At 47.0% G+C, this 71,923-nt stretch overlaps 1 protein-coding gene across 1 annotated transcript; it reads right to left on the bottom strand.

The window, feature by feature from the left end:
- Positions 1-41,824: 41,824 nt before the first annotated feature.
- Positions 41,825-69,444, bottom strand: LOC138087284 (probable serine/threonine-protein kinase DDB_G0290621). Its single transcript, XM_068982296.1, has 17 exons — positions 69,422-69,444; positions 69,255-69,326; positions 67,727-67,798; positions 64,769-64,850; positions 64,630-64,663; positions 63,696-63,775; positions 63,550-63,618; positions 63,141-63,218; positions 62,979-63,039; positions 56,122-56,217; positions 53,450-53,519; positions 52,525-52,580; positions 50,026-50,865; positions 48,795-48,833; positions 47,595-47,666; positions 46,083-46,160; positions 41,825-42,025 (listed from the first exon to the last, which is right to left on the bottom strand). The coding sequence occupies exons 1-15, from the start codon at positions 69,442-69,444 to the stop codon at positions 47,626-47,628; spliced, it is 1,713 nt and encodes a 570-aa protein (XP_068838397.1). The 3' UTR covers positions 41,825-42,025; positions 46,083-46,160; positions 47,595-47,625.
- Positions 69,445-71,923: the final 2,479 nt, after the last annotated feature.

Genomic DNA, 71,923 nt, shown 5'->3' with positions numbered 1-71,923 from the left:
TATATGGAATTTAGAAAGATGGTAACGATAACCCTGTATGCGTGACAGCAAAAGAGACACAGATGTATAGAATAGTCTTTTGGACTCTGTGGGAGAGGGAGAGGGAGGGATGATTTGGGAGAATGGCATTGAAACATGTATAATATCATATATGAAATGAACCACCAGTCCAGTTTAGATGCAATACTGGATGCTTGGGGCTGGTGCACTGAGACGACCCAGAAGGATGGTAGAGGGAGGGAGGAGGGAGGGGGGTTCAGGATGGGGAACATGTGTATACCTGTGGTGGATTCATGTTGATGTATGGCAAAACCAATACAATATTGTAAAGTAATTAATCTCCAATTAAAATAAATAAATTTATATTAAAAAAAGAAAAATGCAAAAAGGGAAAATGGTTGTCTGAGGAGGCCTTACAAATAGCTGAGGAAAGAAGAGAAGTAAAAGGCAAAGAAGAAAGGAAAAGATATACCCATCTGAATGCAGAGTTCCAAAGAATAGTAAGGAGAGATAAGAAAGCCTTCCTCAGTGATCAATGCAAAGAAATAGAGGAAAACAATACAATGGGAAAGACTAGAGATCTCTTCAAGAAAATTAGGGATACCAAAGGAACAATTCATGCAAAGATGGGCAAAATAAAGGACAGAAATGGTATGGACCTAACAGAAGCAGAGGATATTAAGAAAAGGTGGCAAAAATACACAGAAGAACTGTACAAAAAAGATCTTAATAACCCAGATAACTATGATGGTGTGATCACTCACCTAGAGCCAGACATCCTGAAGTCTGAAGTCAAGTGGCCCTTAGGAAGGATCACTACAAATAAAGCTAGAGGAGGTGATGGAATTCCAGCTGAGCTATTTCAAGTCTTAAAATATAATGCTGTGAAAGTGCTGTATTCACTATGCCAGGAAATTTGGAAAACTCAGCAGTGACCACAGGACTGGAAAAGATCAATTTTCATTCCAGTTCCAAAAAGACAATGATGAAGAATACTCAAACTACTGCACAATTGCACTCATCTCACATGCTAGTAAAGCAATGCTCAAAATTCTCTAAGCAAGGCTTCAACATTATGTGAATCGAGAACTTGCAGATGTTCAAGCTGGATTTAGAAAATGCGGGGGAACCAGAGATCAAATTGCCAACATCCATTGGATCATAGAGAAAGCAAGAGAATTCCAGAAAAACATCTACTTCTTTATTGCTTTATTGATTGTGCCAAAGCTTTTGACAGTGTGGATCACAACAAACTGTGGAAAATTCTTAAAGAGGTGGGAATACCAGACCACCTTTCCTGCCTCCTGAGAAATCTGTATGCAGGCCAAGAAGCAACAGTGAGAACTGGACATGGAACAACTGACTGGTTCAAAATTGGGAAAGGAGTACTTCAAGGCTGTATATTGTCACCTTGCTCATTTAACTTATATGCAGAGTACATCATGTGAAATGCCAGGTTGGATGAAGCCCAAGCTGGAATCAAGATTGCCAGGAGAAATATCAATAACCTCATATATGCAGATGACACCACACGTATAGTGGAAAGTGAAGAGGAACTAAAAACCTCTTGATGAAAGTGGAAGAAGATAGTGAAAAAGCTGGCTTAAAACTCAATATTCAAAAAAAGAAATGAAGATCATGACATCTGGTCCCATCACTTCATGGGGAAACAGTGGAAAAATTGACAGACTTTATTTTCTTGGGCTCCAAAATCACTGCCGATATTGACTGAAGCCATGATATTAAAAGACATTTGCTGCTTGGAAGAGAAGCTATGACCTGCCTAGACAGCATATTAAATAGCAGAGACATTACTTTGTCAACAAAGGTCTGAATAGTCAAAGCTGTGGTCTTTTCAGTAGTCATGTATAGATGTGAGAGTTAGACTACAAAGAAAGCTGAGCACTGAAGAATTTATGCTTTTAAATTGTGGTTTTGGAGAAGACTTTTGAGTCCCTTGGACTGCAAAGAGATCAAACCAGTCAATCCTAAAGGAAATCAAACCTGAATAGTCACTGGAAGGTATGAAGCTAAAGCTGAAGCTCCAATACTTTGGCCACCTGATGTGAAGAACTGACTCTTTGGAAAAGAATCTGATGCTGGGGAAAATTGAAGGCAGGAGGAGAAGGGGATGACAGAGGATGAGATTGTTGGATGGCATCACTGACTCAATGGGCATGGATTTGAGCAAGCTCTGGGAGTTGGTGATGGACAGGGAAGCCTGGCAGGCTGCAGTCCATGGGGATGCAAAGAGTTGACTTCAACTGAGCCCGAACTGAACTGTACTGATAATAACGGAAAGTAGATGAAGGCTGCTTCAAGGACTCTATATGATTTGTGCTACTTTTTCATGTTATTGAAAATTCCAATTAAAATGAAGTCTCTCCAAGGTGAGGTTCCTATTGAAACCAGATGAAGGGAAAGGCAGTGAAATGTCTGGGGAAGAGGGTGTGGGCTGAGGGTACCTGAACTGAGGCCTGAGACAGCTAGCTGAACTTGATGATGGGCAGAGGTGAACTGTGGGGTGATGTCATGGGCCCTGGGAAGGGGTGTGGGCTTTATTCTAAGCACAGTGAGCCTATTGAAGGACTGGCTGGGTCCATGTGAGTTTGGACACAGAGGCAGCAGGATCTGCAAGTGGACTGGATGTGGGATGAGAACAAACTGGAGTCGAGAACGATGCACAGGCTTGTGAGCAAAGCGTCTGGGTGGATGTTGGTGCCTTTTATGGACACTGGGAAGCCTGCAGGGGAGCAGGGCCTCTGTGTTTGTGCTTGCTTTGTAGTTTTGTGGGAGCTGTGAGGTGGCCCTCAGAAGCCTCAGACAGTCCATAGCTAATAGCTGGAGACTTCTCTCTCCTGAGCCCTCACTCTCCTCACACCTCGACCGTGGTTACAGGTCAGCCTTTCCCACAGACTGTTCACTTTCAGGTGATTAGCTTTTGGCCATGACTGAGTTCTCAGATATCTATGGAATTCGGAACTCTTTCCCTCTTCAGTGGTGCTGATACTGAGACTAATCAATCACCAAGTGTATTTACAGAGAAGGATTAGTGGCTGAGGGGTAGGAAGGTTGGAATTAGTTGAAAAAAACTCATAAGGAAATGTGCTGTAATCTCCTTAGTGTTCACACAGCAGGGACAGTGAGGTGACAGCAGACACCTCACATAATGAAGACCAAGAAAATCATCGTTGGCTGCAAAGTTTTCTTCCTTTTAATTGAAGTATTATGGGTTTTTAAAAAAAACAATATTATACTCCTTTCAGGAGTATAGCATATTGATTTAAAAGTTTTAATAGATTATACTGCACTTAAAGTCATTGCAAAATATGGCTACATTCTTTGAGCTATACAGTATATCCTGTATTTTATTTATTTTATACATAAGTTTGTACCTCTTAATCCCCTAAAAAAGGACTTGCCCCTCTTCCCTTTTCTCTCCTGTCTGGTATCCAGCAGTTTGTTTTCTATATATCTGTTTCTGTTTTGTTATATTTAATAATTTTTTTTAATGTTTTAGACTCCATGTGTAGTTAGAACACACAGTATTTTCTTCCTCTGTCTGACCTATTTCACTTAGCATAATACCCTCTAGGTCCATTCATGTTGCAGCAAATTGTAGAATTTCATTATTTTTTAATGGTTGACTAATATTTCTGTGTGTGTGTGTGTGTGTGTGTGTGTGTGTGTGTGTATAAGGGTGTATACTACTTCATCTTTATCAGTTCATCTGTGATGGACACTTGGATTGCTTCCATATCTATAAACAATGCTGCTGTGAACACTGGGACACATATATCTTTTCCAATTAGTGCTTTTGTTCTCTTCAGATATATACTCAATAGTGGAATTGCTAGATCAATGGCAATTCTATTTTTACTTTTTTGAGCAATCTCCTTGCCATTTTCCTTACTGTCTGTACCAATTTATTGGTACAATACATTCTCACCAACTGCATACTAGGGTTTTGTTTTCTCTATATTTTGGCCAACATTTGATAATAGCCATTTTGACACATGTGAGGTGATAAGCGCACTATGTTTCGACTTGTATGATTAGTGATGTTGAGCATCTCTTACATACCTCTTGTCAATTTGGATATCTTCTATTCAGGTTTTTTGCACATGTTTTAACTGGGTTCTTTGTTTTTTTCAATACTGAAGTTTTTGAGTTATTTATATATTTTGATATTGACTCATCAGTCATTATTTGCAAATATTTTCTCCCATTCAGTAGGTTGTCCTTTAATTTGGTCCCATTTGTTTATCTTTGATTTTTTTAGCCTTTGCCTTAAGAGACACATCCAAAAAGGTATTGCTACAATTTTTATCAAAGAATATTCTGCCTATATTTTCTTCTAGAAGTTGTATGGTTTCAGACCTTATATTAACATCTTTAATGCATTTAAAAAATTGGAGCAAAGTTGCTTTGCAATGTTGTGTTAATTTCTGCTGTATAGAAAGTGAATCAGCTATATATACATATATATACACCAATAGCATATTAAAAAGCAGAGACATTACTTTGTCAACAAAGGTCCATCTAGTCAAGGCTATGGTTTTTCCAGTGGTCATGTATGAATGTGAGAGTTGGACTGTAAAGAAAGCTGAGTGCTGAAGAATTGATGCTTTTGAACTGTGGTGTTGGAGAAGACTCTTGAGAGTCCCTTGGATTGCAAGGAGATCCAACCAGTCCATCCTAAAGGAGATCAGTCCTGGGTGTTCATTAGAAGGACTGATGTTGAAGCTGAAACTCCAATACTTTGGCCACCTCATGCGGGGAGCTGACTCTTTTGAAAAGACCCTGATGCTGGGAAAGATTGAGGGCAGGAGGAAAAGGGGACAACAGAGGATGAGATGGTTGGATGGCATCACTGACACAATGGACATGGGTTTGGGTGGACTCTGGGAGTGGGTGATGGACAGGGAGGCCTGGCATGCTGTGGTTCATGGGGTTGCAGAGTCAGATATGACTGAGAGACTGAACTGAAGTGTAGGAGGGTTCCCTTTTCTCCACATCCTCTCTGGCACTTATTGTTTAAATGCAATTTTATTTATTTTTTGGTATATGTTGTGAGGAAATGTTCTAATCTCATTCTTTTATGTGCTGGTGTCCAATTTCCTCAGTATCACATATTGAAGAGACTGTCTTTTCTCCATTGTATTTTTCTTTACCTCTTTTGTCATAGATTAATTGACCATATGTACATGTGTTTATTTCTGGGATCCCTATGCTATGATTTATGTGTCAATTTTTGTTTTGATTACTGTAGTTTTGTGCTATTGTCTGAACACCAGAAGCACGATATCTCTAGTTTTGTTCTTTTTCAAGATTGCTCTGTTTTTGTTTTTTTTTGTATGTGTGTGGTTCTGTACTCATTCTAGGATTATTTATTCTGTTGTTGTTCAGTTGCTCAGTCATGTCTGACTCTTTGCAACCCCATGGACTGCAACATGCCAGACCTCTCTGTCCTTCACCATCTCCTGAAGTTTTCTCAAGTTCATGTCCATTGCATTGGTAATATCATCTAGCCATCTCATCCTCTGACACTCCCTTCTCCTTCTGTGCTCAATCTTATTCAACATCAGCGACTTTTCCAATGAGTCAGTTATTTGCATCAGATGACCAAAATACTGGAGTTTCAGCTTCAGCATTAGTCCTTCCAACAAGTATTCGAGATTGATTTCTCTTAAGACTGACTGGTTTGATCTCCTTGCTGTCCAAGGGACTCCCAGGAGTCTTCTCCAGCTCCACAGTTTGAAGGCATCAATTCTTCAGCTCTCTACCTTCTTTATGGTCCAGCTCTCACAACCATATATGACCACTGGGGAAGACCATAGCCTTGACTGTATGTACCTTTGTCAGCTGAGTAACGTCTCTGCTTTTCAACACACTGTCTAGGTTTGTCATCACTTTCCTGCCAAGAAGCAAACATCTTCTGATTTCAAGGCTACAGTCACTATCTGCAGTGATTTTAGAGCTCAAGAGGAGGAAATCTGTCACTACTTTCACTTTTTCCCCCTACATTTGCCATGAAGTAGTGGGGCCAGAGCCACGATCCTAGTTTTGTTTTTTAATATATATTTAGTTTTAAGCTGGCTCTTTCACTCTCCTCCTTCACCGTCATCACGAGGCTGTTTAGTTCCTCTTCACTTCTGCCATTAGAGTGGTATCATCCTCATGTCTAAGGTTGTTGATGTTTCTCCCACCTTTCTTGATTCCAGCTTGTAACTCACACATCTGGCATTTCTCATGATATGCTCAGCATATAGATTAAACAAACTGGGTTTGTTTATTTATTCTTAGTCTATTTCTGTGAAACGTGTCACAGAGATTTTCCTAGGAATTGCATTAAATTAGTGGATTGTTTTGGGTAATATGGACATCTTAACAATATTAATTCTTCCAATCTATGAATGTGGCCTTTCTTGTCATTTGTGTTTTCTTCATTTTCCTTCATCAATGTCTTATAGTTTTTAAGTGGATGAATTTCACCTCCTTGGTTAAGTTTATTTTTAGGTATTTTATTTTTTTGATATAATTATAGATGGGATTGGTTTCTTAAATTCTTTCTGATAATTTATTATTAGTGTATAGAAATGTAACAGATTTCTGTATATTAATCTTATTTCCTAAACTTTATTGAATTCATTTACTGTCTTTAATGGTCTTATTGGTGGAGTTTTTATTATTATTATTATTACTTTCTGTGTATAATATTATACATCTGCAAATAGTGAGACTTTTACTTTTTCCTTCCTATTTGAACATCTTTTATTTTTCTTTCCTGCTTACTGTCTCTAGGCATTCCAATATATGTTCAATAGAAGTGATGAGAATGGACATCTTTGTCTCGTTTCTGATTTTAAAAGAAAAGCTTTCAGCTTTTCACTGTTGAGTATTATGTCCGCTGTGGGTTTGTCATGAATGGGTTTCATTAAGTTGAGCTGTGCTCCTTCTGTACCCGCTTTGATAAGGGTTGTTTTTTTTTAATCATGAATGTATATTAGTTTTGTCAAATGCTTTGTCTATTAAGATGGTCTATAACTTTTATCTTTTGTTAGTATGGTGAATTATATTCATTGATTTGTGGATGTTGAATCATTCTTCCCATCTCTGGAATAAATCCCACTTGATTATGGTGTTTGATCACTTTTTATATATTTTTGAATTCAGTTCACTAATATTTTGTTGAGCTTTTTTCCATCTATTTTCATCAGAGATATTGGCCAATTTCTTTTTCTGTAGTGAAAAAGTTTTCACTTGTTTTCCTTTGGTAGCTGGGTAATGGTGGCTTTGAACAATGATTTGGGGAGTGTTTCCTCCTCTTCATATTTTGAAATAGCTTGAGAAGGATAGGTATTAGTTCTTTTGTGTAAGTTTAGTAGAAATCCCCTCTAAAGACATTTCTCTTTGGACTTTTGTTTGCTGGGAGTTTTTTGATTACATATTCAATTTCAATACTAGTGGTCAGTCTTTACAGATTGTATATTTCTTCCTGATTCAGTCTTGGAAAATTATGAATTTCTAGGAATTTATGCATTTCTTTTTCATTCAGTTTGTAGGCATACTGATTGCAGTATTTCCCTTGTGACTTTTTGTATCTCTGTGATACCAGTTGTGATTTTTTTCTCTTTCACTTCTTTTTTTTTATTTCAAGTCTATTTTTTTCTTAATGAGCATGGCCAAAGGATTATCAATAATGTTTATCTTTTAAAAAAAGGTGCTAAGGAACATTATTCTAAATGGTGAAAAACTGAAAGCATTCTCCCTAAGATCAGGAACAAAACCAGAGTGTCCACTTTCACCACTGTTATTCAACATAGTTCTGGAAGTCCTAGCTACAGCAATCAGAGAAGAAAAAGAAATAAAAGGAATCCAGATAGGAAAAGAAGAAGTAAAGCTCTCACTGTTTGCTGATGATACGATACTGTACATAGAAAACTCTAAAGATAGTATCAGAAAATTACTAGGGATAATCAGTGAATTTCGCAAAGTTGCAGGATACAAAATCAATACTCAGAAATCACTTGCATATCTATATACTGACAATGAAAAATCAGAAACAGAAATTAAGGAATCAATCCCATTTACCATTGCAACAAAAAGAATCAAATATCTAGGAATAAACTTGCCTAAGGAAACAAAAGAACCATACACAGAAAATTATAAGACACTGATGAAAGAAATCAAAGGTGCATAAATAGATGGAGAGATATTCCAGGTTCCTGGGTAGGAAGAATTAATATTGTGAAAATGACTATACTACCAAATGCAATCTACAGATTAAATGCAATTCCTATCAAATTACCAATGGCATTTTTCACAGAACTAGAACAAAAAATTTCACAGTTAACATGGAAACACAAAAGACCCCAAATAGCCAAAGCAGTCTTGAGAAAGAAGAATGGAGCTGGAGGAATCAAAGCTTCCTGACTTCAGCTTATACTACAAAGCTACAGTCATCAAGACAGTATGGTACTGGTACAAAAGCAGAAATATAGACCACTGGAACAAGATCGAAAGCCCAGAAATAAACCCATGCACCTATGGGTATCTTATTTTTGACAAACGAGGCAAGAGTATACAATGGGGCAAAGACAACCTCTTCAATGAATGGTACTGGAAAACTGGACAGCTACATGTAAAAGAATGAAATTAAAACACTTCCTAACACCATATACAAAGATAAACTCAAAATGGATTAAAGACCTAAATGTAAGACCAGAAACTATAAAACTCTTAGAGGAAAACATACGCAGACCCTCAATGACATAAATCAAAGCAAGATCCTCTATGACCCACCTACTAGAGTCATCAAAATTAAAAACAAAAGAAAGCAAGTGGAACCTGATTAAACTTAAAAGTTTTTGCACAGCAAAGTAAACTACAAGCAAGGTGTAAAAACAAAATTCAGAATGGGAGAAAATAATAGCGAGTGAAACAACTGACAAAAGACTAATTTACAAAATATATAACCAGCTTATACAACTCAATACCAGAAAAACAAACAACCCAATCAAAAAGTGGGGAAAAGACTTAAACAGACATTTCTCCAAAGAAGACATACAGATGGCTAACAAACACATGAAAAGATGCTCAACATCACTCATTATTAGAGAAATGCAAATCAAAACCACAATGATCAAACCAGTCAGAATGGCCCTCATCAAAAAGTCTACAAACAATAAATTCTGAAGAGGGTGTGGAGAAAAGGGAACACTCTTGCACTGTTGATGGGAATGTAAATTGATACAGTCACTATGGAAGATGGTTTGGAGATTCCATAAAAAACCAGGAGTAAAACCACCATATGCCCCAGTAATCCCACACCTAGGCATATATCCTGAGGAAACCAGTGCTGAAAAAGACACATGTATCCCATCGATCATTGCAACACTATGTACAATAGCTAGAACATGGAAGCAACCTAGATGTCCATCGACAGATGAATGGATAAAGAAGTTGTGGAAGTGGTCCTAAGATGGCGGAGGAATAGGACAGGGAGACCACTTTCTCCCCCACAAATTCATCAAAAGAACATTTAAACGCTGAGTAAATTCCACAAAACAACTTCTGAATGCCGGCAGAGGACATCAGGCACCCAGAAAAGCAGCCCATTGTCTTCGAAAGGAGGTAGGAAAAATTATAAAAGACATAAAGAGAGACAAAAGATGTAGGGACAGAGCTCTGTCCCAGGAAGGGAGTCTTAAGAAGAGAGAAGTTTCCAAACACCAGGAAACACTCTCACTGCTGGGTCTGTGGTGAGCCTTGGAACCACAGAGGGCAATATAACTGGGAGGAAAAATAAATAAATAAATAAATAAAACCGACAGATTACGTGCCCAATGGTAACTCCCCCAGCGGAGAAGCAGTGCAGACGCCTGCAACTGTCACTAGCAAGTGGGGGCTGAGCAGGGAGGCGCAGGCTGCATTGCTTAGAGTAAGAACTGGGCCTGAATGCCCCGAGGGCAATCTGAGGGAACTAACTTGGGCTAGCAAACCAAACTGTTGGATAGCTACCACGCGAAAAGCCCTAACCTAAGACACTGCCAAGCCCGCTCACAGAACAAAGGACTGACTAGAGCTACGCGAAAAGCCCTAACCTAAGACACCATCAGGCCTGTTCACAGAACAAAGGACTGAACAGAGCTAGCCAGCTACAGACCATCCCCCTCCAGTGACAGGTAGCCAGAGCCAGAAGGGGCAATCGCAGCCCCAGAGAGGCATTATCTACCAAACTGCAAGCAGGCTTTGCTAACTAAGACCTCTTGGGATTCTGGATGGTCAACATCCGCCTGAGAAGATGCACCGGTTGTACACCCAGAAAACTGAGCAGCAGGGATGGGAGAGGTGATAAGTCGCAGCGACTGCTCTCACCAAACACCTTATCACCTGAGCTGTTCGGACCTGGGAAGGGCACAAAATGCAGGCCCAACCGAGTCTGCACCTCTGAGGACTACTGGAGTATCTGAACCTGAGTGGCTTAGACCTGGGAAGTGCATACAACCCAGGGTGAGCCTCAGACAGTTCCTGGCAGAGCAACCTAGAGCCTGAGCAGTGTGGGCAGGGAGGGCACATGCACCGTGATCAGGGGCAGGCCCAGTGTGGCTGAGACACTGCGAGCACACGCCAGTGTTATTTGTTTGCAGCATCCCTCCCTCCCCACAGCGCGACTGAACAAGTGAGCCTAAAAAAGTGTCCACCACTGTCCCCTTGTGTCAGGGTGGAAATTAGACACTGAAGAGACCAGCAAATAGAAGAAGCTAAAACAGAGGGAACTGCCTTGGAAGCGGCAGGTGCAATAAATTAAAGCCCTATAGTTAGTACCAACTACATAGGAAGGGGCCTATAGATCTTGAGAAATATAAGCCGGATCAAGGAACTATCTGAACATGAACTAACCCCACACTGCCCACAACACCAGAGAAAGTCCTCAATATAATTTTACTATTTTTATTATCATTCTTTTTTAAATTTTTTAAATTTTAAGTCCTCCATTACTCCTTTATTTTCATTTTTATAACCTACTATTACTCTGCAAAAAAAAAAGAGAAGCCCTATTTTTTAAAGCAAACTTCATATATATATATTTTATAAATTTTGTGACTTTTTTTCTTTTTCTTTTCTTTAAGATTATATTTTTGAAAATCCAACCTCTACTCTAGATTTTTAATCTTTGGGTTTTGGTATTTGTTATCAATTTTGTACCTTTAAGAATCCAATCTTCAGTACCCATTTTTACTTGGGAGTGAGATTACTGGCTTGACTGCTGTCTCCCACTTTGGACTCTCTTTTTTCTCCACCAGGTCGCCTCTATCTCCTCCCTCCCTCTTCTCTTCTCTACCCAACTCTGTGAATCTCTTGTGTGTTCCGGATGGTGGAGAACACTTAGGGAACAGATTACTGGCTGGATCTGCCTCTCTCTTTTTGATTCCCCCCTTTTACCCTCCTGGCCACCTCTGTCTCCTTCCTCCCTCTTCTCTGTGTAACTCTGAGAACATCTCTGAGTGGTCCAGACTGTGGAGGGCACATAAGGGAGTGATTACTGGCTAGCTTGCTCTCTCCTCTTTTGATTCCACCTCATCTCATCCTGGTCACCTCTATCTCCCTCTTCCCTCTTCTCTTCTCCATGTAACTCTGTGAACCTCTCTGGGTGTCCTCACTGTGGAGAAACTTTTCATCTTTAACCTAGATGTTTTATCAATGGTGCTGTATAGAAGGAGAAGTCTTGAGGTTACTGTAAAAATAAGACTGAAAACCAAAAGCAGGAGGCTTAAGTCCAAATCCTGAGAACACCAGAGAGCTCCTGACTCCAGGGAACATTAATCGACAGGAGCTCATCAAACGCCTCCACACCTACACTGAAACCAAGCACCACCCAAGGGCCAAGTTCCAGAGCAAGACATACCATGCAAATTCTCCAGCAACACAGGAACATAGCCCTGAGCTTCAATATACACGCTACCCAAAGTCACTCCAAAGCCATTGACATCTCATAACTCATTACTGGACACTTCATTGCATTCCAGAGAGATGAAATCCAGCTCCACCCACCAGAACAGTGACACAAGCTTCCCTAACCAGGAAAACTTGACAAGCCATCCGTACAACCCCACCCACAGCGAGGAAACTCCATAATAAAGAGAACTCCACAAATTGCCAGAATACAGAAAGGCCATCCCAAACACAGTGATATAAACAAGATGAAGAGACAGAGGAATACCCAGCAGGTAAAGGAACAGGATAAATGCCCACCAAACCAAACAAAAGTGGAAGAGATAGGGAATCTACCTGATAAAGAATTCTGAATAATGATAGTGAAAATGGTCCAAATCTTGAAAACAAAATGGAATCACAGATAAATAGTCTGGAGACAAGGATTGAGAAGATGCAAGAAAGATTTAACAAGGACCTAGAAGAAATAAAAAAGAGTCAATATATAATGAATAATGCAATAAATGAGATCAGAAACACTCTGGAGGCAACAAATAGTAGAATAATGGAGGCAGAAGATAGGATTAGTGAAATAGAAGATAGAATGGTAGAAATAAATGAATCAGTGAGGAAAAAAGAAAAATGAATTAAAAGAAATGAGGACAACCTCAGAGACCTCCAGGACAATATGAAATGCTCCAACATTCAAATTATAGGAGTCCCAGAAGAAGACAAAAAGAAAGACCATGAGAAAATACTTGAGGAGATAATAGTTGAAAATTTCCCTAAAATGGGGAAAGAAATAGTCACCCAAGTCCAAGAAACCCAGAGAGTCCCAAACAGAATAAACCCACGGCGAAACACCCCAAGACACATATTAATCAAATTAACAAAGATCAAACACAAAGAACAAATATTAAAAGCAGCAGGGGAAAAACAACAAATAACACACAAGGGGATTCCCATAAGGATAACAGCTGATCTTTCAATAGAAACTCTTCAGGCCAGGAGGGAATGGCAGGACATACTTACAGTCATGAAAGAAAATAACCTACAGCCCAGATTACTGTACCCAGCAAGGGTCCCATTCAAATATGAAGGGGAAATCAAAAGCTTTACAGACAAGCAAAAGATGAGAGAATTTAGCACCACCAAACCAGCTCTCCAACAAATGTTAAAGGATCTTCTCTAGACAGGAAACACAAAAAGGGTGTATAAACTCAAACCCAAAACAATAAAGTAAGTGGCAATGGGATCATACTTATCAATAATTACCTTAAATGTAAATGTGTTGAATTCCCCAACCAAAAGACAAAGACTGGCTGAATGGATACAAAAACAAGACCCCTATATATGTTGTCTACAAGAGACCCACCTCAAAACAAGGGACACATACAGACTGAAAGTGAAGGGCTGGAAAAAGATATTCCACGCAAATAGAGACCAAAAGAAAACAGGAGTAGCAATACTCATATAAGATAAAATAGACTTTAAAACAAAGGCTGTGAAAAGAAACAAAGAAGGACACTACATAATGATCAAAGGATCAATCCAAGAAGAAGATATACCAATTATAAATATATATGCACCCAACATAGGAGCACCACAATATGTAAGACAAATGCTAACAAGTATGAAGGGAGAAATTAACAATAATACAATAATAGTGGGAGACTTTAATACCCCATTCACACCTATGGATAGATCAACTAAACAGAAAATTAACAAGGAAACACAAACTTTAAATGATACAATAGACCAGTTAGACCTAATTGATATCTATAGTACATTTCACCCCAAAACAATGAATTTCACCTTTTTCTCAAGAGCGCATGGAACCTTCTCCAGGATAGATCACATCCTGGGCCATAAATCTAGCCTTGGTAAATTCAAAAAAATTGAAATCATTCCGAGCATCTTTTCTGACCACAGTGCAGTAAGATTAGATATCAATTATGGGAGAAAAACTATTAAAAATTCCAACATATGGAGGCTGAACAACACGCTGTTGAATAACCAACAAATTACAGAAGAAATAAAAATATGCATAGAAATGAATGAAAATGAAAACACAACAACCCCAAACCTGTGGGACACTTTAAAAGCAGTGCTTAGGGGAAAGTTCATAGCAATACAGGCATACCTCAAGAAACAAGAAAAAAGTCAAATAAACAACCTAACTCTACACCTAAAGCAACTAGAAAAGGAAGAAATGAAAAACCCCAGGGTTAGTAGAAGGAAAGGAATCTTAAAAATTAAGGCAGATAAATGCAAAAGAAACAAAAGAGACCATAGCAAAAATCAACAAAGCCAAAAGCTGGTTCTTTGAGAGGATAAATAAAATTGACAAACCATTAGCCAGACTCATCAAGAAACAAAGGGAGAAAAATCAAATCAATAAAATTAGAAATGAAAATGGAGAGATCACAACAGACAACACAGAAATACAAAGGATCATAAGAGACTACTATCAGCAACTAAATGCCAATAAAATGGACAACTTAGAAGAAATGGACAAATTCTTAGAAAAGTACAACTTTCCAAAACTGAATTTCCAGGAAGAATTAGAAAATCTTAACAGACCCATCACAAACACAGAAATTGAAACTGTAATTAGAAATCTTCCAGCAAACAAAACCTCAGGTCCAGACGGCTTCACAGCTGAATTCTATCAAAGTTTTAGAGAAGAGCTAACACCTATCCTATTCAAACTCTTCCCAAAAACTGCAGAGGAAGGTAAACTTCCAAACTCAGTCTATGAGACCACCATCACCCTAATACCAAAACCTGACAAAGATACTACAAAAAAAAAGAAAACTACAGGCCAATATCACTGATGAACATAGATGCAAAAATCCTTAACAAAATTCTAGCAATCAGAATCCAACAACACGTTAAAAAGATCATACACCATGACCAAGTGGGCTTTATCCCAGGGATGCAGGGATTCTTCAATATCAGCAAATCAATCAATGTAATGCACCACATTAACAAATTGAAAAATAAAAGCCATATGATTATCTCAATAGATGCAGAGAAAGCCTTTGACAAAATTCAACATCCATTTATGATAAAAACTCTCCAGAAAGCAGTAATAGAAGGAACATACCTCAACAAAATAAAAGCTATATATGACAAACCCACAGCAAACATTATCCTCAATGGTGAAAAATTGAAAGCATTTCCCCTAAAGTCAGGAATAAGACAAGGGTGCCCACTTTCACCACTACTATTCAACATAGTTTTGGAAGTTTTGGCCACAGCAATCAGAGCAGAAAAGGAAACAAAAGGAATCCAAATTGGAAAAGAAGAACTAAAACTCTCACTGTTTGCAGATGACATGATCCTCTACATAGAAAACCCTAAAGACTCCACCAGAAAATTACTAGAGCAAATCAATGAATATAGTAAAGTTGCAGGATATAAAATCAACACACAGAAATCCCTTGCATTCCTATACAGTAATAATGAGAAAATAGAAAGAGAAATTAAGGAAACAATTCCATTCACCATTGCAACGAAAAGAATAAAATACTTAGGCATATATCTACCTAAAGAAACTAAAGAACTATATATAGAAAACTATAAAACACTGGTGAAAGAAATCAAAGAGGACACTAATAGATGGAGAAATACAGCAAGTTCATGGATCGGAAGAATCAACATAGTGAAAATGAGTATATTACCCAAAGCAATCTATAGATTCAATGCAATCCCTATCAAACTACCAACAGTATTTTTCACAGAGCTAGAACAAATAATTGCACAATTTGTACTGAAACACAAAGAACCTCAAATAGCCAAAGCAATCTTGAGAAAGAAGAATGGAACTGGAGGAATCAACCTGCCTGACTTCAGGCTCAACTACAAAGCCACAGTCATCAAGACAGGATAGTACTGAAACAGACAGAAATATAGATCAATGGAACAAAATAGAAAGCCCAGAGATAAACCCATGCACCAATGGACACCTTATCTTTGACAAAGGAGGCAAGAATATACAACGGAGGAAAGACAATCTCTTTAACAGGTGATGCTGGGAAAACTGGTCAACCACTTGTAAAAGAATGAAACTAGAACACTTTCTAACACCATACACAAAAATAAACTCAAAATGGATTAAAGATCTAAACTTAAGACCAGAAACTGTAAAACTCCTAGAGGAGAACATAGGCAAACCCTCTCCGACATAAATCACAGCAGGATCCTCTATGACCCATCTCCCAGAATATTGGAAATAAAAGCAAAAATAAACAAATGGGTCCTAATTAAACTTAAAAGCTTCTGCACAACAAAGGAAACTCTAAGCAAGGTGAAAAGACAGCCTTCGGAATGGGAGAAAATAATAGCAAATGAAGCAACTGACAAAGAATTAATCTCAAAAATATACAAGCAACTCTTGCAGCTCAATTCCAGAAAAATAAACCACCCGATCAAAAAATGGGCCAAAGAACTAAACAGACATTTCTCCAAAGAAGACATACAGTTGACTAACAAACACATGAAAAGATGCTCAACATCACTCATTATCACAGAAATGCAAGTCAAAACCACAATGAGGTACCATTTCACACCAGTCAGAATGGCTGTGACCCAAAAGTCTACAAGTAATAAATGCTGGAGAGGGTGTGGAGAAAAGGGAACCCTCTTACACTGTTGGTGGGAATGCAAACTAGTACAGCCACTATGGAGAACAGTGTGGAGATTCCTTTAAAAACTGGAAATAGAACTGCCTTATGACCCAGCAATCCCACTGCTGGGCATACACACCGAGGAAACCAGAATTGAAAGAGACACGTGTACCCCAATGTTCATCACAGCACTGTTTATAATAGCCAGGACATGGAAGCAAGCTAGATGTCCATCAGCAGATGAATGGATAAGAAAGCTGTGGTACATATACACAATAGAGTATTACTCAGCCATTAAAAAGAATACATTTGAATCCGTTCTAATGAGGTGGATGAAACTGGAGCCGATTATACAGAGTGAAGTAAGCCAGAGAGAAAAACACAAATATAGTATACTAATGCATATATATGGAATTTAGAAAGATGGTAACGATAACTCCATATGTGAGACAACAAAAGAGACACAGATGTATAGAATAGTCTTTTGGACTCTGTGGGAAAGGGAGAGGGTGGGATAATTTGGGAGAATGGCATTGAAACATGTATGATATCATATATGAAATGAATCATCAGTCCAGATTTGATGCATGATACAGGATGCTTGGGGCTGGTGCACTGGGATGACCCAGAGGGATGATATGGGAAGGGAGGTGGGAAGGGGGTTCAGGATGGGGAACATGTATACACCCGTGGTGGATTCATGTTGATGTATGGCAAAACCATTACAATATTGTAAAGTAATTAGTAATTATCCAATTAAAATAAATAAATTTATATTTTTTAAAAAGGAAGAAAGCTGAGTGCCGAAGAATTGATGCCTTTGAACTGTGGTGTTGGAGAAGACTCTTGAGAGTCCCTTGGACTGCAAGGAGATCCAACCAGTCCATCCTAAAGGAAATCAGTCCTGGGTGTTCATTGGAAGGACTGATGCTGAAGCTGAAATTCCAATACTTTGGCCACCTCATGGGAAGAGTTGACTCATTTGAAAAGACCCTGATGCTGGGAGGGATTTGGGGCAGGAGGAGAAGGGAGCAGAGGATAAGATGGCTGGATGGCATCACCAACTTGATGGACATGAGTCTGAGTAAACTCCAGATAGACAGGGAGGCCTGGCATGCTGCGATTCATGGAGTTGCAAAGAGTCGAATGCGACTGAGCGACTGAACTTCACTGAACTGACCTGATTCACTCTAAAGGATACCGCACTGTCTTAAGAAATGCCTTCAGGACACTGATGATGGTTCACCTTGGATAACTTCTCTTAGTCTAGCTTTACCTCCTTCCCCTAATAATCAAAACTAAAACAGTGTGTGAAATAGGACAGATATAATGCCCTCATATTACTATCTAAGAAGTTATTCACGTTGAAAATATTGTTATTATACTTAGGATGCAATCTGAATCAGCTGTGGTCTAGCTCTGCCAGGTTAGTTGAGGAATAAAACATGGATGGAATCCACTAAAAGAAAAAAAAAAAGAAGTAGTAGTTGTGGTAAATATACACAATATTACTCAGCCATAAAAAGGAAGGCGTTTGAGTCAGTTCTGATGAGGTGGATGAACCTAGAAGCTATTATACCAGAGTGAAGTGAGCCAGAAAGAGAAAGATAAATATCATATTCTAACACACATATACTGAATTTAGAAAAATGTTTCCAAAGAATTTATTTACAGGGCAGCAGTGGAGAAACAGACATAGAGAATAGACTTATGGGAGAGGGGAGGAGAGGGTGAGATGTATGGAAAGAGTACCGTGGAAACTTACATTACCATATGTAAAATAGATAGCCAACGGAAGTTTGCTGTATGGCTCAGGAAGTCAAACAGGGGCTCTGTATCAACCTAGAGGGGTGGGATTGGGAGGGAGATGGGAGGGAGGTTCAAAAGGGAAGGGGTATATGTATGCCTATGGCTGATTCATGTGTGTTTGTCGCTCAGGTGTGCCCAACTCTTTGCGACCCCATGGACTGCAATCCACCAGGTTCCTCTGTCCATGAGATTTTCCAGGCAAGGATACTGGAGTGGGTTGCTATTTCCTTCTCCAGGGGATCTTCTCAACCCAGGGATCAAACCCGGGTCTCCTGCACTGCAGGCAGATTCTTTACCAACTGAGCTACAAGGGAAGCCCCGATTCATGTTGAGGTTTGATAGAAAACAACAAAATTCTGTAAAACAATTATCCTTCAATAAAAAAATAAAGAAAAAAAAACTGAAGAAAAAAAAGGTGCTATGGGATTGATCATTTTCAGGATTTCCATATGAAGGGAGAGTTAACCAGGCTTCCAGCCAAGTCCCCCCTCCACGTGTCAGTTTTGCCACTATCATTAAAGTGTCTACAGTGAGAGGGCAGTAAGAACTTTGAAGGCTTTGTTGGGTGAAGGGGATGCAGTGTGTTGTGGCATATTTCTTAATTGGAGGTATCAAGGGACTTACTTACCAAAGACTTTGCCAGAGCCCAAATGATATCTGCAAACAATTTCATCCTTCCTTTTTCGATCTAGGCCAGATGCAAAAAATGTCACTTCATAGGCTACTGCAAGAGTAACATCCAAAGGTCTGTGTTAGGAGGGGCTCAGTGCTGTCTTCCCTCTGATCTCACAGTTACAGAATTTCACCCAAAACTGAACTTCCAAGTGACTTCTATGAGGAAGCAGCTCTGTCTGAACCAAACTCTGGTAACCTCTTGTGCAAGACCCTTACTGAGTGTCCACTCTGAGGCTACTGGGCTGGGCTTTGAGACCTTGGGGTGCTGCTACAAATCTGTCTGAAAAGTTGAGCCAAAAGACACCCAGTCTCATACCCTCCACAGGGGTAAGTAAATCAAGACCCTGAAAAGCCACTCTCTTCCCTAAGTGGCATAGACAGTGCTGGCCACTGAAAATCACAGAGGAACCAAGACAACACAGGCTGAAGCCAATCCTGATCCTCATCTGAGCTAGGCACACAAACCTGGTGCCTGTGGGGCTTTCTGACACTTGGGAATCTGTTCCTCCTCCCTGTATTTCTCTGTGTCTATGGCAGAGTGGTGACTCCAGGAGAAAAATCAGGTCCTGGGTGAGGCATGCAATGAGGCAAGCACCCTGCACAGGAGAATCCCCCGTGGAGGGTGAAATCCTCTCTTAGCTGTGGGTCTGAAGTCTGCAGTGACTATTCTTCCCCTCCTTCTTCCTGCCCCTTCATGTGCCTCACACAACGCACTACCCCCACCGCAGAGATTCACGAAGCTCTTCCTTTGGCCAGGGTGGTAGACACTGATATGCAGTCTGGCCCAGAGCCCCTCACCAGACTACTGGGTCCCCAGTGGTGCCTCCTGGCAACTGAAACAAATACCAGGGGATCCAGAGAGGGCAAGTCATAGGCCTGCCCCTGGGGAGCTGGTCAGGATACATGCAGGTCATCCTACTGCAAGTCCGTGGTCTTTAGCCTCCACCCCTGCATCCTGGCAAAGGTTGGCTAGTTCCAATTGCATATCCTTGATTTACCCAAGGTCAGTTAACTTGAGAAACATTCCTCAGAAATGCCAGCACAGCCTTGGACCTGGCAGTACCGGTTCTTCTGGCTTTAGGTGTTCCTGCGGCTCCCATCAGATCAAGGTGGGGTTTGCAAATTCTCTTTTGAAGTAAATAGATTCTTGGCCAGTTGGCTGACACTAGCCTGCTAACATGTTATGACAGACTGTTTTAAGCAGAAACCCCCATAAGGGACCTAGCAGTCCCAGCCTCATGGTGAAGGTTGAGCCCAGCCTCTTCCTCCACGTGGAAGGTGAGGGAGGGCAGCAGCAGAGGTCAGGGCTGGCTGATAGCCCAGGGCACGGGCCACACTGGCTTTTGCCCTCTGCCTGGGCACCTTCCTTCCTCCTTGGGTCTCCTGCTGCCTTCAACCCAGCTCAGGTGCTGCCTCACCTCTGCAGTGGAGTTCCTCTGTCCCAGGCACTGCTGCTTTCAAAAGAGGGCTTACGAACTCTAGCAAGTCTCCAAAGTGGAAGACAGGGTGATGGTTTTAGTATTTTGGCAAAAGAGACTTAAAGGTAAAGGCCTTTTGCTTTATCTAGAAAGCTGCTCCTTTTGTTTCCTAAAGCCCTACCTCAGCACCCCAATCCCTCCAACAGTATCAACCACAGGATGAAAATGAAGTGACGGGAAGGTCTAAAATGAGCTTCCAGGGCTGCACTCGCTGCATTTCCACATGCAGTTCACTGCCCACCAGCTCTCACATGCTAGAAAGACTGATAGGCTCTCGAAGGGAGACCCATCCTTTCTGGAATGGAGAGCTTTCACTCTGAAAGAAAATGTATATACCAGGCTACCTGGAGGCTCCAATGAGAGGAGCTGGGAAGGCAGGCCTCTCCCTGAGAAGGCTGATGGAGATGGACATGAGCAGATGCCCAGGAAGAGGGCATCTGACTTGCTTGAGACAGACTAGGGTACACAGATGGACGTGACCTGCCCTGGGGAGGGCAGGTCTTGGAGCACCACATGCTACTTGGCACAGCCACTTTGAGAGAAACGCGACACAAACCAACTGTGACCTGGCTTTCCCTTATGGTGGCAGGTCAGCTTCTGGTCCTTTCCTAAGCTCACAGAGAGGTAATTATCAAGATGGTCCTATAGAATAACCTCTGCTGCTGCTAAGTTGCTTTAGTCGTGTCTGACTCTGTGCGACCCCATAGACGGCAGCCCACCAGGTTCCCCTGTCCCTGGGATTCTCCAGGCAAGAACACTGGAGTGGGTGGCCATTTCCTTCTCCAATGCATGAAAGTGAAAAGTGAAAGTGAAGTCGCTCAGTCGCGTCTGACTCTTCGTGACCCCATGGACTGCAGCCTACCAGGCTCCTCCTTCCATGGGATTTTCCGGCAAGAGTACTGGAGTGGGGTGCCATCGCCTTCTCCGAGTATAACTTCCAGTATCTACCAATTAGGAACAATCTGAATATTGACCAAGGGAGACTAATGAAATAAACCGGTCCATCCATAAAATGAGATATTGTGTAGAAGGTTGGAAAACACTATGTACTACAAGATGCCATGAACGTAAAAATATCCTTGTAAAGTATACTTAGGTAGGAATTTACATATAAAAGGGCTTCCCTAGTGGCTCAGTTGGTAAAGAATCGACCTTGTAATGCAGGAGACCTGTGTTAGACCCCTGGCTTGGGAAGATACCCTGGAGAAGGGAATGGCTACCCACTCCAGTATTCTTACCTGGAGAATTCCTTGGCCGGAGGAGCCTGGTGGGATACAATCCATGGGGTTGCAAAGAGTTGGACAGAACTGAGCCACTAACACTTTACAAAGGAACTCTTTGTGGTTAATTCTGGAGACAGTAGGATGGGACAAGGGGGGGCCATATCGTGGAGGAGGGGCAGCCTCTGCCCAGGCTGGCTGCAGGAGTGTCCGTCGGTGCTGTGTGTCCATCCTTCATTCTCAGGTCCTCCTGCCCCACAAAGCCCGCCCCCCCCTACCCCCCCCCCCCCACCCCGCCAGAGGGTCTCTGGCCATGATGCGGAGCTGGATGCGGGATCCCAGAGGGAAGCCCTGCTCTGCACTAGTCCTACTATAGCCTTCACTGCTGGTATTCTTGAGGACACCAGTCTGGTCTGGTCACATACAGGAAAGAGAGTAACCAGGTGCTGCCTCTAGCACCCCTTCCCGGGGTCAAGGTCTGAGGAAACCTAGAAACACATAAGAGGGATGAATCCTCAAAGCATGGTGCCTATTGCCCCAGAACAGAGCCCACGTTTATCCCTTGAGAGTCACTGGGTAGAGTTCTAAAGCGCAAATTAGACTGTAGAGGACGAAATCAGGGAGTAGCTGCCCCTAGCGGGTGGGGGCAGGGATTGCCTGGGAAGGGGGCTGAGGGGACACTCTACTCTACAAATGTAATGCTCTGAGTCTTCGTGGGCTTTGCTGCTGTGTGCATTTGTCAGAACTCATCAAATGAAACACTTAGTTCTGCTGCATTTCAAAAAAGAGAAATCTTAATAAAATTGTCTCCCAATTAAAGATAGGCAGTGTAGTAGTCTGATGATTGTAATTTATTTTGAAATGCATCAAAAAATAAGACAGACTGATAAAGAGAGACATAGAAAGAGCTAGACAGATTAATATGAAAGGGAATACAGTTAGATATTAATTGCAAATCCAGGTGGTGGAGATTGGACTGCCCACTAAACAATTATTTCTACTTTGCTGGGGGTTTGAAACGATCCATAATAAAATCTGAAGCAAGAGAATTTACTGAATGATAAAAATAAAGATGTGGACATAGCCAAACAGAAGTCATGCTTCATACCAGGTGAGAAGCCTCTGATGAGAGGAGAGATTAAGGGCTGTGGGAAACCAAGGGAGCCAGATGCAGAGGAAAGTCTTCTAATTAAGGTGCTCTGAGAGTGAAGTCTTAAAACCTGGGTGATCTGGATCCCGTAAGGTTAAACAAGGTTTTCCAGAAGGCCCAGGTCCCTACCTACCAGCCTCTGCAGCAGGTGAACTTAGAGCAGAGGCTGGTCCTTGGAGGGTCTGGTTATCCAGCTTGGGGGCCTCAGCCCCATGGTTAGGTGGGTTAGGGAAGTGGCCTTCCCAGCCCCTAATGCCCTGTGCAGAGGATGAGCTGGAGCACAGGCCTGGAGGCAGGGAGGCCAGAGAGGCCTCCGCTTAGTCCTGGAGGGAGCCTGAGAGGCTGAAGAAGTGCCATGTCCCATGCTCACCCCCTCCAGGCTTCCTCACACCCAGCCCACTGACTTACTCAGAGTGAGAGGTTCTACTTTATTAGGCTCCAGGTTCCTGCCTTGAGCTTTCTATCTTAGTGACAGTCATGCTGTGTGGCAGCTTTTGTAAAGATGGTAGCAGTTGTAAATGTTAGGGCAGTACCACTGGGCCTCACTGGCAGAAGCTGTGCAGCAGGCACCTGTCACCCCAGCTAGGCCACCACAGGGTGTGAATGACAACAGGCATCCTCCCCTGAGGCCTGCAGGCCCGTGTGTGTCCTGGGGACCTGATCAGAGAATGGAGGCTCTCAGGTTGCTGCAAGCTGGGATGTGCAAGGAAAGACCCTGCACGTGTGTGGGGTCTCCTTCCGTGGCCGCACCTTGCATGGGCCACGGGGTCAGAGGCAGCAGGGGTCTAGAGCTTCCACCCACAGAGGGCTCAGCGGGAGATGCTTTCATCCTGGGAGTTCTTTAACCACTTCCCTCCCCAGCCTGAGCTCAGCAGAGAGGTAGGGGAAGAACCAGGGGTCAGGGATGAAAGTCTTCGTGCCAGCTCCTGTTGGTGAGGGCCGCCAGCTTCTAGATCCCGTGCAGTCACTGTGAGCTCCACTGCTTCTGTGTCCCACAGCAGATCTGATAGTGGGTGGCGGGTGTTATTTCACCTTCTTGGAGATGAAATTGGAGCTGGTAGATATGCAATAATTTGTCCCGGTTTTGTACCCATGAGCAGCAGAGCTCAGATACGAGCACTGCTCTGTCTGACCACAGCCTTCGGCACTGTGGTCTTGCAGTTCAGAGAACCACAGCCAGGACCAGCTTCCTGGGTCTATATCCAGCTGCATCCAGCTTGGTGCTGTTACCAGCGGGAGCTTGTGCTTATCACCCACCTCAACTCTACAAATCCCAGTGATGTGGATGCACAAACTGGCATGCACACAGCTCATTCAGAGAGAGGGCTTCTAATAGAAACTCAGCTGCACAGGGTCATTCCCACACTGATGGAGAGACCCTCTCGGGGGAGACATGGCTTCCTTGGATGCCCTTGTCAGGCTCTGTTACCAGCATGACATTGACCGTGAACTATGTCCAGTTCTTTTCTTTATCCACTGAAATAATCATGTTTTTCTTCTCCATTTATTTCTGATGAGGAAAATCACATTGATATTTTATATATTGAATCAGGCTTGCATTTCTGGTATGAGCCCTAATTAATCTTGATGTGTTATGTTTTCATGGGTAGTTTGAATTCATGTGATAAGTATTGTTGAGAGTTTTAAGCATCAATATATATTTGATTTTTTAAAGAAACTTTTTGGTTTTGTATTTTAAAAACTAAATTTATTTATGGTCACCCTTTTGCAATGTATGTATAAGTCTGTACCATTATGTGGTATACTTTAAAAGCATACAGAACTATATGTCAATAACCTCTCAATCAATCTGTGAGATAAAAGTAATTACACACATCCACATCCACAGAAAACACCTGGCATACACATGTCATACAGTCACACATATATATATCAATGCATACTTCCATATTGGGCAGATTTCCATACAATTGTGTCATATATACACACACATCAGATACTCACACAATACTCGCATGCACACCACACACACATACCACACACAATCCACTCAGACTACATAGACACCACACACACAATCAAGCCACATACAGAAACCCACTAATACACATATGCCACAATCAGAACACCCATACCACTTGAATGCATCACAGACACACACACACAAGCACTTCTGTCTAGATCTGTGACTTGGCTCTTACCTCCTAAACAGACAAAATGTGTGTCCCCAGCCATGGCTTCCATACACGAGTTTTTCACGAGCTGGAACAGAGGGGTGGGAGGGTCAGGGAGACTGATAGCAGGGACACGGGGGAAAGGCAGCCCACCCCCCTCTCATGTTTAGCTCACGCTCACCGACGTAACAAATGTTTCTGCAGAATTGAATTCCTCTGTCCCATACATTTGGTCCTTTCTTTCTACAATATCATTCAACTACAAGAGAGAGGAGATGGTTGTCACACAGCCAGGAGTTGAGAACACAGCAGTCTCATCTCAGGACAGAGACTCTTGCCTCCTGCCATGTTGGACTCCAAGAGCCACACCTTGGCGTCTGTCAGCAGCCCACCGTCAGACAGTGGAAACTCCACCCACACCTCTGGTGTGTAGGTTTACACAACACTTGCTGTTCATCTGACTACCTGTTGTCCAAATGTCTGGGCTGAGGTCGAGGGCCATTGTCTGGGTGATCTTGGGACAGCTGCCTTTGAAAGCTTTCGACAGCTGGGCTCAAACGTGGCACTTGGTTATCTGTTTTGAATTACCTGATCTCTCTCATAGTCCTTTACACCCACGCAGTAAACCTTGGCCCCCATATCCCGAGCCTGTTGAGCCTGAGAGAAAAAAAGTTTTGAGTGGAAACATCCAAATACATGGAGTACAAAACTGGTAATGGTGGACAGGACTCACTTCCTTCTTTGTGTCCTGTAACGTCTTTGGTAGCAGTGGCCCCGCAGTCAGGGTGATGATCAGGCTGGAGGTATTCCTGTCTAGAGAGGAAGCAAGGGATGGCCTGGTTAGCAAGGCACCTGGAGTGACCTGCCTCAGGCTGTCAGGTCTGCAGCTCTGCTCCCGCACCTCCTCCTCCTGGGGAGGGGCCACCCTGACCCCAGAACTGCCACCAGAGTGCCTGGAGGGACAGGGGACTGAGCCTAGGACTTACTTGACAGGTGAGGAGCCTGCGACTGGCTCAGAGCGCTTCCTAGTGACCCTCACTAGGGCAGGTGGACAGCCTTTATCCTGAATGGCAACTGCAGCTACTTCCCTGGCAAGGACAAGCCTCCCAGCTGAGCTCAGGGAGGAGCAGCCAGACTGACTGCCAGAGGCTTGGCCAGCGGCCCCGCCCAGCTCCCTGCCTTTCCCAGCAGCCTGTGCTTCCTTCCTGATGAGTTTGCAGCCCTGTAGTCTACATGCTGATGGTTCTGGGCCGAGCACAGCTTTTCCCACTGTTGGAAACACCGACACAGGACGAGAGTCACCCACAGGGGAGAGGCTGAAGGGAAAGGGCAGAGCCAGGACCATGGTGGACAGAGTGTGGGCAGCCAGGGGGCACCAAGGCCTCTGCTCCCCAAACTGAACTCTGTTTACTTATTCACTGTCCCTGGAACTTCTCTTCTTTCTCATGCAGCCCAACTGTAGGTCAAGCACTTGATATCTAGTAAGAACCAGGAATGTACTGCATGACCCCATGTGGTTCTCAGGAACATCCCTGGGGGAGCTTTCCATCCTCACTGTGGGGAGGAGGAACCTGCAGCACGGGGAGGGCAAGGAGCTCGCTCCATGAGTCAGCGCCTGGGGCTGGCCAGGGAGGGTCTGCACCAGCCCTCGCTGAGGCCTGGGCCGGGCTCTGTTCCCCGTGAGCACAGTGATGTCAGCGGGCAACTTACCTCCTGAGGTAGCATGTTGAATCTGTTTATTTGCCTGCAACAAATTGAAAGAATGTTGGCGGATGAACCAATAATACGCTTAAGAACTTGACAAAGCAGAATAAATTCTCAGAGCTGTCTTGTACCTTTTTCAATCCTTCCTGCATGTTTGTGGCTCCTGTAGGCACTATATCCTGAAGTCTTTTAAGACCATCACGTATTTTTGTTCTAAAAACATATCAGAAAAGAGGGTAGAGGGGGAATAAGGGTTGATGGCTATAAACAGCCCCAGCTGTCCTGCACCAGTCCTGCCTGGACCAGAGAGGATACAAGTGGTTCTGTCCTGACCCTTCTGCCCGTGTCTTTCATGCTGACAGGACTAACCCTAGTCCTTCTTTGCCCCTACTCAGTGAGTGTGGATGCTGCTGCTTTGCTGGTCCCATGAATATGGCTGCCTTTCAACATGCTCATCCCTGTCTCAGGCATCCAAATCTCAGAGACTCAGCAAGGACCCTGCTTTGACTATCCACGGTGAGGGGGGACACCTACGGATCTGGCACCCCCATCATGACTGGCCATACTGCTGGCACCTAAGGGGCCCCTAGTAAGGTCATTCCAACAGGGAAGGCTGAGTTTGGAGAACTCACTCTGCTGATACTCCTGCCCTGTCCCTTCCTCCCCTGCCGCAGACCCCTGTAGTGGACTTGGTCCCTCCAAGCCACTTCCCTCACTGGATCAATGCTAAGGGAAATCGTCAAGCTGCTCCATTAGAGTCTAGGGCTCCTGGGCTTCATGTGCTCCTGAAGAAATAGACCATGAATGAGGAAGAGGCCTGAGGAGTGTCCATGCGGGCTGAAGAGCAGTGACCCCAGGCTGCCACAGGGATCTCTGTTGGCTTCTGTTAATGCAGGTTACAGGGGATGGGACTGGGACATGCCAGGGGGTGGGGCTTAGGTTCAGGTTTATCCTGTGTGATGAACCCGTCACAGTAAGTCTTAGAGAACATGGCACCTGAAGGCTGGCTCTTGCCTCAAGCAGAAGGGATTCTGCCATGAGCTGAAATCTGAGAGCCCCTGGTCCTGCCCTGCCTGACCCAGCATGGGAACTGAGGAGGCCTGGGACCAGGGCCAGTGGAGGCCAAACCAGGCCCTGCCTGCCCCACTCTTCCTGTCACTTCTGGGAGGATTTCTGTTTCGTTGATAACACCTGCAAATATGCTGGAACTCTCACCCACCAGCCTTTTTCTTAGACTACCCTCCCCACCACCTGCTCAGTCTCGACTCCCAGCTCCATGCATGGAGAGGACACTAGCCTGCTTATGTCCCCACGAAGCCCTTACCTTCTTAAAACTCCATCACCCTTTTCCCGTCCCCTCATCCCCACTCCTCTTCTGACGCTTTCTCTTGAGAAAGACAGCCTCACGTCCACTCTCCCGAGAGGACTGGGAGCCCCTTAGAAGTCTCCCCCACAGGTCACTTTGTTCAGACTGAATCCTCTGCCTAAAGGAGTCAGCGGTCCTCCTCTCCCCCATGGGCAGCTCCTCTACCAAAGGCCCCTGTCTCTCTTTTTGCTACTTGCCTGACAACTCCCCACTCACTTGCTGCTTGCACCTCACACTCACTCAGGTCTCTCTCTCCAAAATGCAGACCACAGGGACACACAAAACCACGCCTTCCCCAGCTCACTGAGCAGGAAGCCCCGGTCCCGCTTCTCCCGGGAGCCAGGCCTGGGGAGTGCTGTCTCCGCGCACTGGCAGCCCACACTCTCTGGGTTTCAGTCATTCGCATCGTGAGTATCTTGAGCTCCTGGATGCTCATGAGCTCCCTATCTTCCACCTCAGGCCCTCGGGCACACCTAGGGTGCTGCTGTGTCATGCTGCCCTCCTGACCCCAGCCCAGCCTGGTATTCAGAACCATACTCATGGGCTCCCTTGTCTCAGAGCCACCAAGGGATCAGTCCACTGAAGCTCCAGCACTTCATCGCGCCCACCCCTGCCCCCGGTCTGATTCTGCTCCCCGCTTCCTGCACTGGCCCAGAGCAGAGACTGACACAGCAGGAGCCCACACAGGCCAGTGTTCACGAAGGGCCCACGCACCTGCTCCTCCAGGTCCCAGGGGTCCTCACAGGGAGCCAGTTCTAAGACACGAGAAGAGGGCTGGGAGGACAGGACAGGTGGAGGGCTGGGCTTAGAGGAGGTGGAGGGATCTAGCAGGATGTGATCTCTCAGTGCCAGCTCAGCCAGAGGCCAGTGGGGGCCAGGGAGCCAGGACTGGGGGTCAGAGTGGACACTGACAGTCCAGGATGGCCTAGTCTGCACCTAATGGGTCCTTATGATGTCTCAGGGAACCCTCAGTTCCCTGCTTTTTCCTGTGACCCCTCCACCGTGCCTACCTTGGGGGATTAAAACAGCACTTGCCTGTCTGAAGTGAGCTTCATGATGATGTTGCCCTGTGTGGAGTAGGTGATGAAGGACATCCGCAGGTCAGGGCTGGAGAAGAATTATGCAAATGAAGCCAATGAGGAGCCAGGAAGGGGGTGCTGGCCAGTTTCTCTGCTCCCATTCCAACTCTTTTGCTTTGGGGTTATTTCCTGAACCCTGGAGGTTCCTATAACTTAGTGAAGGATTCTGAGGCCTGTGGAGATGCGGGGCCTTCTTGCTCCATCCCTATACTCCCACCCCCACTCCAAATCTCCTTCTGTCTCTCTCTCTCTCACACACAGGCAGGCACACACAGGCACCAGAAGACAGACACCCATCCACTTTTGCATGATTCTCTCAACTGGCCTCTTTTCTTCTGTAATAGTCTTTGTAACTTCACTCCTTTTCCCTCCTTGCCCACCTTGCCCATGTCCTGTTCATATCAAAGAAATTCAGTTCAGTTCAGTTCAGTTCAGTCGCTCAGTCATGTCCAACTCTTTGCGACCCCATGAACCACAGCACACCAGGCCTCCCTGTCCATCACCATCTCCCAGAGTCCACCCAAAACCATGTCCATTGAGTTGGTGATGCCATCCAACCATCTCATCCTCTGTCGTCCCCTTCTCCTCCTGCCCTCAATCTTTCCCAGCATCAGGGTCTTTTCAAATGAGTCAGCTCTCCACATGAGGTGGCCAAAGTATTGGAGTTTCAGCTTCAACATCAGTCCCTCCAATGAACACCCAGGACTGATCTCCTTTAGGATGGACTGGTTGGATCTCCTTGCAGTCCAAGGGACTCTCAAGAGTCTGCTCCAACACCACAGTTCAAAAGCATCAATTCTTTGGTGCTCAGCTTTCTTTATAGTCCAACTCTCTCATCCATACATGACTACTGGAAAAACCATAGCCTTGACTAGATGGACCTTTGTTGGCAAAGTAATGTCTCTGCTTTTTAATATGCTGTCTAGGTTGGTCATAGCTTTTCTTCCAAAGAGCAAGTGTCTTTTAATTTCATGGCTGCAATCAACATCCGCAGTGATTTTGGAGCCCAGAAAAGTAAAGTCAGCCACCGTTTCCACTGTTTCCCCATCTATTTCCCATGAAGTGATGGGACTGGATGCCATGATCTTAGTTTTCTGAATGTTGAGCTTTAAGCCAACTTTTTCACTCTCCTCTTTCACTTTCATCAAGAGGCTTTTTAGTTCCTCTTCACTTTCTGTCATAAGGGTGGTGTCATCTGCATATCTGAGGTTATTGATATTTCTCCTGGCAATCTTGATTCCAGCTTGTGCTTCTTCCAGCCCAGCGTTTCTCATGATGGGCTCTGCATAGAAGTTAAATAAGCAGGGTGACAATATACAGCCTTGACGTACTCCTTTTTCTATTTGGAACCAGTTTGTTGTTCCATGTCCAGTTCTAACTGTTGCTTCCTGACCTGCATACAGGTTTCTCAAGAGGCAGGGCAGGTGGTCTGGTATTCCCATCTCCTTCAGAATTTTCCATAGTTTATTGTGATCCACACAGTCAAAGGCTTTGGCATAGTCAATAAAGCAGAAATAGATGTTTTTTCTGGAACTCTCTTGCTTTTTCCATGATCCAGCGGATGCTGGCAATTTGATCTCTGGTTCCTCTGCCTTTTCAAAGAAATTATTCTACCTCATTTCAGCCTTTCAGACATCTCTGCCTTCTCTCTCCTTCCACTGTCTTGTGGTCCATTGACCCACATTATTTTAATTTTAGTTGCTACCATAGGTCCCTAGCTATGCTCCTTGCTGCTCTTGGTTTTTGTTACAAATTATTTTAACAACTGTTAGCAGACTTTGATACCTGGAGGACATCATGCATCATATTAGACACTTGCTCAAGAATCAGCTTATAGCTCCCAAATGCTCAGAGCAGGAATTTTAAGCCCCTTGGCTTGGCATTATGAGCCTTAAAGGTTTTGGCCCCATGCTGTCCTGTCCCACCTTTCAACCTTCCCCATAGTTAACCGTACTCTCTAGTCAAACAGACCACTCATTTGACAAGAAATCTGCTATTTGCTCATGTTACCCTATCTTTCCCCATTCTTCAAATCTAGTCCAAAATTTCAGATCCCCTAGGAAGTCACACTTGACTTTCAGAAAAGAATACGTGCTTTTTCCTTAAAGTTGAAAGTAATTCCTTTGCACTTTTCTTTTAACCCTTGGCACCATTTAACTTGGTGTTTGGTTACTGGTTTGCCTGTTTCTTAATCTGTGAGGTCCTCAAGGGCAGACTGTGTGCCTTACAATGTGGCCTGACTCATAGGCAGAAGCCAAGAAATCTGTTAAGACCTGACAGAACCAGAGTGATGTGTCCTTTCTGCTTCAGAACACCCCCGCTCCAGACTCTGTGCTCCTGAGCAAAGGGACTTCTATGACCACCAAATCTAGAGAGCTATGTGCCCAGCCCGGGAGAGAAAAACCGCAGCCGTACTTTGTGTACTTTGTCGTTATTTCATCCACTAATTGGCAAATGTCCTCCCAAATATCTTTTGCCTTCTGTGACCTGAAAACAAAGAAGATCTGAGTCAGAGACATGGGGAGCATCCATCCAGTGGGTGGAGTTTCTGCCTCCCCAGATTCCAGGAGAAACTTGAGCAAATCCTTCCCATCCCAGGCAGTGCAAGGCTGTCACACTACCTCAGCGACCTCAGTGGGTCACCCTAGTGGTGACTTTCATCGCTTTGAGTGCTGGGGAGGGTGACCAGCCAGACCCACGTGCGGGGGGGGTGTGAGGAACTTTGGGTGGCAAACCAGGAGGGCCGATCATTTTACTTAAGGCTTTAAGACAAGGGACTAAGGAAAGATGCATTGAAAAGTTCTGCTATGTTGGCTCTCATGTCCCTCACTTATGGGCATCCAACAGGCACCACGGCCTCAGGCCAGGGAGGGTGTTATAGCATTTTACTTCCATTTTCTTCTCATCAGCTTTAAAGCTGAGCCGCTCTGGACACTGAGGGCCTTTTCTGGGACCACTGTCTGGAGAGGGGCTGAACATGGCCTGGGGCACTGCTGTCCTGGCATCATGACACCCCACCAGCAGGGAAAGCCTCAGGCCCTTCCTAGTTCTTCTTTCAGTTGCTCGCTTTGTCTTTGACTTTAGTGCCAGGATGGAGACTGAGGACGCTTAAGACAGTGGGGCCTGAGGAATGCGCTGTGCTTTCAGATAAGCCTGGCCTATTCCACTGTAGCCATACTCTAGACTTACATCTCACTGACCCTCAGCTCCTTTCCCCATTAGTAGAATTCAGGATTCAGTCCTATTACTCTCACCAGCCTCTGGGCTACTTTGTCCAATGTCTAGGCGCCTGCCCTCTTTCCAGTTGATTATAAATGCAAATACATTCCCTACTCTACCTCCATATGTTTTAAAGATAGCAGATGTGCATTAAAGGAATTTGGGGACTGTAAAGTGCTTCAGTGATATTGAGAGTCATATCACTGTTACTACTGAGTGTTACTACTGAGGATAAAATTTATCCTCAGCCCTGGGCTTCCTTGATAGCTCAGATGGTAAAGAATCTGCCTGCAGTGCAGGAGACCTAAGTTCAATCCCTGGGTCAGGAAGATCCCCTGAAGAAGGGAATGGCAATTCACTCTATTATTCTTGCCTGGAGGATTTGATGGACAGAGAAGCCTAGCAGACTACAGTCTATGGAGTCGCAAAGAGTTGAACACGACTGAGTGATGTGCACACACCTACACACACATCATCAGTCCCACAGAGGTGTTGAAAATGGAACCAAGGCAATCTCTCCAGTCTGAGGACCTGCCCCTCCCTTTCCTTCCTTGATTGCCAGAAGATACTTAATAAGAGGCCCATGTTTCCTAAGGTTGTAGGCAGACAGACCAAACTGTTCAGAAAGTGCACACAAGCATTCACGTGGGTGCCCAAGTTGTCAAAAAAGCAGCAAAACATTTAGAACCTGCAAAGCAAAGGACTTGTAAGCAGTGACACCATGAGAATGCTTAACAGACGACATGTCAGTCTCTCTGGAGGCAGTAGAAATAGAAGTCACTGGGGTAAATAACAAAACAGAAACCAAACAAACCCAGAAATCGCAGTGAGTTTCTCCCAAATGCTGAGAAGATAACACTTGGCAATCAGCTGCCCCTCCAGCTGATTAAGGGACATGCAGATCACAGATCCAGGTCAAGCTGATGGAGAGACTGACAGCCATCCAGAAACCCTATGGTGTTTTACTTTCCAAAATATAAATGTCCCAGGGGACAAAGGCCCAGGACACTCCTAACTCAGGAACAAGGAGGACACAGAGGTCTGCTCCTTGGGTCTAATCAAGACTGTTCTTGTCTCATCGGTGGCCCTGCCACTGCTATGAAGTGGTCCGGTAGACAGAGGTTCCCTGAAGAGCCAGGTAGGAGAGCCACTCACGCGTCCACTACGAAGTACAGGTCAAAGGCACCCTCGCAGGGTTTCAGCTTCTCCCAGCTGCTTTTGTGATGTCTGGTGCCCAGGTGGAAGCTTCTCGAGTTTGGGGGGTGATGCAGGAATCTCCCTTGGCTAAGCGGTAGCGGCTGCAGCCCGAGGATCAGAAAGAGCATGGAGCCTAGCATCCCGGGCCCGACATTCCCCATTTTCTTTGGCACCCGCCGTGGTCCCACTGGCCCCGGGCCATCAGGCCATCGCAGGCCACAGCATCTGCTGCCTCCGCCGGTTCCCAGGGGCCCCACGCCTCCAGCCCTTTCACAGAGGTGTGCTGGAGCTGCAGGCCCCCCTGATGTCTGCCCTGAGTGCAGAAGAGGCAAGAGGCTGGCCCCAGGGGTGGGCCCCACTCTCTGCACAGTCCTCCTCCGCCCCAAGGAGGCACAGTTTGCTGTGATGCCCCTTATGAGGGGCAGGATGGTTGGCATGGTGACTTTGTGACCCGCAGGCCTGCTCAGTGTCCGGCCTACTGACAATCCCAGTAGGGAAGCATGGGGGGAAAGATGAAGCTTCTATTTGTTCTTCATCTCAGACATCCTCAGGCGGCATAATCCCTTCAGAAAGCCTGCCTTTTTGTCAACTGAAAGAAGGCAGCTGAGGTGATTTCTATAAGGACATCACTGATGGGTCAAAAATTGGCAGCCTGGAGTGCTGCGGTGGTCACTTGTGTGACCCAGTGGATGGACAGAAGGATCTAGAAGGGAAAGAAGGCCTGGAAGGATGTCAAAGTTCTTTGTGAATGTGGGACATTTTCAGTTACCTTCTTCTGTGTAGCAAGTCACCCCAAACTGAATCACATAAACGAGAACTATTTTATTATGCTTCTAGGTTCTGGGACCAGAAATCAGAGAAGGTTGAGTGGCAATAGCTTCTCTCTGTTCTATGTGGGCATACACAAGTCTAAATAAAAAATGATTAAAAAGCTAAGAATGTGAATTTAAAGCTTTTTGGAAATACCTTAACCAATTTATTTTATTTTGTTCATTTTTATGTGCACAAAGGAAGAGTTAAATATGTTAAAAATCCTTCTCTAATAAGTCTAGATCTTTCAACATGCAAAATAAACATTAGAAGTGATCAAAAGCATTTTTGGAGTGGTATTTAAAACAATGGAGTATCTGAAATAAATGGTGTTTTGGAATTGAGGAAATCTGGTATACTTCTCCCTATTAGATTTCCCTAGCTTCACATTCCTCATGACACTTGATATTTCATATTTTATATATTTTCTGATCAATTTATCATCCCTTTGTGGTCATTTGTATTTGCCTTGTTATGATGTGATTGGTCTTTTTGAGATTTAATCTCCTGTCTGAAGGAGGTAACAGGTGCCAGAGCCTTTTCCAATTAGTTCTTGAAAGACCATGTGCTTGGTAAGCCTGGAATGTGAACCTACATGTGATCAGCAGCCTTTTACAGAGAATATTCATGTGTAGGACCCCATGTCTTAGTACCTAGAGTTGAAAGTGCCAGTCATGATTTTTCTTACAGCCCTGTCCTCATCGGACACCACTTGACGCTTCTGAGAGAGGACTTCGATCAGAAAAGCGACTACACAGGATCCTCCCCACCCTGATGCAGGCACCTTCTCAAGGCAGAGATGGCTTCCTGGTCAAGTTTCAGATCTCAGAGAGACACCATCCCCACTGAGCACCTAGTGTTATGTTAGTTGTGAGAATGCATTTTGTGTGGCTGCCTTTTGTTAGCCTGTTCCTATTGTGATGCTGAGCTTGACCTGTTTCCAACTATTTTCTTCCTTTTTGAGATAATCATGTTTCCCTTCTCCATTTTGCCAATGTGGTAAATTATATCGATACTGCAAACCTGAATTAGACTTGCATTTATGGGGTGAACCCTAATTAGTCTTGATGTATTGACCTTTTTGTACTTTATTGGATTTCATTTGCTAGTGTTATGTTCAGCGTTTAAAATATATATTTTCTTATTTTTTAGTTTTAATTTTGAGCTTTGAAAAAAGTAATTACTCTAGCTTCATCCCAGCTCTAGTTATAAACTGGTAGATCTGGAAAGGACTGTGAGTACAGTTGAGCCCAAATTCAGCATAATGATGAGAAATTCAGGCTGGGAGAGGTGAATGATCAGTTCAGGGTCACTCAGTACAGTGATGTGTCTGCCTTTGTCTCTCTTCAAGGAACATTGGCCAACACTAATCTTAGATGTCAATGGCATCCCCTTTGAGGAATCAGTTTTGAAAGGATATTAGGAGAGGTTCAGATGCTGGCGGTGGCACAGCTTGGATGTCCTTTCAGGATGACAAAGCGCATGAGACCTAAAGTCATGTATTTGGGTGTTCTATATTTCCTTAGGAGCTGTTAGAAGTGCCAGGAAGTTAGACAAAGAATCTGACTTTTTCATGGAGTAAATAAACACTCAGAAGTTAGAGTTAAGGTAGGAAAGGATGCTTAAACTCTCAACATGCCCTCATTTGGAGTTTGGGTCACATGCTGCTGCTGCTGCTAAGTCTCTCCAGTCGTGTCTGACTCTGTGCGACCCCATAGACGGCAGCCCACCAGGCTCCACCGTCCCTGGGATTCTCCAGACAAGAACACTGAAGTGGGTTGCCATTCCCTTCTCCAATGCATGAGAGTGAAAAGTGAAAGTGAAGTCGCTCAGTCATGTCTGACCCTCAGCCACCCCATGGACTGCAGCCTTCCAGGCTCCTCCATCCATGGGATTTTCCAGGCAAGAGTACTGGAGTGGGGTGCCATTGCCTTCTCCGTGGGTCACATGGTTGGTTTGCTATTCATCACTGGGGGCTCTGGGAGGGTAACATGGCCAGTGCAACCAAAGCAGGCTTTGGGGACACACACTTGAGTTTCAATCCCAGTTGCGCCTCCTCCTTGCAGGATGCTTAGTAAGGCAGGATCTGGGCCCTCTTCATCGTTGAAGGAGGATGATGACCCTTCATGTATATGGAAGATGGAAGGAGGTGAAATATGCAAAACACATGTCACAAACACTTGTTGTCAAGTTAGTGAGCAGGGCAGGTAGTTGTGATGCCTCTTACAAGTAGGGCAGGAGGCAGGGCAACAGGAAGAAGCTGAGTTGAACCTAAATGATGTCCCCGTGAGGAAGGAGCAGAGCTGCCCACTCCTCAGGTCCTCCTGCGCTCAGGACACATATTTCTTAATGATAAGAACTCAGAAGACTCAGTGGAGTGTGGTCCAGCAAACGTCTCACAAACTGAAGAAACGCTTCAAGATGGGTGTGCTAGCTTCAAGAACTTGCTTGTGGAGTTGATCAGGGAAAGGCAGGGATGAATGCAATGCCACCTTTAAAACAATCTTGACAGAGATTGCATTGAAGGCATAGACGGCATTAGGGAGTCTGGACAATTTACCAATATTGATTAGTCTGATCCATGAACATAAATCATCTTTCCATTTATTTATGCCTTCTGCAGTTTCTGTTATCGATGTCTTATACTCTTAATATACAGATCTTTCATCTATCAGTTAAATTTATCTTTAATTATTTTATTGATACTATTGTATATGGGATTGCTGTCTTTATTTTTTTCAGATCCTTCATTGTTACTTCATAGAAACACTAGTAATTTTTCTATGATCTTTTTATTCTGCAACTCTACTGAATTTGTTGATTATATCTAATGTTATTTTGTGGAGTCTCTAAGATTTTCTGGCTCAGTGGTAAAGAATCTGCCAGCAATACAGGAGATCTGGGTTCGATCAACATCAAGGTTGACGTTAATGGGTGAACTGTCATATATGGACTTTTTTGTTGAGGTATGGTCCTTCTGTACATGTGTTGAAACTTTTTATCAGTAATGGATGTTGAATACATTTAAATGCATTTTCTGCATCTACTGACATGGACATACAACTCTCTTCTTTCAATCTCTTAATGTGACATCACATGTATTGTTTGGTGTGTATTAAACCACATTTCCCTTCTACTAACTTTGTGCTTATTTAGTTCCTTAGGCTGAACTGTTTCTTTTTCCTTAAAATAATAATTCACTTCTATAAATGTCATCCTTAGAAATGTTTTTGAGGCATACCACATGATTTTTGTTTATATATTGTCTTTACTTTTTTTTTTCAAGATATTTGTCTATTTTTGTTTTGAAAAAGTCTTCTCTGATCCATTGGTTACAGACGTGCGTGGTATGTCATTTTCATGTGTTTGAGAATTTTTCAGCTTTCCTCCTGATATTCATTTCTAGTTTCATACCACTGTGTTTGGAAAAAATACATGCCATGATTTTGATCTCCTTAAATTTATCAAGAATTACCTGGAGCCTAAAATATGATCTACTTTAGAAAATGGCCCATAGGTGCTTAAGAAAATTGTGTAGTCTGCTGCTATTGGATGAAATATGATGTACATGGCTTTTAGGTCTGGTTTTGTTCAAATCAGCTGCTTCCTTATCAATTCTCTATCTGGATGATTTTTCCATTGTTTAGAGTGGATGTTAAAATCTCCAACTTTTACTGTATTATTTATTTCTCTTTGCGTGCATGCTGGGTCACTTCTGTCGTGCCCGACTCTTTGCGACCCTATGGACTGTAGCCTACAGGCTCCTCTGTCCATGGGATTCCCCAGGTGAGGGTACTGGAGTAGATTGCCAGGCCCTCCTCCAGGGGATCTTCCCGGCCCAGGGACTAAACCTGGAGCTTCTGCATCGCAGGCGGATACTTCACCGCTAAGCCGCTGGGGAAGCCCTTATTTCTCCATGTGTTCGGCTAATAACTGCTTTATATACTTAGATGCTCTGATGCTGGGTGCATAAATGTGTGCAACTGCTGTTTTCCTGATAGACTGACTTTTTTCTTTTTAATCATTATACAATGACCTTTTTCCCTAGAGCATTTTTAGCTTAAAGTCTACGTTCCCTGTAAGTATAAGGTATAGGTATTGACGTTGTCTTTTGCTTACCCTTTGCTAGAGTCTCTTTTCCCATTCCATCACTGTTAGCCCTTGTGTGTCTTTAAGACTAGAGTAATTCTCTTATGGGCAGCATATTTCTGGACTTTTTTTTTTTTTTTCGTCCATTAAGCTATTTTATGTATTTTAAATTGAATTTACTTTATGTTTCAAGTAATTATTGATATGTAAGTACTTACCATTGCCATTTTGTTAATTTTTCCAACTGGTTTCTAAATCCATTTTTCCTAGCTTCTTATTGCGCTGTCTTTTGTTATTTTATAACTTTTAGTAGGGAGTATGCTAAGGTAGCAATTACTTTAAGTAAATACTCTTACTTTAGACTTTAAGCTAAAAATGCTCTAGGGAAAAAGGTCATTGTATAATGATTAAAAAAAAGTCAGTCTATCAAGAAAACAGCAATTGCACACATTTATGGAGTAACGCATGCAATTGCAATTCGGACTTCCCTGGCGGCTCAGATGGTACAGCGTCTGCCCACAGTGTAGGAGACCGGGTTCAGTCCCTGGGTTGGGAAGATCTCCTGGAGAAGGGAATGGCAACCCACTCCAGTATTCTTGCCTGGAGAATCCCAGGAACGGAGGAGCCTGATAGGCTACAGTCCACAGGGTCACAAAGAGTCCGACACGACTGAGTGACTTCCCTTTCACTTTCATGCTAAGATCACTCTTTCATCTTTGGTATATCTACCAGAGGTTATTTCTTTGTGGTTATCATGAAGCATACCTAAAATATCTGATATTTATAATGTCCTATTTTAAGCTGATAGCATACCTAAGTTTTTCCTTTCTTTCTTCCTCCTTCATGTTAGGTTATCAAGAGGACAACTCACATACTTTATGTTTTGTGTCCAGTAAGAAGTTATTGTAGTTATGGTTGTTTAATATATTTTTTAACCTTTTAACTGGTGTTCTGAGTGAACTATGCCCTGAAAGTGGAAGTGAAGTCGCTCAGTCGTGTCCGACTCTTTGCGACCCCACAGACTGTAGCCCACCAGGCTCCTCTGTCCATGGGATTTTCCAGGCAACAGCACTGGGGTGGATTGCCATTTCCTTCTCCAGGGGATCTTCCCAACCCAGGGCTCGAACCCAGGTCTCCCACATTGTAGACAGACGCTTTACCGTCTGAGCCACCAGGGAAGTCCAAATTATGCACTATTATGACAATATCACAGGATCGACCATTACTGGTGAGTTTTACAAACTTCCTACCTTTTCATGATACTAATTATTATTCATTTATTTGTGCCTGATGAAATTCCTGCAGCATTTCTTATACAGCAAGTTTTCTGGTGATGAACACTTTCAGCTTTGTTTTGTTATTTCTTTGGTATGTTTTCAATATCTCTTTCATTTCTGAAGAGTAGATTTCCTGGATACAATATTCTTCCTTGACAGTTTTATTTTCTTTCTATATTTGAATACATCATCCCTCTCTCCTGGCCTGCAAAGTTTCTATTAAGAAGTCTCTCTTGAGTGTTGTGATGGTGTCTTACATGTGGTGACTCTTTTTTTTTTTCCTTGTTGCTTTGAAAATTGCTTGTGTCTTTGACCACAGACTATTTCCTCACAATGTGATTTCCTGTAACCATTGCAGGCTCAAGCTATTTGGGATTCTTTGGGCCTCATGAATCTGGATGTATTTCTCATTCCATATTTGGTAAGTTTTCAACCATTTTGTTTCCAATAGACTTTCTTTTCTCTCTCTCTCTTCTCATATGGGACTTCCATATTTCACTATTGTTTCTACTGATAATGTCCCAGAGTGTATTGTCACTCTTTTTAATAATATTTTTTTTCTTTTCACTCCTGTGGCAGGATAATTTCAAATGATCTACCTTTTAGTTCACTGATTCTTTCTTCTGCTTGCTTGAGTTTGTTGCTGAAATACTTGATTATATTCTTCAATACAGTGTTTTATTTTTCAGCTCAGTTTTCAGTCGTTCTTTTGATTGTTTTCTTTGTTGAGCTTCTCATTTCGTTCATGCATCTTTCCCCTGAATTTCATGTAGTTGTCTGCCCATGTTTCTTGCATTTCACTAAACTGCTTTAAGAGGACTGAATTCTTTGTAAAGGAGTTCATGGATCTCTATTTCTTTAGAGTTTTAGTCACTTCTTTTCATCATCTCATGTTTACTTGACTCTTAATGGTCCCTTATTGGTTGCACTGGTATGTGCACATTTGAGGTAGTAGCCACTTCTACTCGTCTTGGACTCTTTGGTCCAGGGTATTGGTCCATCTTCATAAATATGTTGTGTGATCGTCGCAATGAATTCTTGTCTACTGATAGTCCTCTGGCATGTAAGTGTGCAAGGAAGCCTGAGCATGTCTTCAAAGGCTTCTTCAAAAGGGACCTGGAAGATTGGGAGGTCTGTCTGTTATCAGAGGAGTTGATGGGAAACTGGAAACTAGGAATTAACTTTATGAGAAAAAATTAAGGCACAGGAAGGGAACTCACATTTGTGAAGGACAGAGTAGGTGGAAGGACCTTTTCTGATGGTATCTGGGAGATTACATGGGTGGTGGCCTTTGATGTTAACTTGCACGTGGTTAACAGTTTTCAGAGAATTCTCATGTATGCCAACCCTTTGTCATGGTATCCAGCGCTTAAAGTTCCAGTCATGACTTTTTCTAACATCTTTTCACTCACCACACACTTCCTGATGTCTCTGAGCTCATCCTTGCCTCCTTCCCTGGTGAAGGGGGGAAGACCTTAAAGAGCTGGCCCCTGAGTCTTTACAAGTGACCGGCCTTGTGCTGAGCATGTTGCAGCAGTTACTGTCGCCCTCTTTTTAGAAGAGACACCATTATCCACATCTTTTCAGTAAAGAAATTGAAGTACAGGGAGATTACGTAACTCATCCAGGAGATTAAGTAACAGCAAGCGAGTAATGGACAGCAGACTATTTCCATATATCAGCTATTTTGGGCTTTCTTGAAAGAGCATATTTCGTCTAACACCCCAGGCATCTCAACCCTTGGAGACAGATGGAGATCTGTCTTGTGGGAATGGGACTCATCATGCCTACATCCACAGGATACCAGGGTGCCTTGTCCTGGTAGATGAGTACAGTTGCGTCTCATACAGAGGAGCGGTGCTCCCCAGGAAAGGAACTCTCCTGCTGATCAGGAACTAATTCCAGCTCCTTTTGACTGTAATCAAAAACACAATATATGTATTGTATTATATATATATATATATGTATGTCTAATTTGGTACAAAAGGGGCTCTTAATGTTCAGTTTTAAGTTCTTCAGATGTTGAGCTATGGGGGCGGCAGAGACATAGTACTTCTGTAGGCCTCTGGGGGAGGGATCAGCGGTAGCATCCTGGACGGTGGCTGAGAGCATATCGGCGGGGGATGTTGACAACGTGAGCAGCAGACATCGAAGGGGAGGCACTCTTGACTGGGCTGAAGGCAGGTCTCCGAGCCATAGAGCACTGGCATGCAGTGAGGACTCACTAAGACACAGTCGATGCACCTCCCCTGTATGAAGAAGAGTAGAAACATAATATCAGTGAGAAGCCACTGGACTTGGGAGCAGCAGGCTGTGGTCTCCTTGGCTCAAGGAGATCAAGCTCAGTGCCCCTCAGGATTCCCAGGGCAAGCCCTCGTGGACGCCGTTCCTCTCTCTGGGGTTGGCCTTCAGTCTGTGCTCCTGTTTCTAGATCTGTTCAGACATTGGGATCTACTCTCCCTTTGCCCATGGAGCCCTGTTTTTCTGACTTTGGCTCCCCTTTGCTCCGGTCTTGAACTTGTCTGCTCCCCTGTGCGCTGGGAGCCTGTGGAAGGATAAGTGCTGATTGCCACTGCAGCCCCAGCATTGACCAGGCTCTCTTGGTGACTGTGTGCTCGAAGGATGAGTCCTCACCACAACCTTCAGTCTGAGCTCTGGGCCCACAGGGCAAGGGCAGACGATGGTGCCCTCAGATGGGTGATGTGCTCTTAAGGCAGCAGCACGTACAGACCTTCAGTTTGGGCAGAGACTGCCATAGACCCTCTGGGACGGCACAATCTGCAGTATCAGTTGCTTCTAGCTTTGCCATCCCCTCTCACTAGTCCCCTGCTGAGGGTCCTGGATGTGACAAGAAGGGTAGCCTCAGCACACTGACCAGCTGACACCAACTCTAGGCTGCTGAGGATGAAGGCAATCAGATTAAAATCTTTCTTGAAACAATTTAGGTTGTCATTTCTAAGTTTTCACACAACCTAGAGATAATTGGCTATTATCTCTCTTTGGAGTATCCTTCCTTACCATGTTTTCCTAGCGAGCTCCTAATCACCTTTTAAGAATCACCCTAAGCCCTACCTTTTCCATGAATCCCTGTAACTATCCCCTTAACTTCATTTCCAACAAATACTTCCAACTATTCCCACTCAGTCTATCTTATAAACCCTGCATGTTTCTTTTCCAGCAAGATGTCTGATCTCAGATTCCTTCATTACTTGTCTGTCCCTGGAGTGTTGTGACAACGGGGCAGTGGGCGAGGCTGAGCTCCTGACATCTGACCTGGGTGGCCCACAGGCCGACGAGAGGCCTGTCACAGGGACCGCTGGACCACACAGTCCAGTTCAGCAAAAGACTGGCCACGATGTGAACCAGTTTCCTGCGGGATAAATCCCCCCTCATTACTTGTCTTCTTGTTTGCACTTATTTTAAGCCACAGGTTTGAGACCATTATGTCTTTAGCACAAACTGGGCCTTCGCAGGAAGCCTTCTGAAGTATACTGGAAGGCTGAGGCCCAGAAGTCCATCCTTACTGTGTCCATCCTCCTTGTTACTCATCACCCTCAGAGCAGTAATTGATTAAGCGTGTGGGGGAGGTACAGTAAGAGCCAGGAAAGCGTGGGTCCTTATCATCCTCAACTTCTTCCCAAGCAGCAGTAGGGTCTGTGAGGATACTGAGAGGAGACCACCTGTGCTAGCCATTGTGTGAGGAAGAGGAGGTGACAGCTTGGACTTCAAGGGTCCAGGGGACTTGCTAACTGCTGGCCACTCCACCTCCCCCCATGGTTTCCGCTGAGCACAATGCCAGGGCTCCGTCTCCTGGTTACCACCTCCTTCCAGACATGGTCCAACTCAGACCATGATTTTTCCATTTCCTTCACTTTTAAGATTCTCTTCCTTCATTCCCATGAGCCCCACATTCTTTTTCATGCTAGGCGCTTTCACACACCATATCTTTTTTCATTTCTTAGGAAAAAGCCCTACAGGAATATAGGCTGAGATACCACAAATCAGAATATAATGCCTGGTGATGAAGACTTTTCTGGGGTGGGAGCTAAGTTGGTTCCCTTTCCCACTGTGAGGAGGGAGGGTACGACAAGGTGGGAACCCAGAGGGCAAGTTCTCCAGAATGGGAGGCAGAGAGTGGATCCCTTTCTCCATTATCCTCCCAGCCAAGCACTGAGAGGACACGGGCGTCAGTGAGCGTGGGAGATTTGAGACATGCTGCTGCTCTCCTGGAGTTTGTGTGAGCTAGAATGGGGAGCCAGACTCACCCCTGTCTATAAGGATACCACGGTGGTAACTACCACCAGATGTAACGTTTGCTAGGTAGCCGTGGATCAGATTTGTCAACAGAACTCCAGGACCTCTGGACTTTGGATTATTCAGGCTCACCTGAATCCTCCCTTGTCCTCACCAAAAATAGACCTAACATTCTTCATAAGTGCATTATTGTTGGTTTGGCGGTATTTTATTATTTTACCCCTGTTTTGAGATATAAATGGTAGGTCTCGGAGCATTTAAGAAGCTAAGTTTGCAGACGTAGTAGCAGGTCGAAGTCAGGAACTCCAGAAACGGCCGCAGGGATCTTTCTTCATCCCTGCACAGTGCCCTGCAAAGCAGAGATCTGTGCCTTATTTCATGAGATCCCCAATGCCTATGCATGCCAGAGAAACGGACGAAAGCATCTACAAAGAAACACAATGACTGGACGTGTCCATTCATTCATTCACTACCAGAGGACTCAGTGCGTGTGTGGACCACATGCAGTCTGGACTTGGTGCTCCCGTGACGCTCTCATCTGCTGGTGCTCATTTGTCCCCCACACACCATAGGGTGACACTGGTAACCTGGCAATATCTTGACCGTGGGATTGATGAGGACAGTACTCAACTTCCAGCCTTTCGATTCTCCAAGCCTAAAAGCCCCAGGGCAGAAGCACCGAATGTTTCCTCTGTTGGGAAGGACTTTGGATTTTCACTTCACCAACTCCTTTTTATCAATTATTTCTCAGCTTGTGACATGTCACCGTGTCACAGATTCTGAACTGGCCAAGCAGGCGCTCACTGATACATTCATGACTTTCAAGTCTCCAGAGAGCTATCGAGAGATACGTGGAGAATGGGGCTTCTGTGAAAGCAAGGCTGGGCCTGAGGGCTCTATTCTGATCCACAGCCAGGAGCCCAGCTGCACTGGCGCCTCCGTCCCCAGAAGTGTCTCTGGCGGGCGTGAGCATGCGTCAGCTCTGTCCCCGACAGTGTCCAGAGGCTTCCAGCCTGTCCAGAGCTTCTAACACCCACCTGACCAGCCACCTGAGCCAGTGTTTGCCTGACTCCGTGAATCCAGTCAGTGCAGCCTAACTGCAGACCCTGGAACCAGAACCTCCTCCAGGCCCCTGGCCCGGTCTGTACAAAAGGTCTGTGCATGAGAACACCCAAAATACGATGCCCAGGTGCTGCCCAGGTGAACCAGGAGCAGTACCTCTTTGAATCTGGAGGCCTGAGGAGGGCAGATCTCTGGTGGCGTGGGAGTAACCATCATGAGACCGTGAATGCTGAACTGAAAGGGGGCAGAGCAGTGAGAATGGCCAGGCTCAGAATTCAAGTTCAGCTTTGGTCCTCCCAGCCTCTGTGACCTGGGTCAAGTCACTCAACCTCTGTGTGGGTCAGTTCCCCCTTGGTAAAGCTGGGATAATGGTACTGGCACAGCTACTGGGAGAATTAAAGCACTGAAAACATTACTGGTCTAGCAACTGACCCACAGAAAGGATGCACTATTATTATTCATCATTATTAGTAAATTCCAAGGATGACAACCGGAACAATTTGGCTTCTCCCAATTGTCACAGACACTGACACAAGGAAGGCATCTTTACGACCTGGTAAATGCAGTCAGTCTCGGCCAGACAACATTGGGGAGGGGGTGTCACCATATCCTCCACCACTCCTGGTACCTGAGCAACCAGCCCAGGAGGGTCTCATGGGTGGGGTGCAGCCAGCAGTCCCACAGCGGTGGGTAGGGACGATGTATGGGAGGCCAATAGGCCTCTCAGCCCTTTTTACTCAGGACTGGAAGTTCTGGGCATTGCTCTGGAGAAAAAAATGTCCTGACATCCTTGAGATGACCATGCAGGGAAAATGCATGGGCACCATGTTGAGAATTATCTGGAGGCTCATGATGTCCAAGTCTCCATGTTTTGGGCTTTCCTCTTAGCAGATGCCCCCACAAGGCTCTCTGAACCACAGTCACAGGCAGTAACTGTCAAGACCAAAGACAAGACCCAAGCCCATGGGGAGCACACTGTACCCAGCTTACCATGTCCCTGGATGGACACCACATCAATGGCACCAGGCTGCAGCGCTGAAGAAAGTTATAAAAAACATCCAGTTTTCCCTGCAAAGCAGATGTGGTTGTGAGGAAGCTACAGGCACAGGCGCTGCCTCCAGACGAGCAGCATCGCCTCCATCTCCCACGAGTCCCCGGGGCTGTGTCCCCACACCCCGGCTGAGGCAGCCCTGCAGGCTTCACCTGGGGCACGGGGCTGGGAAACCTTTTGTGTCTGTTGGGGAGATGGACTCTGTGGGTCACAGACTGAATTGGATTCTGGAACAAATCAGTGCTTTTAGTGTAGGAGATGTTGGGGCTGCTTTTGAAAAAAAAGAAAAGAAACGTCAAAGGTTGGAGGAGGTATGCAGTCACCAAGGAGAGGTCCTCAAGGAGAAACACGGTGGGTGTGGGGACTGAGCAGGAGGTGAAGGAGGGGGAAGAGGGCCTGCATGTGGGGGCAGAAAGGGAGAAGGCAGGGGAGAGACCCGCTCCCTGCTCAGGGGGAAGGGTCCCGATACTGGGGTGAAAGAGAAAGATGAGGAAAGCAAAGGACAGGCCAGAAAGTGGACCTGGTGGGGTAGGATGTGGGGCCAGGCTTCTGAGTGGGAACAAGTCCCTGGCAGGTGGCTTCCTCCCTCTTGGAAGGTGGGCTCTGGCTTTCCTGGGCCCCCACAGTGACTGTCAGGAGAGACGTGGGGCTGGCCTTTCAGCTGCCATTTGAAGCTCCCAGGAGGAAGCAATGGATCCCACAGGGACAGAGGCAGGACCAGGAGGAGGAGGGCAAAGCTGAACCCAGAGATCATGGTTCTTTCTTCCTCACACCTGCCACCTGGGGCCCTCCCTGTCGTCTCTCAGCCTCCTGCGAGCGGGGATCTCAGTCACCCTGGGGAAAGAAGTGTCCTCAGCTTCCCTCCTTCTGGTGTTTCCTGTCACCCCATCTCAGGCGCCACAAGACGCTGCAGTAAGGCCTTTGCCTCTCTCACTGAGCAGACGGGGGCTGCGGGCACTTCCCACAGCTATTTTAATGGTGGTAGGATCTTGGCTCAGAAGTTTCTTTTGCTTTTGCTTTTTTCCCCTGACTTGTGTGTGGCTCTTTGTCATTGTTTCTTTCCTCTCATCCAATCACTCTCTGGTGAAACTCAGGATATTGTCAGAGCTGATGACAATCTCTGTGAGAACTAGGAATTGGCCAGCTATGAGTCAGCCACCAACATCCAGAATCCTGGGCCTGTTCAAGGGGAAGACCCTGGTGCTGGGACAGCTGGAGGCAGTGAGTGCATGAACATTCAACTCTTTGTCTCACCCTGAGCCACTAGGGTGGGAAGAGCTTCTGGATTTGCCCTGTCACCAAGTGGCGGGAGACCAGAGCCCATTAAAGCTCATGTCCATCCAGGCCAGGTCTTTTAGGCCCAAGTACATGTGGATCGATCTGGCCCCCCTGCTCCTCCAAACCTCTAGCCTTAAGGGTGTCATCCTTCCCTTCCTATGAGTGCTTCTCACCTCCATCTGGCTAATCCTGTCTTCCTGGCACTCACAGCGGGAGACAATCACTGCGGTCTGTACAGGGCATGGCTGTGAGAAAGAGAAATAATTGTCTGAGTCCTTGTCTGGCAGCTCCTGGGTGCAGACACATGACATCTGTTGCCCTGGCACCTGTCAAGTACCGGCCACTCAGCAAATGTTTGTGGGAGAATCAAGGACAGATGAGCAGCTCCCGGCACAGGAAGAGTGGCCTCCATCCGTGAACACACCAGCTCCATCTGGCTTACAAAGACGCCTCCTCTCCAAAGATCAGCAAACTCTACCCTGTCCCCTTGGCTCCCAGAGGCGCCCCCGCAGGAGATTCTGGGCTGGGTGCGAGGCTGCGCCATGTGACGGCAGCTGTCAGGCGTGCAGCAGCAGCAGGGGACAGGGCTGCACTCACCCGCCTCGGGCAGACGCAGCCCCCAGGCCCCACTGTGGCCAGTGCTATGCCAGCCCTGCAGAGACCCTGTTGGCCACTAGACATCAGACCCAGGTCTCCCTTTCTTGGGACATGAGTCCCTACTCTACTTCTTATGGGCTCTGGTTTGGGTCCCCACCCTGGGTCAGTCACAGCATTTTCTCCTGGCCCTTTGTCTCTGCATTCATCTGGGCTGTGCCCCCCTCACAGCTCAATGCCAGGTAAGACTCCCTCCTCCTTCCTTAGTCCCCAGGCCCTAACGGCCAACCCTGCCAAGACCTCCACCCTGAAATAAGACGGAGAAGGTCACGGAGACAGCACAACATGCATCGCGCGCGGGGAGAGACCAAGGCCCGGAAACTTGAGGACCCTTTTCCAAACACTCACCTGCGTCCCGGAAGGACCATCCTACAAACAGTCCTTTGGGAACTGACAAAAAGCTCATTGACTCCGGGAGGGATCATAGGTGTTTCTAAACAGGCCACCCCACATTGCTAATTCATTGATAAAGGCCCTATATCAGGTGGTGTTGGGAACTGGGGAATGGTGTTCTGCAGGTGACATGTTGTGAGTCCATTTCTCATCTACATCCCTCTCTGCCCCCTGTCACCCTCTTCTTTCTGCCAGTTCTTTCTGCTCAGATAGGTGGGAGCTGGAAGGGTCAAGGGGCACAGCCCCGTACACATTAGGGGGCCTCACTGTGCAGGGCAGTGTGTGCATCAGGCGTGCTCTCAACATCAGCCAAACACATCACTCACTTTTTTTGGATTCTGGGCTGATGGTGTCTCCTTGATGACCTAGGATGTTAAAGAGACATAATTAATGTGGAAAGGGCATGGACAAGTCTGACTCAGCCATGCAGACATTGGAACTCTGCTCTGCAACAGTAACTGGTCAAAAAACAGGCTTTAGGGTATCTCTTAGGTGCTCATGACCTGTGACTATCTTCCTAAGCCTTAGACTTCTCAGATTTCAAAGGGGAATCAATACATCCTTGTAGGGTCAAGGTGGAGAAAGGCAGGTCAAGGCCCGTGGTCCCTGGCAGAGGCTGCACATGGAAGTTTTCATCAGCAGCCCTGACATAATATGAAGACAAGAGAACACTCCCCACACCCCTCCCAGCTCCCCTTTTCTCCCATCCGCCTGCGGCCCTCCCTGCCTCCCAGCCCTCAGGGATGATGGTCCACCTCCATCTCCCCGTGCTTTCTCTCCTCACTTCTCTCTTGCAGAGATCTGATCTGCTAGCTTCTATGCTGCTTTGCTTATCCTTCTCAGTTCTGCTGTTTCCTTTCCTTCACCGCTCTGGCCTGTGTCTTTGCAAGTCCAGCTGGCCATCCCCTTTGTCTCCCCTCCCTCCCTAGGGCCAGTCTCTACTCTTCATTATCAGGGTTCCTGACACACCCTCTGAAGGTGATATTTACCCTCAATGTCCCCCAGGTGCCAATACCAGACCAGACACTGGACAGTGAGCTCCTGTGGGCAAAGGTGGCGGCTGCACATCCTGGTGACTTATTATGGCTGATGAAGGAGTGACAGAGGGTACCAGAGATGGGCAGGGATCCATGCTGCGTCCAAAGGCACAGCCGCCTCTGAGGTTAGCCCTCTCCAGGCCAGCATCCTTCTCCCTTTGGGCCATCAGTGCCCAGGCAGACCCCTCTCCTTCCCCCAAACAGCAGAGACTCCAGGGGCTTTGGTCTACCTGAGTTCTTCAGGAGTCTGACTACTGTGGGGCAGCCTTGGTCTCAGGGGTCTGGACAATTCATAGGCTCCTTCCCTGTGAAGTTAAAGCATGAGGCAGGTGGCCCCCTAGAAGCCCAGGCTGTCTATGCCCAGAATGGGAGGATAGAGTCTGCACCTTGTTTGCTGGTGTGAGGGCCCTGGAGCTGATAGAAGCCTTCTCACAGGCAGGGTTCTGGGGCCAGCACATGCCCAGCCCCTCAGGGGGTTGGTGAGGGCTGTGCAGAGGCTGTGCAGGCAGGGGTCACTCACCCTCTTGTAGCAGCAGATGCAGATAAGCAGCAATGGGATCACGACCAGGGACGGGACAAGTGTAGGGTACAAGAGAGGAACCGGGCTCGGGGTGACAGCGATGGACACTGGCAGCTCTGGGACAGCTGCACTTTCTGTGGTTGTGGTGGTTGTCGTGGTAGTGACAGTGGTAGGCACCGTGGTCGTGGTGGTGGTGGTGGTGGTCGTCGTGGTCGTCGTCGTGGTAGTTGTCGTTGTCGTTGTGGTTGTGGTAGTTGTCGTCGTTGTCGTAGTTGTCGTTGTCGTAGTTGTAGTCGTCGTCGTCGTGGTCCTTGTTGTCATTGTCGTCCTCCTTGTTGTCGTTGTCATCCTCCTTGTTGTTGTCGTCGTCCTCCTTGTCGTTGTGGTTGTTGTGGTCGTTGTCGTCGTTGTCGTCGTCGTCGTTGTCCTTCTCGTTGTTGTCGTTGTCCTTCTCGTTGTTGTCGTTGTCGTTGTGGTCGTTGTTGTCCTCCTCGTCGTTGTTGTCGTCGTTGTTGTTGTTGTCATCGTCGTCGTTGTCGTCGTCGTCAGCGGTGTTGTTGTTGTCCTCCTCCTCGTTGTTGTTGTTGTCGTTGTCGTTGTGGTCGTCATTGTCGTTGTCCTTCTCGTTGTTGTCGTTGTCGTTGTGGTCGTTGTTGTCCTCCTTGTCGTTGTTGTCGTCGTCGTCGGTGTTGTTGTTGTCCTCCTCGTTGTTGTTGTCGTCGTTGTCGTCGTCGGTGTTGTTGTTGTCCTCCTTGTGGTTGTTGTCGTTGTTGTTGTTGTCGTCGTCGTCGTCGTCGGTGTTGTTGTTGTTGTTGTTGGGATAGTGGTGGGCTCTGTAGGCTCATACTGTAGAGAGCACATGCCAAAGCCCTGGGGTTAGCCTGAGCGACCGCTTCTTATGCACCCAAAATGCATTCCTCACATTAGACCCCACAATTCCCCTTCTCCTCAGGTTGCCTCATCTACAGGGCCCGTAGTGGGGCCAAGAGACCATGGCTAGTACCCGGAGAGCCCCTGTGGAGCCCTGGGCCACAGACCCCCACCGCCGGCCCTGCTCAGAGGCTCTCTCCAGAGCCCTGTCAAGGAAGCCCAGTTCTCCAAGGAGTGACAGCCCAGCCCTCACTGCCTGCCTTGGCTGAGAGCACTGGGGTTTTGCGAGGACCGCAAAAAGCTATGACACACAGATGGGCGAGGGAGGGCTGGGGGGCCCCTGCGGAGTAGGGGTGCAAGAGAAGAGGCGGGAGACCTGATCACCTACCCGTAGCTGCCTTTTCCTACTTCCCGGCTCTGCAACCTTGGGCAAAGCTACTCTCTGAGGCTCCATCTCACATCTGCGCTGAGGAAGTGCAGGCACTTGAAAGCATTAGAGAGAGGCTTTAGAAAGCCCAGTAGTACAGGACATGTCCACATGGGAGCTTAAGGAGTGAGCTCTGTTCTCTTGTTCATAACCCAGGGTGTGTATGCTGCATACATGGGCCTGCACTGCCCAGCTCTTCCCCACATCAACAGCTCTGCTGGACAGAAGCAGAAGGGAAGGGGATAGAGAAAGCCCCTGTCCAGGAAATAGGGTTGCTGAAAGGAGAGGCCCAGTCAGGCTGAGAGTGACCCTTGCTGGGCCTGGAGCCACAGCATTCTCTTCTCAATGTGCCCGTGGACAGACAGCAGTTAGGTGGAGGGACTCCTGGTGGGAAATGTGGAGGTTCAGGCTCAGATCCTCAGGAGGATGTGCAGGGGGCAGCAGAGACGGACACACAAGGACCATCACATTGAGGGAACCCACACCAGCTGGAACTGGACACAGGAGCAGTGGCATTAGGCACAAGCATCCATCCTCCCAGAGAAATCTCACTCCAGGCCGACAGGCTCTGTTATCCATGCCGGACTGCCCCAGGCTAAGCAGCCTGGATGCTGAAGAGCTGGGGAAAGCAGCCCCTGGGAGCAGCCTTTGTTCCCAGTTTCCTCCTCCTGAGCTGAGCCCCGCCCTCCCCACATCCGTGCCAGCTCCCCAGGAACAGAGGGCAGAGCCCCCCTGCAGAGGTCAGAGCCAGTTTGCAGAGAGGGGCAGTGGAGGAGCATGAGAAAAGAGGAGAGGCAGAAGGGAGGCTGACGACCTCTGCAAAGTGATCGCCTGTGTTCCCCAAACAGACTTGGGAGGCTGGGATTGTGAAGGCAATGAGTGGGTTCAGAGCCCTGCCTGCTGCTGCACCCACGCAGTGAAGACACACTCTGGACATGGCCACAGCTGGTCCCACCCTCCAGACCCCTGTGCTTGGGACTCCAATTTGGAGGGCCTGGGAGTCTCAGAGGGCCTGGATTCTGTCTCTTAATATGCAGTGTCCCAGCCTCTTACATTCACTCCAGCTGGAATCCAGGCTGGCGCCTGGAGTTATCCACCACAAGCCCTGGGCCAGGAGAGGGGGCAACGTGGGTCCAGGGTGGGCAGCAGCTCAGAACCATTTTTGGAGTTGCTTAGAGCTTGAGTTGGTTCCTTGCACATACCTTCAATGATACTTGGTTCACAGAGAAGGCAGTTTCTGTAGGACCTGGACAGCCAGCTGTACCCCGAGAAACTCATAGAGGCATTCCAGTGAATTTCACAAACCAGAGTTGTGACAGCTCCTTGATGAAGAACTCAGGCACCAAACTGGCTGTGAAATGCCACCTGAAGTGCTTGCCTTCACAGATTACTTGCTGGCCCTTTCCTGATGGTGTTATGCCCCTGTCCTGCACCCCTGGTTGTCTCTCCCTCCCAAGCAGGTTCTCTTGCACCCAACATTCACTCACACAGTCCTTGCTGGTAATTTTCAGGCTTCTCTCACTCCAGGTATTTTCCCTGTTCAGAGAGTAATCAACGACGACCACCCTAAAGCATAGAAAGGGCAAATGGTGACAAGGGGACAATGACAGTTCTTGCACTGTCTCACTCTGTTTTCCCCAGATGTCTTTATTGTAATGACTTCAAACATAAGGCATTTGGAGCTTCCAGGGAGCAGGAAGCACGGGCAAGGAAAGCTGATGCCCAGACAACATGAGATTGACCTCTGAAACGAAGGCAGGGCTGGCAGTGAGGAGCCCTGCCCGGGGTCAGATGCCCTCCTGACACGGACTAAGTCACTATGTGTCACCATCCTGACTCCGTACGTACACAGCCTGTTGGCTTCGTCTGGAAAAGCTTCCTGGAGTAAAGGTACCATCCCTGGGACACGCCATCTCCCACATCCTGCCCTCCTCAGCAGAGCCTGGGTCACGGCCCGCAGCGGATCCCTGAACACCTCAGGGGATTATCAACCAGGACAGGGGTGGAGGACGCCTGAGCCCTCCTGGAAACAGACATGTGCTGCCCTCAGTAAATGGGGCATCCCACACTCTGGACTCCTCACGATGGGGAAACCTGCCCAAAGAGCCCCGGGTCATAAACACTTACTGTCCAGCCTCAAGAAAAACATGTCCTAGGCAGACTAGTTTTTCTCCAGTCACTGAGTCAGGTGGTTTAGCTAAAAGACAATCATATGAAAAAGTGTCAATGGACTTCTCCATCCACCCACCCCTCCCCTTCTGCCTGCCCTTGGCAAGCAGAGCTACCGCTCTGGCAGAAGCAGCTTCTCTTCTCTGCCCTCTTCTGACACCCTACCATGCACCAGGCGCGGTGCAGGGGCTCAGGTGTTTAATGGGAACAAGGCGGGCAGAAGCTTGCTCTTAAGGGCCTGACATTTGTGGCTCTAAAGAGGGAGACAGACAATAAAGTAACAAACAATGAAATGAATGCCAGAAAGAAAAGCGCCATGATGTCAATAATCAAGGGAAGGAATAGGGAAGGGAGTGGAAGGAATAACTGCTTAGTCTTTTAGAGACACAATTTCTCTTTAAGAGAAAATGAAATATTTACACAGGACATGATGGGATATCTGGGATTTGCTTTATAATAATCAATGGTGAAAATATGAGCGAAATCAGATTGGCCAGGGTTGATAATTATTGAAAGCAGGTGGGAGATCAGCCCTGGGATTTCTTTGGGAGAAATAATGCTAAAGCTGAAACTCCAGTACTTTGGCCACCTCATGTGAAGAGTTGACTCATTGGAAAAGACTCTGATGCTGGGAGGGATTGGGGGCAGGAGGAGAAGGGGACGACCGAGGATGAGATGGCTGGATGGCATCACGGACTCAATGGACGTGAATCTGAGTGAACTCTGGGAATTGGTGATGGACAGGGAGGCCTGGCGTGCTGTGATTCATGGGGTCGCAAAGAGTAGGACACGACTGAGTAACTGAACTGAACTGAACTGAAGTTTATTTAGGGGGAAGGATTTGTGTCTGAGGGGTAGAATGGTTGGGATTAGGGTGAAAAAAATCACAAGAAAATGTCATATAATCTCCACAGTGTCCACACAGCAGGGAGAGTGAGGTAATGGCAGCCACCTCATATACTGAGAGTCACAAGAACAGCATGTTTAAAAATTTCTTAATATGTGAAATCATGACACACTTATGAAAGACAATATAAAGCATACAGAAATGTTGGTTTTAAAATTAATCTTTGTTATGCTTTTCTGTATTTACTAAAAAGTTTTCCCAGATGTTTTAATCAGAGTAAAATATAATGAGAGACTACCAAATGAATCCTCATTGGCACTCATGGCAATCCTCAGGGCTCATGGCAATAAACAGTGCTGAGCCACCACGTCTGGTCAGCCTCCAACCACATGCAACGTGGCGGTCAGCAGAGAGCCCAGCAGGGATAAGCTCTCCCATGTGAGACCTCTGTGCTGGTCCACCTCAGAGAGAAACTGATGACACCATGGGTGAGGAAATAGTAATAGCCACCAAACCCAGAAGCAGTGTCTGAACACATTTATTGGATGATAGGCTGTTCCCAACCTTTTTCAAGAACTGTCGTCAGCAAGGCCAAAGACCCAGACCAGGCGGTCAGATCCGTGTGTCTGCCTTCCAGCTCTCGCTGCATCAGCTCCACACCATTGGGCCTCATTTGAGAACCAACTGAGATAGTGCATATAAGCCACTCAGCGCATAACCTGATGTAGCAGCTGCTCAATAAACATGAGTTCTCCATACAAATGATTGACTCGGTGCGAGCCACTCCTGAGAAAGTGCAGACCAAGGGAAATCTAACCCCTGAGGCCATGTACACCCTGCGTGGTGTGAGAGTGTGGAAATGGCAGAGCCCTGCCTGTTCTGTGCACCCATGTAAGGAGACGTGGTCCGGAAGTGTCCTAGTGGAGAGGACTCGCTCTGGGTTTACCAGATGGCCCTGGAATGAGGAGTCAGAGAACATAATATAATCATATCTGATTGATGTATCAGGGGCTGACTGGGAGAGTTGAGGAGGAAGAGGAAGTCCAGCTGCCCCCAGGCACTCTCTGGGGGAGGTCAGACCCACCTCAGTGATGAGGGCTCACCTCCTGTCCCCACTGTGGGCTTTCTCAGGCTGCTCCCCCATTGTGGAGGATATTTGTGCCTGAATATTTCCAAATAGTAGCTTTATGTATATGGTAGGGCTTAGTTAGTGCACCTACCCTACTGACCCCACTTTACAGTACAGATAATAGAGGCTGAGAATAGAACACTCATTAGGTCAAAATCACACATGTAAGATGGGCCTGAGCCAAGGCCCCAGGGCCCTGGTTGGCATCCTTTCTCAATCCCGGTGACCCCACTACCTGGGAGAGCTCAGTGCAACTTGCACAGACTCAGGGCCCCGGGGCTCCCTCCACTTCTCACCAACAGACGCATAAGATTCAGGTCCTTTCTCTCAAGGGGAGGGAGGGCCAAGGAACTCATGGAAGGATGTAGCATGAGGGCAGAGCCAGCGCCCCAAGCAGGGCGGAGCCTTGGCAGGGATAAGCTCGGATCCAAGGCTTTCTTGACTTGTTGGGGATTGATCACTCCCCAGCCTGAGATGAAGGGCAAGGGGGCCAGGTTTCCTAGCCAGGTCCCTACCTCCACTTGTCCCCACTCCTTCTATCCTCAGACTGTCTGAGGGAATGGTAAGGAAGGGATCTGATGGCTTGGCTGGCTGAGGGAATGCAGTGTGGTGTGGAAAGTTTGTCACTTAGAGGCACCACGGTGGGTTACTTACTGTAGACTTTGCTTTTGTCCAATGTATATCTGCAAGTATATTCACTCATTTTGTCTGGACTCAGTTCAGGTGCGTAAAATCCGAGATGATAGGGTTCTGCAAAGGCAACATCCAAATTTCTGTGTTAGGAGTGGTTGAGTCCTGACTTCCTTCTGATTTCACAATTATTACAGGTCACCCCATAACTGCATTCCCAGGGGACACCCGTAAGGAATCAGGGTCTGAATAACCCATTTGTCCCCTGGGCTCATCTGTTGTTACTGATGGTCCACTCTGAGGCAGCAGGGCTGGGCTTTGAGAACTCAGGGGGCCTCTCACTACTTCCCCTGACCCATTAAGTTCATTAAAGGCACCCAATGTCATCCCCACCACAAAGGCAAATCCAGTCACGGGTTTCTGACCCATGTGTCCCAGGGTCTTCCCTAGGAGTTGCAGGCAGTGCTCTCTACCAGGCGCTCCCTTACACAAAGGACAGGAACCAAGACAAAGCACGCTGAAGATAGATCTGACCCTCGTTTGAGCTGGGCACACAAGCCTGGTGCTTGTAGGACTTTCTCTCACTTGGGGTCTATCCCTCCTCCCTGGGCTTCTCTGCGCCTATAGCAGGCTAGAGACCCCAAGAGCAAGGCCAGGACCTGGGTGAGGCAAGCAAGGAGGAAAGGACCCTGCACAGGAGAATCCCCCATGGAGGATAAAACCTTGTCTTAGATGTGGTTCTGAAGTATTCAATGACTGCTCTTCCCTTCCCTCTTCCTGACCCTTCATGTTCCTCACACAATGCCCCCAGGGTTCACCAAGCACTTCCTTTTGCCAGGGTGAGAGACATTGATATGCTAAAGTGAAGTTCTGGGCCATAGCCTCTCTCCAGGCTGCTGGGAATTTGTTGTCCCAGAGGCAAATACCAGGGGACCCAGAGAAGACGGTTTCCCTGGTGGCTCAGTCGGTAAAAAAAATCCACCTGCAATGTGGGAGACCTGGGTTCAGTCCCTGGGTTGAGAAGATCCTCTGAAGGAGGGCATGGCAACCCACTCCAGAATTCTTGCCTGGAGAATCCCCATGGATAGAGGAGCCTGGCAGGCTACAGTCCCTGGTGTTACAAAGAGTTGGACCTAAGAGGCTAAGCACAACCACCTGGGGAGTTGTCCAAGATAACATGCAAGTCTTCTTGCTCTAAGCCCAAGGTCATTAGCCTCCACCTCTGCCTCCTGGCCAAAGGTGGTGAATTTCAATCCCAGATGCTTCATTTGTCCAAGGTCAGTTAACTTGAGCATTCCTTAGAAATGCCAGCACAGACTTTCATCAGGCAGTCCTGATTCCTCCTGCTTCAGGTATCCCTGCAGTTCCCATCAGATCAGGGCTAAGTTTGCAATTTCTCTGCTTGCAGGAAATATATTCTCAGCCTGTGGGCTTAAGCTGGCTTGATGATAACTTTTTTTTAGGTTTTCAAGGGTTCTCCAAAAATTGCACCCCAAGTTTAAAGTCTGCATACTTTTTTGACACCAAATAAACAAAAAATTTTGGAGAAAGAACAGAGCTGGAGGTGTTATGCTTCCTATTTTCAGACTATACTCCAAAGCTGCAGTAACCAAAACAGTATGGTACTGATACAGAAAGAGACACATAGGTATAGAGAGCCCCAAAGTAAACCCATGCACCCATGGTCAGTTGAACTATGACACAAAAGTCCAAGCACCTTCACTGCTCACCAAGACATGGGAATCTGTATTTGTCCCGGAAAAAGCAGTTGTAACTGTGTCTTGCACATACACCTTTGCCAGCACAACTTGGTCCACCTGAGCAGGGCAGCTCCCCCTCAGTCTCAAAGGGGATTGCCTGCAATTTACATTTTAGGATTACTTTTTGCAAAGAAGCATAGCTCTAAATGAATAAACGATATTGTAAGTAGATACAGGGAGAGAAAGGAAACCTTAACTGCCAGAATATGGAGAGGTCAGGCTCTAGATGAGAAAAAAAATAGACAGTGTAGCCTTCCTGCCACAAACAAAAAGACAAGAGGAACCAGGAGTGGGAAAATCCATGCAAGGCACTACCTGCTGTTCATTCAAAATGATGTTCTCCACAAGCAAGCATCCACAGTGCGCCTATCAATCTTTATACTTCTTCCTTTAAGTCTCCTGAATCCACGAGGTACACATGATCTACTACCCCCAGTTTTACAGAGAGTGAAATTGGAGCTAAGATAGGGCAAGAGGTACCCCCTACCCCCTGGCAGGTACAGGGCGAGAATCTGAGCTCAAGTACCTAACCCAGCACCCACTTAAACCGCTTCTGCTCCTGTCTTGAAGTGAAGTGCAAGCCGCTCAGTCATATCCGACTTTTTGCGACCCCATGGACTATACAGTCCATGGAATTCTCCAGGCCAGAACTGGAGGGGGTAGCCGTTCCCTTCTCCTGGGGATCTTCTCAACCCAGGGATCGAACCCAGGTCTGCCGCATTGCAGATGGACTCTTTACCAGCTGAGCCACCAGGGAAGCCCATTCCTGTCTTAATTCTGAACATCTATCATGCTCCTTTCCAGGGACACATCCTCTCTGACACTCTGATAACGTGGATTTTTCAGCTCGTTGGACTGAGTTGGAACCAGAGAGGACCTGGCAAGCCCTAGCTCATGGTAAAGATTGGACTCTGCCTCCTCCTCCATGTGGGTGACAGGAGGGAGGGCAGCAGCTGAGGGCAGGGCCAGCTGACAGCCCAGAGCACAGACCATGCCACATCCTCAGGAGCAGTGCACGCTGCCCTCTGCCTGGGCGCCTTCCTTCCTCCTCGGGCCTCCTGCTGCCTCCAGCCCCGTCCAGTTCGTCTCAGAATGGCTGTGCCAAGCTGCATGTGGGGCTCCGCCTCTGCAGCAGGGCCCCTCTGTCCCAGGCAGTACTGCTCTCAAAGGAGGGCTTCTAAACTCTGGCAAGTCTCCAAAGTGGAAGGCAAGGTGATGGTTTCAGATTTTTGAGAAAAGGGTTCAAAATAAACAACTTTTATTTGTCCAGGTGGCAGCCTCTTCTGTTTCCCAACACCCCATATCCTAATTTCTCTTAACAGTTAGCCCCACAGAATGAAAATGATATTGCAAGAAGAACTGAAATCAGCTCACAGGGCTTCATTTCCCATGCACAGTGCAGCTGCCCATCAGAGGCAGAAGGACCAACAGCCTCAGGGATCCTGATCCATTGTGGAGGAGAGAGCTTTCTCTCTGGAAGAAAAGTTACACAGCAGGTCACCTGGGGCTGCTAGACAGAGTTATGGGAAGGCAGGCTCCCTGAGAAAGCCAGATGGAGAGGAGTTTGAAGAGGGCATGCAACCTGCATGAGACTGACCAGGCTGCACGGATCGAGGTGACCTGCCTTGGGGAGGGCAGATGGCGGAGCCCCACATGCAGCTTGGCACAGCCATTCTGAGACGAACTGGACGCTGCCCACAGTGAGCTGGGTGGCCCCTTAAGGTATCAATTCTACTTCTGGTCTTGATCCCAGGGATACTCTCACCCAAGAGGAGTAACCATCAGGACAGTCCCTGCAATGAGACTTGTAGTATACTTATTAGGAATAATCTGAATATTGACCGAGGGAGACTAATAAATAAATCGGTCCATTCACGTGATGGAATACTGTGCAGAAGGATGGAAAACACTATGTACTGCAAGATCCCATTAAAGGAAAATATCTTTATAAAGTCTATTTAGGTAGGAATCTACATATAAAAGCGGAATTCCTTGTGATTGTTAGCTCAGGAGACAGTAGGATGGGACAAGGAGGGACCTGGAGGAGGGGCAGCCTCTGCCCAGGCTAGCTGCAGGAGTGTCCGTCGGTGCTGTGTGTCCGTCCTTCATCCTCAGGTCCTCCGCCCACAGAGGCTCTCTGGCCATGATGCAGAGCTGGACGCGGGACCCTAGAGGGAAGCCCTGCTCTGCACAGGTCCTACTGCAGCCTTCGCTGCTGTGATTCTTGCAGACACTCACTCTGGTCTGGTCACATACAGGAGAAAGGGTGACAGGGGGGCCGCCTCCAGCCTGCCTTCCAGGGTCAAATCCCAAGCAAACCCAGCAACACACAGGGTGGGTGAATCCCCAGACCACAGTGGCGAGTGCCCGGGGCCAGATCCTGTGCTCGTCCCTGTGAGTCACTGAGGAGAGGTTCTAAAGCAGCAAATTAGACTGTAGAGGAAGAAAGCAGGGAGGAGCTGCCGCCACGGGTGGGGGAGGGACTGCCTGGGAAGGGGGCTGAGGGGACGTTCTAGGTGCGACTGCAATGCTCTGAGTCTCCGTGAGGTTTGGGGTTGCACGGGTGCTGTGTGCCTTTGTCAGAACTCATCAAATGATGCTCTTAGCTCTGATGCAGCTCAAAAAGAGAACTCAACCAGAAACAGTCACCAGGTCAAGTCCTGCGCAATGAAGGGTCTGGAGGCGAGGTAACCCCATGATAAATGATAATAGAAACGCTGTCAATCCAGGTAGTGGAGACAGGAGTGTCCATTGCACATCTGTTTTCACTTTGCTATAGTTATGAAAGTTTCCATAATGAAAGGAAAAGGTGAGGTGAATGATAAAAAATCAAAAAAATAAAGCCATGGACACAACGAAGCGGAAGTCATGGTACATAAGTGACAAACGACAGGAAAACATCAAAGCTGTGGGAAGCCGGAGAGAGCAGCTGGCCAGGAAAGGCTTTGGGACTGAGGCACCAGGAGAGTAACATCTGAAAGGGCGGTAAGCTGAAGCCTGTAAAGCTGAGGGAGGTTTTTCAGGAAGTTCAGTCCCCTGACCCCACAGCCTCTGCACCAGGTGAGCTTACAGCAGAGGCTGGTCCTTGGAGAGTCTGGTTATCCAGCTTGAGGGCCTCAGCTTCTGTGGTCAGGTGGGAAGGGGAGTGGACTGCTCAGCCCCTCGTGCCCTGGGCAGAGGAGGGCCTGGAGCACAGGCCTGGAGGCAGGCAGGCTGGCAGAGGCCTCTGCTTAGTCTTGGAGTAGAGTCTTAGTCCTGAGAAGCTGAAGAAGTGACCTGCCTCATGCTCACCCCCTCCAGACTTCCTCACACCCGGCCTACTGACTTATTCAGAGTGCTAGCTTCTATTTGTTCCAGGGCCAGGTTCCTGCCTTGAGCTTTCCTCCAGTGACAGTTATGCTGTGAGACAGGTTTTGGCAAGATGCCTGCAGTTGTAAAGGTCAGAGCAGCACTGCTGGGCCTCACTGGCAGAGGGTGTGCAGTGGGCACCTGTCACCCCTGCTGGGCCAGCACAGGGCATGAATGACAACAGGCATCCTCCCCTGAGGTCCGACAGGGCTGTGTGTGTCCTGGGGACATGATAGGCTGTTATACAGCTGGCAGCAGCAACACCAGAGAAGCAGGGAAAGACCCTGCACGTGTGTGTGGGTCTCTCCTCACATCTACACTTCGCACTGCAGGTCACAGGGTCAGAGACAGGAGAAGTCAGGGTCAGACATGACCTACAGTGGGTGCAGCTGAAGACGTTTTCATCCTGGGTGTTCTTTAACCATATCCTTCCCCAACCTGGGCTCAGCATGAGAGTCGGGGCAGAGCCAGGGGTCAGTGATAGAACCCTCAGGTCCAGCTCCTGTTGCTAAGGGCCACCAGCTTCCAGACACTGTGCCAGTCACTGTGAATCCCACTGTGTCTACATCTCACTGCAGATGTGACAGTGGATGTTTGTTATTTAGACTCTTTGAAGATGAAATTGGAGCTGCCAGATACTCAGCAACTTGCCCTGGTTTTGTGCCTGTGGGCAACAGGTCGCGGATGTGAGCACTGCTCTGTCTGACCACAGCCTACTATGCTGCGGTCTTGCAGTTTGGAGTACCGCAACCAGAACCAGCTTCCTGGGTCTGCACCCAGCTGCATCCAGCCGGGAGGTGTTTACCAGTGGGAGCTGGTGCTTCTCCACCCGCCTCAGCTGTACAAATCCCAGTGATGTGGATGCACAGACTGGCTCACACAGAGCTCACAGCGGGCTTCTAACAGAAACTCGACTGCGCAGGATCCTCCCCATGCTGAGGCAGGGGCCCTCCAGGGGAGAGAGGGCATCCTCGTCCAGCTCAAGACCTCAGAGAAAGGCCATCCTCATTGAATCACTGGGTATAGTGTTGGCTGTGAGAATTTGCGTGGTTGCCTTTGTCCGACTATGGTCCTCTTATGACTTGAACTTTGTCCAATTCTTTTGTTCATCCATTGAAAAAAAATCATATTTTCTTTCTCCATTTTGCTGATGTGGTAAATTACACTGACATTTCAAATACTGAGGTGATCCTTCATGAGTCTTGGTGTACTGTCCTTTTCATATATTGGATTACATTTGCCAGTGTTCCATCCAGAGTTTAAAAACAAATTTTATTACTTAAAGTATATTTTTTATTAATCTGTGCTTTATTTTTCTTATATCTAAGTAAAACTCTTTAGTTTTGAATTTTAAAAAGGTAATTACACTAATCTTACTAGGGTACTTATTTCCCAACACAGGTATGTGAAGTCGTTCGGTAGTAGATACCTTCAATTTATATAGAGCTGTATGTCAAGTATATCTCAATAAAACCAGAAGAAAAGGTAATTACACCCAATATCTACACCATAATCCATGGCAGACATGACTCACACAAACCACGCTTACTTAAGTACTCAACGCACAATAACATACCCGACATATTTCTGTAACAACACTCCATGCACACACACAGCACATACTGAGACACCACACACACACACACACACACACACACACACACACAGACTTCACACTTACACCAAAGACACACACCACACTCAGACTCAGGCACATTCACACCATGCATACACAAATGTCATTTACTCTCCAACAGTGACCCCAGCACGTACCTCCTACACAGGCATAGTAAGTGTCCCCACCCATGACTTGCTTACAGGAATTTCCCACGAGCTGGAAGAGAGTATAATAGGTGGTAGGGTCAGGAAGAGAGACATGCATGAGCGTGGTGAGAAGCTACCCCAACCTCCTTCTCACATTTATCCCACACTCACCGATATAATAAAGCCTTCCATGTCATCGGGCTTGGGTACCTCATATGCCTGGGTCTTTCCACCCACAATTTCAACCAACTACGAGGAAGAGAAGATGGCTTGGCAAACAGCCCAGGGTTGAGAACACGGCTTTCTGTCCCGGGAAATAGGCTCTTGCCTGCTGCCATGTTGGACTCCAAGCCTGGCATCGTCAGCAGCCCACCCTCAGGGCGTTTTGGAAAGCTCCTCCACCCGCACCTCTGGTGTATAGTTTACACAGCACCTTCAGTTCATCGGCCGTGACTACCTGTTGTCCAAACGCTTGGGCTAGGGTAGAGGGACGTCCACTGGGTGACGCTGGGACAGCTGCCTTGGAAAGTTTTCCCCAACTGGGTTCAAGAGTGGCACCTGGTTACCTGTTCTGAATTACCTGGTTTCTCTGAGAGTTTTTCATAGCTATGGCATAAAGTTTGGTCTTAAATTTCTTCAACCTGTTGGACTAATAGAAAAAAGACTGTGAGTAGAAAATATACAACTAGATGGGACACGAAGTTGGAAATGATGGCCTGGACTTACTTCTCTCATAGCAGCCCACACTGTCCATTTGTCCAGTGGTCCAGCATTCAAAGCATAAACCATGCTGGCAGCTTTCTTGTCTGCAGAACAAGCAGGGAGTGGCCTGGTCAGCAAGCACCTGCCTCAGGCTGCCAGGCCCACGGCGCAGCTCCCACATCTCCTCCCTGAGGAGGGGCCACCTGACCTGAGTACCCACCACCCAGAGCATCTGCGGGGAGAAGGAGCCTCAGTCTAGGACCCACGTGACAGATGAGGAGCCGGGCTCAGAGTGCTTCCTAGTGACCCTCACTAGGGGCAGGTGGACAGCCTTTATCCTGAATGGCAACTGCAGCTACTTCCCTGGTGAGGATAAGCCTCTCCTTACAGCTCAGGGAGGGGCAGCCAGACTGACTGCCAGAGGCTTGGGCAGCGGCCCCGCCCAGCTCCCTGCCTTTCCCAGCAGCCTGTGCTTCCTTCCTGATGAGGCTGCAGCCCTACAGCCTACATGCCGATGGTTCTGGGCCGAGCACAGCCTTTCCCACTGTTGGAAACATGGTCACAGGATGAGAGGGGAGGGGCAGCCAGGACCGTGGTGGACAGAGTGTGGGCAGGCAGGGAGCACCCAGGTCTCTGCTCCCCAAACTGGACTCCGTCTCCTCACTGTCCCTGCAATTTCTCTTTTCTTTTTTTATGCAGCTCAACTGTAGGTCAAGCACTTGATATCTTGTAAGAACCAGGAATGTAACGCATGACCCCATGTGGTTCTCAGGAACATCCCTGGGGGAGCTTTCCATCCTCACTGTGGGGAGGAGGAACCTGCAGCACGGGGAGGGCAAGGAGCTCGCTCCATGAGTCAGCGCCTGGGGCTGGCCAGGGAGGGTCTGCACCAGCCCTCACTGAGGCCTGGGCTGGGCTCTGTCCCCTCTGAGCACAGTGACGTCAGCAGGCAACTTACTGGCAGACAAAACTTTCGCAATCTCATCACCTGCCTGAAACAAAATAAAGGAAAGTTGGGAGAGGACAGTGAGATGACCCAATAATTCTTTAAGAACTTGACAAAGCAGAATAAAGCCTCTGAGCTATAGAGTCCATACCATTTTCAATCCATCGTGCAATCTTCTGGTTCCTGAGGGCCTTATCCCCCGAAGTCTTTGAAGAGCTTTTTTTAGTTCATTTCTGAAAACAATTCGAAAGGAGTATAGAGGAGGAATGGGGGTTAATGGCTATAAACAGCCCCAGCTGTCCTGGGACCCTTCTGCCCTGTGCAGACCTGCCTGGACCTGAGGGGACACAAATGGCCGTGTCCTGACTCCTCTGCCCATGTCTCTGCCACTGACAGGACTAGCCCTAACCCTTCTTCGTTCCCGACTCAGTGAGCACGGAGGGTGCTGCTTTTCTGTCCCATAAGTAGGTCCTGACTTTCAATGTCCTCATCCCTGTCTCAGGCGTCCAGACCTCAGGGGACTCAAGAGCCCTGCCTTGACCACCTGTGTTGAGAGGGGAGCACCCCGGACGCGCACCTGTGGATCCGGCACCCCCAGCGTGACTGGCAGTACTGCTGGCCCCTAAGGGGTCCCTGGTGAGGGCACATTATCCTCCAACAAGCAAGGCTGCATTTGGCGAAGTCACTCTGCTGTTACCCCGCCCTGTCCCCTCCTCTTCAGCCACAGACCCCTGAGGTGGACTTGGTCCCTCCAAGCCACTTCTCCCTCTGGGCCAGTGCTAAAGGAAGTAGTCAAGCTTCTCTGTTAGAGTCTAGGGCTCCTGGCCTTCATCTGTTCTGGTCCTGAAGAAACAGACCATAAGCTGGAAAAGCGACCTGAGGGCTGTCCATGGAAGGGGAAAGAGTAGTGACTCCAGGCTGCCATGACAGCCTCTGTCCTCTGCTAAAGCAGGTTGCAGGGTATGCAACTGGGATACACTCGGGCGTGGGGACTTAGGTTCATGCTTATCCAGTGTGATGGGCTGAGCTGTCACAGCAAGTCTAACGAGTACGTGGTCCCTGAAGGCTGGCTTCTCACTGCAGGCAGAGGAGATGCTCAATGCACAGAGAAATATGAGAGCCCCAGACCTACTCATCCTAGCCCATGAGAAGAGGAGACCCGGGACCCATCGCCAGGGCAGGCCCAAGCAGGCCTTGTCTAGCTAAGCAGAAACACACATCTTGGCACTTCCTGGAAGATTTCAGTTTCGTCATTCACACCTCAAAATATGCTGGAACTCTCCGTGCTCACAGCCTCCTGCCCAGGACCCACATCGTCAGGCAAAGTTCTCACTCGAGTGGCTCTCTCTTCTGCTGCCCTTCCAGCTCTTCTCATACCGTGACGCCAGGCTCCTAGTACCCTCAGCAATCCCTCCTGCTCTTAAAGTATCCCACTCATACGACAGGAGCTCCTGAACCTCTCCCCAGTTCTCACTCACCCCCACCAGCACACCTGAGGCTTCCTAGCCCCGTGCTGTCTGGCTTCTCCAGCACAGAGCAAGCCCTGTGTGGACGGTGCCCTCTCAGCCTGCTCACCCCAGTGGATAGGGCTCAGAAAGCGCCAGCCCTGGTCCCAGTCTTGCCCCAAATTCTCTGCAGACCCACTAGAGTCAAACTTCTTATCAGGCTCCCTCAGCCACTCTACACTCACCTTGTACAGCAAGACCCACCCCAGCCCTCTGCCACACCCTCCTAAATGCCTAGGCAGTTTTGGAAATGCCCAAGCCCAGGCTGAGACCAGCTCCCAGCAAGATTCTGTGGGGTCCTCCTGAGCTGGAAGTATGAGGGTCATGGTTGATGTTGACCTGTTTTCCTAGGTATGTATTCCCCTCCCCATCCAAACCACACACCCCCACACACACAGAATTTCACTTCTTTTCCCCTCCCTTGAGCTCCATTCCCTCTCCTGAACCCTCTTGTCATGGAAGATTTCTCCCCTTCACTTTCCAGAGTGGACTATGGAGGCCCTCCATGGGCCTCAGCAAGCCTCTCTTGGTTCGGGCCTCGAGTGCCATGCCTTGGGAGAGGCAGTTGTCCTCCTCTCCTCCATGGGCAGCTCTGCCCCCAGAGGTATGTTTCCAGTCCTCACTGGACACCTCTCTGCCACCTGCCAGTATCCCTCCCCATGGACTTTCTCCCATGTCAAATCCACTCTGCTCTTTCTCTCTTCTAAACTCAAACATGCACAAAACCACACCTTCCCCAGCTCAACTGAACAGGAAGCCTGGTCCCTGCTTATCCTGGGAGCCAGGCCTGGGGAGTGCTGTCTCCATGAACTGACACCATCACAATTCCTCCCTGGAAACCTTGCTGTCCTGTTTAATCTGCAGCTTGTGGCTTCTCTCCAAGGTCCTGAAAAGGGTGCTGTGCCACAAATCCTGGACCCACTTAGTTCTAAATGACCTTAACCTCTCTTTGGTGTTTCACCCACTGAACTGGGCTCAGCGCATCAGGAGCATTTTTACCTCCCTGCTACAAGAAGTGTGTCTTAACAGGGTTTTTGGCACACTTAGGATGCTGCTATGTCGTGCTTCCCTCCTACACCCAGCCCAGCCTGGTATTTGGAACCACACGCATGGGCTCCCTTGTCTCAGATTCACCAAGGGACCAAGCTCCCACACAGTGAAGCTCCAGCATGTCAGCAGGCCCATCCCTGCCTCCCGGTTCTGACTCTGCCTGCTCTCTTCCCCCGTGGCCCAGAGCAGAGACTGACACATAGGGCAGGTGCCCAAGACAGGCCAGTGTTCACAAAGGGCCCATGCATCTGCTCCACCAGATCCCAGGAGTCCTCACAGTGAGCCAGTTCTAAGGAAAGTGAAGAGGGCTGAGAGGACAGGATGAGTGGAGGGCGGGGCTTAGAGGGAGTTGAGGTGGTCCAGCAGCACAGGGGTCTGCTAGCGTCAGCACGGTCAGGGGTCAGTGGGAACCAGGGAATCAGGCCTGGGGTCAGAGTGGGCACTCAGGAGAGCCCATGCTGGCCCAGCCTGCACCCAGTGGAGATCCTCAGCTCCTTTGGCCTCTCTGTGACCCTGCCCACCAGCCTACCTTGGAGATTTAAAATGACACTTACCTGTCTGAGGTGAGTGGCAGAAGGACATTGCTGACTGAGGAGTAGGTGATGATAGAAACCCTCAGTTTAGGGCTGGGGAGGAAGCAAGGGCTCATAAGAAGCCATGAACACTGGTCAAAATTAGTGTCAGCGAGCAGCCAGAGAGGCAGCAGTGCATGTCGATTCCTGCCCTACCCATCCCAACTCTTTTGCTTTGGTGTGTGTTTCTCTAATCCTGAAAGCTCCAGTACATTTGTGAAGGGTTCAGAGGCCTGTAAGATGTACGATCCTGCTGAAAGTTGGTATTAATATGTCCTCTTGGTCCATTTCTATATCCCCCCAACCCAAGCCCCCAAAGTTTCTCTCTCTCTCTCTCAGACACACACACACACACGCAGGCACACACAGGATCATGCACATGCTTCCTGCATGCACAAGAAAGCAGACACTTACGCATTTGTGCACGAGGGCCTCTCCACGGACCTCTCCGCTAATGTAAAATTCTTTGGCCCTTACCACCCTTCCTTCCTCTCTCTGTCTTCCATGCTTGCTTTTTATCTCAGGGAAATGTTTCTACCTCTCAGCAGCCATTCATACACACATCCTTCTCTCTTTCCCCACTGTCTTCTGGTCCATTGACTCATCTTTTCATGAAATAATTACCTAGCTGGGTTCCCCACTTCTCCTGGTTCAAGTTCCATCTCATTTAATCCATAATTATCAGACTTTTCTCCTGGAGCACAACCTTGATCATGTCAGATCCCTGCCCTAAAATAACCTATAGCTCCCTATTGCTCACAGCAGGTAATCATGAACCTGGCAGTATGAGCCTCCCAAACGGTCCCGTTAAGCTTCATCTCTCAGTCTTTCTTCCCTTGAGTCAAGCCCGCTTTCTAGCCAAACAGACCACTCACTACAGAAGCGGTTTCCGTTACCCTGTCTTTCCTCATCCTTTAATATCTAGTTCAATATTCCACAGTCTCTAGGAAGCCAAGCTTGGCTTCTTCTTTTTCTAAGAATACTTGCTTTCTCCTTAAAGTTGCAAGTAACTCCTTCGTTCTTATCTTTTGGTCTTTGGCACCCTTTAACTCAGTGTTTAGGTATGTGACTTGCCTGTTTCCTAATCTGTGAGGTCCTTAAGGACAGAGCGTGTCCCCCACACTGTGACTTGATTCCCGGCAGGAGTCAAGAAAGATGTTGCCCGTGTACTTAGTTGCTCTGTTGTGTCTGACTCTTGCGACCCCATGGACTGTAGCCCTACCAGGCTCCTCTGTCCATGGCATTTTCCAGGCAAGAATACTGGAGTGGGTTGCCATTTACTTCTCCAGGGGATCTTCCCAACCCAGGAAACGAACCCAGGTCTCCTGCACTGCAGGCAGACTCTTTACCAACTGAGCTATTGGGACCTGGTAAGATCAGTGTGATTGGTAATTCTTTCTGCCTCAGAACACCACCTAGGGCTCTCTGCTCCTGAAACCGAAGGACTCCCACTTTCGCCGACTGTAAAGAGCTGTGTGCTCTGTCTGGCAGGGAAAAACACCAGCCATACTTTGTAAACCTCTTCAGCAACCTTTCTGTTAAATCACAAATTTCATTCCAGGTGTTGCCTTGGCCGGGCGACCTGAAAACGAAAAAGGCCTGATTAGGAGGGATGGGGCGCCTCCTTGCGGTGGGCAGATTTTCTGCCTCTCCAGTTTCCAGCAGACTCTTCCCCACCCCGTGTAGCTGAAGGCCGTCATACTCCCGTAGCAACCTCACTGGGTCACCCTGGTGGTGACTTTCACCAGTGTCAGTGGTGGGGAAGGTGACCAACCTGACTCGTGTTGGGGATGAGACACTTTGGGTAGCAAACCAGGTTGGCTGACACACAAGGAATAAGGGAGGGTACACTGGTTGGAGAAGTCTGAGCAATTCTAATACATTTGCACTCCTGGTCCCTTAATTTTGACACAACAATAAGAGCCCTGGTATCAGGCAGGAGAAGGATGTACTACTTAGATTATTTTATCTTACTACTTTCTTATCAGCCTGCAAAGCTGAGCCGCGCTGAACACTGAAGGCCTTTTCTGGGAACGCTCACGGGGAGGGCAGCACTAGGGCCAGGGTGCTGCTATCCTGACGCCGTGCTGCCAGGGTGCTGCTATCCTGACGCCGTGCTGCCAGGGTGCTGCTATCCTGACGCCGTGCTGCCAGGGTGCTGCTATCCTGACGCCGTGCTGCCAGGGTGCTGCTATCCTGACGCCGTGATGCCAGGGTGCTGCTATCCTGACGCCGTGCTGCCAGGGTGCTGCTATCCTGACGCCGTGCTGCCAGGGTGCTGCTATCCTGACACCGTGATGCTGCACCATCAGGGAGAGCTGCAGGGCTTCCCTACCCCCACTTCCAGTTTCTCACTGCCATTGGCTCTGGCTTCAGTTACCTGAATGGAGAATGGGGAGGCTGGAGAGCCTCATGACCTCTTACGTCTAGGTGGGAAGAACTTCCATGGGCCCTGCTGGCCTTGCAATGCCACACCTCTGCAGGCTGCACTCCAGGTTATGGAGGGCAAATGTGGGTGTCTCTGGCTAATGGTTTTGTCAAGGTTCTGCACACGGTAGTAGAGAAACTGAGGCTGGTGCCTTGTTCTGGGCTCTTCCTCGGTGAACGTTGGCTCGTGTCTTTGATATGGATTGCGAGTCTGAGAAAACCACCAGGAGCTCCTTCTTTTTACCTGCAGTGATCACCATGCCCATAAACACCCTGAGTATCATGTTTAAATGTGTCATTCTCATATACCCAAGAGCATCTTTCTCCTCTCTACTATTCCTTCTGACTCCTCTTGGCTGTATCTAAAACTGTTAAGAGACGATGAGTAAACTAAGGATATATAATTCTAACAATACTATAGTTATTATTCATGGAGTATGTATATATCAGACACATTACATGCATGATTTCCAATGCTAAACACCTCTATGAAATCATCATTATTTGCATTTTACAGATGAGAAAATGGAAGTGCTTACAGATCAAGGAATTTGCCAACATTTCCATGGATGTGAACCGTAAGAACCAGCTGTAAACCCCATGATTTACCTCCTCAACTTAGCAGACCTGGGAGACACTGCTGTGTGTGACAACTGTGGGTGCCAAGTATGAGACGGTCAACCTGCCCACAACACACACTTTTTCTTGGGAGCTCCTATACTGTCCGTGCAAGGCCACTCTCTTCCTAACTATCCATGCCACAGTCTGCTTTCCCTCTCATAATTCCTCTCCACTGTGTCCCCCTTACTGAAGAGGATCTTCCAAAGAAGATATAAAGGAAACTTGAGTCTTTAACCCACCCGCCTACTCTGGAAAAGGTTTCCGTGTGGGATTATTGTGAATGAAGCATTAGATTCTAGAATGTAGGAGAACACCAGTGTTTATGGCAGTGGAAACTATGACAGGGAGTTTCGGGTCCCTAGGAAGGAGGCACTCTGGAGCCGAGCAGCCACACGGGCTTCTGCCAAACCACGTTTCAAGCATGACTAGTGCCCTACTCTTAAACGGGAATGGAGAGACAAGGACCACCAGCAATTGGAGGATAGCTTTGATATTACGCTTGAGATCAAAACATCCTACTGAGAGAACTATGATGGGACACTGGAAGTTGTTGGGGTAGGGTCATGTAGGGGAGCTGACCTATAAGAAAGCTAAATTTTCTTCCTCCCCTAATAAGAACTCAGTAGAGAAGGTGTAAACCTCAGAAAGCAAGAAATGGTGGTCAGTGCAAGCACAGCATTGGAAACGTGATCATATCATCAGAAGGAAAATCTGCAAGATTTTTCTTGGAAGTGAGATCCCTTGGCTGCCTCTTGGAAGTGAGATCAAAAATGGGGAGGAAAGGGTTAGGAGCCTCAAGACTTTTGCTGTGAACAGTAATAGTGCTTGATTTAAAATTTGTGTTCAAGTAGTTTCTCCCAAATGTGAAAATAAAATTGCAAACAAAAACTTATAGCATGAAGGATGTCATCAAAATGGCAGATTCTGAAAATCTAAGCCTTCATTCCCCTAGGGACACATTGAACAAACAACCATACCTATCAGCATCAGCTTGCTGCTGCTGCTGCTGCTGCTGCTGAGTCGCTTCAGTTGTGTCTGACTCTGTGCGACCCCATAGACGGCAGCCCACCAGGCTCCCCCATCCCTGGGATTCTCCAGGTGAGAACACTGGAGTGGGTTGCCATTTCCTTC

This window comes from Capricornis sumatraensis, chromosome 10 (genome assembly GCF_032405125.1).
Source record: "Capricornis sumatraensis isolate serow.1 chromosome 10, serow.2, whole genome shotgun sequence".
NCBI lineage: Eukaryota > Metazoa > Chordata > Mammalia > Artiodactyla > Bovidae > Capricornis > Capricornis sumatraensis.
The sequence above is the reverse complement of the archived record's forward strand: the minus strand, read 5'-3'. Positions and strand labels throughout refer to the sequence as shown.

What these genes read in the sequence shown, in the direction of transcription:
- LOC138087284 (XM_068982296.1), bottom strand. Translation starts at nt 69,444, where the DNA reads ATGACGGCCTTCAGCTACACGGG. An exon ending in TGGAAGGCTTTATTATATCG is followed by an intron (nt 63,040 to 63,140) that starts GTGAGTGTGGGA and finishes ACTCTCTTCCAG; the next exon opens with CTCGTGGGAAATTCCTGTAA. An exon ending in TTACTATGCCTGTGTAGGAG is followed by an intron (nt 56,218 to 62,978) that starts GTACGTGCTGGG and finishes TTGCCTTTGCAG; the next exon opens with AACCCTATCATCTCGGATTT.